The sequence below is a fragment of the Nanorana parkeri genome, unplaced genomic scaffold (assembly GCF_000935625.1).
Source record: "Nanorana parkeri isolate BGI_ZX_2015 unplaced genomic scaffold, ASM93562v1 scaffold767, whole genome shotgun sequence".
In the NCBI taxonomy this organism is placed as follows: domain Eukaryota; kingdom Metazoa; phylum Chordata; class Amphibia; order Anura; family Dicroglossidae; genus Nanorana; species Nanorana parkeri.
In genome coordinates, this window is record NW_017307035.1 from 583689 (window position 1) to 653691 (window position 70003).

A 70003-nucleotide genomic window follows, 5' to 3' on the forward strand; every position below is an offset into this window, starting at 1 on the left:
GCCTCGGCCGTGCCCAAAACACACATTTACAAGTACGTCCTCCAGGAACAATCCATTGCTGTATTTAAACGGTAGGTCCGCAGGTAGTTAAGAACCACTTGCATACTTTTAATACTGTCCTGACATTTTTATTTTCTCTAAGTTTTAATTTATTTAAATTATAAAAATGTTTGGTCTTTTTTACTTTATATAGTAAAACATTTTTTTTTTAAAGTGGTTATTAAATACCAGTAAAAGAAGGCTCTATTTGTCCCAAACATTATATAAAATATATTTCGCTACTGTGTTGAGTGACAGACGAATTCTTACCCAAACACTCACAGTGCTGACAACTGAAAAATGGCCTGGTAATGAAGGGGGTGTAACGTGCCAGTACTGAAGTAGTTAAATTAGACAATCAGGAGCTCATTGCATGAGTACAGTTGTGAAAAAAAGTTTGGAGACCTTGGGAATTTACTGTATTTTTGCATAAACAGTTGCTAATGTGTCATCTGATCTTCATTTAAATGATAACAATGAATAATGACAGTTATTTCATAAACTACACACACATCTAACATTTCCATATCATCTATCATCTATCATCTATGAATAAGTACAAGGTCATTGCTGGAAAAAGTATGTAAACATCTTGAAAAGAAAGTAATTGAAGTCAGGCATTCAATCAATGAGTCAGATGTTCCCGTTTTTTTCAGATGCGAGTTTGATGTTTCAGTTGAGATTCTTGCATTTGACAGTGGAATGCTTTTGCTGTTGAATTTATGTTTGTAACTTGCATTAGTAAATGTTACTCCTAATATATGCTCAAGAAAGTCCCCTAAGCTGAATTTAGAAACAAAAAACAGTTTGCACTTTCGATGGCTGAACCATTTTTACTACTTTTCACAATCACATTGCATACTTGAAATTTGGAGAAGTACCCCTCTAAACCATTTCCTCGAAGTACAGGGCCTGTAAAACTAAGGCCCCTTCCATACAGGTGCCTTCAGTTCTTGTCAGGAGGGGATCTGTCCCTCCTGATAGGAACAGATTGGAACGATGGAGGGAAAAAATGAAATTACCAGACCCATGTTGGTCTATGGAGAGTCGGATGTAAACAGACATACAGTATATCTGTTTACATCAGATTACCCCCAATACACCAAGATCAGGTCCACCAAAACAGAAATTAGTTCCGTTTGCTTTTCCATAGCTGACCGGAGTTGGGCGTAATCGGATGTAAATGGACACACATCCATGTAGATCAGGCTGCCCGTACACTAACATTGGACTTCCAATCAGATCCGTCTGAAAGACTGACAGGCGGACCTGATCGGACTGCCCATATAAAAGGAGCCTAAAAGATGGTACTGGTCGTTATGTAGATTCCGTGATAGTGCAAATGTTTACAAAAGCAACAATTTTGATAAAAATACACTAAAATCATTATTGATACAAACTAATAAAGTTTTATTCAAAATAAAAGATAACACTACACAGAGTTAATAAATACTCATTATGGATACATTTATAATTATGCGATTTTGTGAAACAAACAAAATCACAGGTGCTCAAAACTGCAAAACCTAACATATTTAGCATTATAGTAAGACGTTAGGGGGGACCCAAACGTGTGTAGTGTAATATGGATCTAATAAGGCTAATGAAGATTTATTGGGCCAGACGGATAGATACCTGTAGGTATCTTTGACCCCTTAGACCTTAATTGAAAATGAGTAAGCAGGACTATTATTCAGGCTCAGCCTCCTTCTCCAGACAAGAGGCCTGAAAAGCATGAACTGGACCGTCCAGCAACTATACAAGGAACTGAGAAGCTTGTTAAGAAAATAACATTGGGAACATAGCATCCAGCACTGTACTTAGGTTGAACCTGGACTTGCTGACAGAGCACTTCCATTTTTTCTGAGCTACAAGGAGATCAGGAAACATGCTTTATGTGTTCCCCAGTCTCCCCGTTTGGTATCTTGAGTTGCAGAACCAGCAAATAGATCAGCAATTGGAGAGGACAGCACTTTCATTACCAACCTGATCAGAGAATAGTGACAGTGACAGTGAAAGAGCGAAGGGTGGCCACTGTTAACATTATGTAGAAGTGACTGGGCAACTGGATAAGACTGATCTTCTGACTACAGCCTAAGCAAAAATCATAGAAGAGTTCTCATCAATTATCTGCTCAAAAATCCTAAATGGGATTTAAAATAAACCACAGAACAATGTGGGAGAAAGGATTTTAAAATGTGCAATAGACTTTTTGAAATGGTCATCACTTCATCAGCCAAGATCAGATAGTATAAATAGATACATCTTACATTTGTTGCAATAGCCCAGTAAATCTTTAACAGATTCATTGAATCCTATTGAGTCATAATGAAGAAATTCAAAAGATTGTTCGTTTAGAACTTCTGACTTAATTAAAATAGAACTGAAGCCAAAACTTTTTTTTTTCGTTTTGGATAGAGTAAGGGAGGTTTTTTTTTTTTTTTTTTTGCTATCGGTGTCCCATTGAGGAGATTTCCCATCACTTCCCATAGTCACAACAAGAAGTGAGAGGAAATCCCTCCAAATAAGATAAATCACTGGTGGTCAGCAGGGTCACCAGAACTAGTGTCCCCATTGGATGACTTCTCATCTATTCCTTTTCTGCTTTTCTGATGACAACACAATATTTGTGATTTTCTATTACTTTCAGTAATAACAATCACCAGGACAACACTGGCAGTGAATTGTCCTAACGCCCTCTTCACTCTATGCCCACAAAAAAGAGAGTTTTGGCTTCAGTTGTACTTTAAGCTTTCATATCTGCTCATAGACAGTTGTAGGTCTTTTGCATCACTTCTGAGACAAGGATCTTGGACCTCCTTTGTACAGGATCTGACAGGATCTAAAAAATCATGCACCTCATATTTTTTCAGCAGACAGCAAATAATACCTGATATAGTAGTTCCGGAATTTCTTTTACTGGCTTCAGAAAGTGAGTAATAAGTGAGTAATAAAGGCCTGTCCAATTAAACATATTAACAAAATTGGGGCTTTAAAGGTATCATACACCACACAGGTACAAGACATTTTGTAAAAAGAATAACATATACCAGTTTTATTAATAACATTAAAATTCTTAAATTACACATATACAAAATCAGATAAAAGCATCCCTCCAACCATGGTCTAGCAAACACCAACAAGATCCTCAGCAAGAATAGCCATACAAGGTATAAACCACACTTTATGAAGTCACAACCGTGATTCAAGTATGAAGCCGTGATACGTTCAATGACCAATAGTCTCTTGAGATCTCATTCTCTATACTTTTCGCAAACACATGAGGGGTGGGCTTGCTCAGGAGGGGGATGCTCTATGGCAGGGGTGTCAAACTCAGTTTAATCGAGGGCCGCATCAACATTATGGTTGCTCTCAAAGGGCCTACAAGACTATATAAATGTATCTAATCTTTATCATAATTGCCACTGCATTCGTTTATCGCTGGTTTGAGTAATAACTTAATACCTAGATCTGAAAGTAGAAGTCTAGGAAATGGCCTGGTGGGCCGGATTCGGCCCCTGGGCCTTGAGTTTGACACATGTGCTCTATGGTAATAAGTAAATATACCTGTGTAGATGATTAGATGAATACATATAGATACATATACATTTAAAATATAAATACACTACATGTAAGTATACAATTAATTAGTAATGACCTTGTCTGCTTACATAGCCGGAGGATGAAGGGAAATTAAAGCACTTTAAAAACGTGAAACAATACCACCACACTAGAAGCTGGCTTAGAAATTTGACATGACAGTATGACTAAAAAATATAAGTAGATAACAATAATGATAAGCCCCAGATAGTCAGCTATATAAAGCTGGACATAAAATTCAGGGGATCCAAGGGTATATTTTATATGTGTGTATGTATATATATACAGTATATATATATACACATACATACATATATATTGTGATGTTTGGGGATATTAGCACATAGGGTATTGCAGGCTACTCGCAATATCTTCGGTTTAACCTCCCTGGCGGTATTCCCGAGTCTGGCTCGGGGTTAATTTTCCATACCAGGAGCGGTAACCCCGAGCCAGACTCGGGACTGCAGAGAAAAGTGACACTCACCTTGTCCCTGCGAGCCCGCGGCATCCTCTGCTGTACGCGGCCCGAAAATTAAACTAAAAGTCAACCGAAGGATCGGCCGAAGCTACGGCCAGATCCTTCGGCAGCTTTGTGAATAGACCCCTTAGTGTGCCTCCAGCACACTCACCACCTGACTCCTCTCTGACTTCTGGGGGCGTTCTCCTGACACCTGAACACGGTCTGTTCCTCTTTCCCAGCAGGAGCTAATTCCCCTATCCAGCATCCTTTCCTTAAAGGTTGTGCACACCTGTGCAATTATCGAGTGCTGGCCATTGCTAAAGCCTGGACCCAGGACTGGGGATCTCATCCTCCCTCCTGAATCACCATGAAACCTCCCAGTTCCAGGATCCCAAGCATAATCCTGACAAACCCTTGCTTCCTGACACGTCTCAGCCCTTCTGGCTGAGATTTCCAGGTGATCACAACATCCAATTCTACAGTGGGATTGCCACACAATACTACAATATATAAAAACAAAAACAGAGTATTCTAGTATTCAATGATACCTTTCTTATTGGACTAACTTAGTATTCAAAAGACAAGCTTCTGAGAGGTAACCTATCTTCTTCAGGTCAGAAGCAATACTAATCAACATGTTTATTTAAAGCAAGATAAAATTGTTAGTGTGTTTTTTCTGGATCATGCCATAAGTGTGACCAATGGCTCACTCTGTTCTTCTGTGTACAGAAAACCCACAGACTGGTACAGCTACCTCCATAATTCCAGCTTCCATCCTAATCACACAAAACAGGGCGTCACCTACAGCCAAGCAATCCGATACCACCGCATTTGCTCTGACACTGAGGACTGAGACAAACGCCTGAGCACACTGGCTGATGCTTTTTGGTGAAAGGGCTACTGGGAAAAGACTATCTAAAAAAATTAAATCTGCCCAAGAAGACCACGGGAAAGACTGCTACAGTACAAAGAAAAGAAAAACACAACCAGAACCCCTCTTTTAGTTACCTACAACCCTACTCTAGAGGAAATACGCAAAATCAACAAAGAAATATTCCCTCAGCCCCCCATAACTGGCTTATAAGCAACCACCAAACCTGAGAAAAAGATTGGTAAACAGTAAGCTGACCCCAGAACAGGCGCTTACACAGAATGGCGCAGTACAATGCAATAAACCCCGCTGCAAACTTTGCCAACATATATGTGACAAAAATACAGCGAGTCTCAATAACAAAGCGTACACCATTAAGGGGTCATACTCATGCACATCTGCTAACGTGGTGTACATGATACAGTGTTCAGCTTGTGACAAAGGTCATTGGGGAAACTTGCCTTAAGCTGCATCTCAGGATGAACCTACACAGGAGCTCAATCAATAACCATGAGGAAAACAAAAATTGCACCCCAGTGGTACATTACTGCTCCCAGAAAGATCACTCCATCCAAAAACTCAAAATTAAACTACTCAAATGGAATTTTAAAGACTCTCATGAAAGGAAAGCATTTGAGATGAAAATGATTTTACATTTCAACGCCATAAAAGAGGGACTTAATGTGGATTCTGGTTTTCTGACACACTACCAGAACTTTTTATGAATCTACAGAACATCATAATGTCCTATGTATCTCTTATATCTCTGATGTGTTAAGGTGTTTATTGGTCATCCTATGTTTATTTGTTCTGGCCTTTGGTTATCAGGATGCATTCTTCACTCCCAGGTCCAACATTTATTACATCCCACTCAACCCCCTCCCCTTCTCTAACACCTTTCTCTTTCTTTAAGCAGTAAACTCTGTCATGTTGATTAGTATTGCTTCTGAAGAAGAGAGGTTAACTCTCAAAAGCTTGTTTTTTAAATATATTATTTTTTAAATATATTAATATATACACATAGCCATTATTCTCTTTGGCAGGTCTTTACAATGAGCCCAGTGCATCTGCTGGGGTTTGGAAGCAAGATTTACTGCTTGGCCAGCCCAGAGCTATCACAGCAAGTGCTCTATACCAGCAAAATTCTGCTCCCATTGCCCAGCAAATGCACATGTCTCATTGTAAGGACCTGCCAAAGAGAATAATGACAGTCCCTCAGAACAGATTGAATGCTACTCAAGCTCTATACAAGCACAACAGCGTAAAAAAAGGGCATTTGAGAACACTAAGGTACACAAGCCCTATAGTAGCTATTGTTGTAGAGGTCAGGAGCAGGACATATGTGAAGTCTTAAACTGCATCTTCAACATGCTTGTGGATATTCTTTTCCCCAGATCACCAATTCTGGTGAACCACAACAAACATCACATCAAAAGTTTCTGTGTCTGGGGACAGTGATCTATTCCTAACCTCATGGAATCTTATCAAATATAATTACATGAAGAGTGCCATCGGACTGCTGCTTTCAAATGCGGCCTCTGTCATTCGATCATTAACTTGAATGGGTCACAGTGGCTGCTTCTAAACAGCATGTTTGGGATTCCTGCCACAGGAATCTCAAAATGCACCTACTATGTAGGAGTGAATGAAGCCTAACAAGGAAATCAGAAAACTCATTAACAGCTCATAGACAGTTTTGGTCTCCATTAAAATAAATAACACTTCTCTACAGAACTGGATGGCAGCATGTGTGTGTGCTGCAGTTAGCCTCTTGATAGTCCCATCTAATTTAAACTAGCAGTGGTACTAGTTAGAAGATGACTGTGCAATATATTATGATGATGGAATTTTTATTGACTGGCTGAAAGCCAGCCTTTCCTTTCATCTTCCTTACTCTACAAGATCAATAGCTATTGATCCATAGTCCAGATTAAAGCTGAACTTTATTCTGCTTATATTCAAAATGCTTCTGAAATGTTTTAATAAAACCTTTTCGTTTTCATGACATACCTTATTTTAGACCCATGTAGCAATGTTGTGGATCACCTGCACTCCATACAACGTTGCAACCTACAGACAATAATGATGCTCGCAGTGATTACATGAAACTCCAAAGTGTCACAAGTCATCACTTTCTATACACAGTGTATAGTATGTGAGGACGCATAGGGACATACCATCACTGCAGAGGAGGAAGTGGAGACAGGCTGGAGGGAGCACTGTCACATCTGGCTCCAAAGATTGAGTATAACTTTGTTAATTTGCTCCCTAGATAAAAACAAGCAGTTAAGCCACATTGTAAGAGTCCATAAATATTTGCCTGGAGTTCCTCTTTTAAGAAGCTCTCCAGGAAAACTTGTTATTAACCCTTGTTAATAAAACATGTTTATAAGGATTGCTATGTCTGGTTTTATGCCTTGATTAAATAAAGAAGATTTTTACTGGTTCCAGAACCATGTGGAAACACTTTTTTTCTACTATTTACGATTATTCTGACTCCGATTGTTGTATTAGCAATTTATCCCTTGCTGAGATCTCTAGGCCTGGCCTGTATAAGCAGATATAATCACTGTGGTTATCCTTATCAGATAGCTGAACTCACCATATACCTTTTCATCCACAAAATGCTTTACTAGATGCAGCAGGTTTACAGCAGACAACAGGATATCAATCAGATGAATGAACAGACGGTATTTGAAGGTCAGAGATGGTAATGTTTCCAAGCATGCATGCAGATTAAAATGTGGCCATGTCACTGTCAGACATCTTAATGCCAGAAACGACAAGACTCCTGAAGAAAGGGGAAACACTGGGGAGGGGACACAAAAAAAACATGGTGCAAAAACCAGAATGCCCACAAGATGGCAGTATAATAACCAGCTATACAATACCAATGAGCAAATGGCTTAAGGAAAATGAACTATATAAATTCTCACTTCACATTAATATGAATATTAACCATGGCGATGCATTGTGTCATATTTTTTACAACTGTGTAACAGCACAATGCTGTGTAACAGCACAAACAGCATGAGGTTTAATGTTGATAAATGTAAAGCTATGCACTTGGGGACTAAAAACATGCATGCGTCCTATACTCTAGGGGGAGTATGTTTGGGGGAGTCAATGATGTAGAAAGATCTGGGTGTTCTGGTAGATCATAGACTCAATAACAGCATGCAATGTCAAGCTGCAGTTTCTAAAGCAAGCAAAATACTTTCTTGTATTAAGAGGGGTATAGACTCCAGAGATAGAGACATAATCCTGCCCCTGTACAAAGCATTAGTAAGACCTCATCTGGAATATGCAGGACAGTTTTGGGCATCAGTTCACAAAAAGGATGTTGTGGAACTGGAGAAAGGGCAGAGAAGGGCGACTAAACTCATAAGAGGCATGAAGGAGCTCAGCTATGAGGAACGATTAGCTGACCTGAATTTGTTCTCTCTGGAGAAGAGGCGATTAAGGGGGGACATGATCACCATGTATAAATACATAAATGGTCCATATAAAGAACTTGGTGCCAAATTATTCACGTTAAGGTCACTGCAAAGGACAAGGGGGCACTCTTTGCGTCTGGAGGAAAAGAGGTTTAACCTTTGCATACGGAAAGGATTCTTCACAGTTAGAGCTGTGAAAATGTGGAATAGACTCCTCCAGGAGCTTGTTCTAGCTAGCTCGGTTAATTGTTTTAAAAAACACCTGGATGTATTCCTAAATGCACAGAATATTACTGGATATTGAGTTCTTAGAGGTATATTAAGCATCAGAGATTGTTGATCCAGGGAATATCCGATTGCCTTATGCGATCAGGAAGGAATTTTTTCCCCTGTTGAAGTAAATTGAATTATGCTTTATAGGGGGTTTTTTTTGCCTTCCTCTTGATCAACAGTGGGTAATTGTGGGCATGGTGTTCTGTTTAGGCTTTTCTTCTCCTTTTTATCTCTATAGGTTGAACTCGATGGACTTGTGTCTTTTTTCAACCTGACTAACTATGTAACTATGTAACAATGATGAAGGGCTGGTGGAAGGCTTGTGCATCGGTGTTCTGTGGAGCATCATTGGAGGAAGGAGGTAGAGCACTCTCTATGTTTGTCTAGTAAGTTTATCTTACACAATTGTCCACACCATACAAGTGAGGTGGGGTGCAGAAAAACGCAGCTCAACAGACGTGGTGTGAACAAGCCCGTACTCCTTTTTTTTTTTTTTGAGTGAACATCCTCAACTCAACTGTATTTCAAGTTGTGGAAGTTATCAAATATCTTTTTTGATGTTACAGTTAATATAAATTGTATTGTAAATGACTATGCTTTAATCAAAGCTTAGAAGAAAATAAAAACATTGATATTTTGTGTCATTGGAAGGACATCTAAGGATAGAGTGGGGATCACATAATACTGGCAGCACACTATGTGGGCTGACATAACTCAGACATATTGGACTTTCAACCAGTTGGCGTCTGCCCGTTGCAAAAAAACGGATGGATGGCACAGTCGCATCTGCGGGTTGCCGTCTGCAGACGGTAGCTTTTTTCTGCTCGCGCGCGCCCCCTAGCGCGCGCACGGGCAGAAAAAACCCGTCCAATGTAAAGAGCCGTTACCGGCTGTTTCACATACAAACGATCGGCGGCTCTATAGCCTGCCGATCGAGTGTATGTGCTGGTTACATGCCCCCCTCTCGAGTGCCGCCGCCGCCCCCCTCTCCTGACCCCTCACCTTCAATCCCGGGATCCGCTGCCCCATCTGCGGCCCGGGACTGGCAGGGGAGGGTGTCAGGAGGTAAGATGGGAGGGAGTTCAGCATCTTCCTCCTTGCTGATCTCCCTCCGTGCTGCGAATGCGGAAGTAATGTGTAAACACATCACTTCCGCATTCACCTGTCAGTCATCTGGCTGCTATTGCCAGAGAGAAGAAGCTGATGAGTCCCCCACCCCCACGTTTACGCACATATAAACGTAAATACGCGTCCGGTGCACCCGAGCGCGAAAACGTCAATTGCGCTACATGCGTTACATATCGCCGCGAACGCCGCAGTGAGAGCAATAATTTTAGGGCCATCAATCGCTGATGACACTAAACTGATGAGCGGTAAAAGCTTTTAAAGCGTCGCCTATGGCCAATTTTGGGTATTATAGTTTTTTTGAGGTTTCGCTCGCACACGCAATTGTTTTTTTGTTTTTTTTTATTGAAGAAATGTTTGCAATAATATATGCATAAAAAAGCAGGCTTAATCGCAGAAATTATAACATTTTCAGCGACTAAAAGTCCTGTATGATAAAGGTAAGTAAGAATACATTACAATATTCAACAGAAAATACAAGGAATCCAACAGACAATAAACAATAAATTATAGAACACAGACATAGCGCATGTATTACACTGATTCATTTGTGGAACCGTTGCACATCCACCTGGCTTGTCGGCACCCTAGGGGTATTTGGGGGCTGATTTTATGCCAAGTAAGTGTACCTGTTAGCGAGTGGAGTGGTGTTAAAGGACATTCAGGGGTCCCAGGGTTGAAGCAATTTTCGCTTCAAGGTACCATTTAGTGTCCTTAAAGAGGGACATCAACTCTTGGAGCTTTCCTAGGGCAGCTCCCAGCTTAAAAACGGGGTCCGGGTGGAGAAAAACCCGTCAGTGTGGGTATAGTTATCTCGGGCGTCAAGTTTCTCTAGGGACATCAACTTATGTAGTAATTCTTTCAGGGCGGCTAAGGAAGGAGGGGTAGGTGAAAGCCAGCTTGTTAAGATTTCCTTCTTAGCAGCGATAAGGCAGATGTGTTCCCAGCGGGAGGGTCGTTTGGTCACTGGTGACCTAGAGGGATTAACTACATGAAATAGGCAGAGGGACGGGTCAGTAGATCTATGGGTGTCAGAGCCTGCATTCATGTAAGTTATAGTTTGTGTTCAAAATAATTGGATGAAGGGACAATACCAAAGTAGATGTTCTCACCTTATTTAATTATGAATACCCAGTCTGTGGAGACCAATTAGCACCTGTGTAGAAGCTTTAGGATTATTAGATTGTTTGAATAGTCTGCGGGTAACATTTCCATGATAGCACTGTATGTTGTGTTTTTTTAAATCTGTTTTATATCATATACCATATATGTATTTGGTGGCTGACTATAGCACTATAATAAATTAAATACATTTTGTGTGCATTTCTTTCTGTTGGCTTAGTTGTTGGCACGTATACCTTATGGCAATTGTTCAAATCCTACCCAGGACACTATCCGCATGGAGTTTGCATGTTCTCCCTGTGCTTGTGTGGGTTTCCTTCCACACTCCAAAGACATGCTGCTGGGTAACTGACTCTTCTCTAAATTGGCCCTAGTATGCCTGCAAAGGGACCTTAAATGAGTCGTTGTCAACTTACAATGTATTGGGGGGCCTCAAATGCGACCCCTAATATCTCTAAAGGGCCGCATATAATATGTATTATACAGGTGAAACTCGAATAATTAGAATATCGTGCAAAGTTCATTTATTTCAATAATGCAACTTAAAAGGTGAAACTAATATACGAGATAGACTCATTACATACAAAGCAAGATAATTCAAGCCGTGATTTGTCATAATTGTGATGATTATGGCTTACAGCTCATGAAAACGCCAAGAACCCCAAATCCACAACCTCAAAAAAGTAGATTATTACATGCAATCAATAAAACAAGGATTGTACATAGAACAATATCGGACCTCTGAAAAGTACAAGCATGCATATGTACTCAGTACTTGGTTTGGGCCCCTTTTGCAGCACTTACTGCAATTACTTTTGCACGATATTCTAATTATTAGAGTTTCACCTGTATGTAATGCTACAGAAGATCGTTATAGACTGAAGACATATTAGAGGAAATGCTATGGGAGTGGATGAATCTGACTAGGGACATGTTGCATTAGACTGCTAGAGACTGCTTACTGTTATTAAAGGTCCCTACTACTGACACCAAATGATCAGCACAGTGGCTTGGTGGTTAGCACTTCCACCTTGCAGGACTGGGGGGCCCCAGTTCAAATCCTGGTCAGGACACTATCTGAAAGGCATTTGCCTGTGCTTGTGTGGGTTTCTTCTAGGTAATCCAGTTTCCTCCTGTAACACTCCAAAGACATGCTGGCAGATTAATTGGCTCCTTTCTAAATTGGTCCTGCATGGGTGTGCGATAGGGACCTTAAGCTCCTTGAGGGCAGTGACTGATGGGAATGTACAGTATGTAAAGCGCTGAGTAAATTGCCTGTGCTATATAAATAAATAAATGGTCACGTGTGGTCCCTTGACTGCAGGGTTGGGTATCAGTGCCTTAATTTGTAAGCTCCTTAAGGGCAGGGAGTGATATTAATGTGCAGTATGTAAAGAACTGTGTATGTAATCAGCACTATATAAATACCTGTAATAAATAAATAAATGGTCACGTATGGTTCCTTCACTGCAGGGGTGGGTATCAGTGCCTTAAATTGTAAGCTCCTTGAGGGCAGGGACTGATATTAACCACCTCCGGGCCGGCCGTAGTAAAAAAACGGCCGGCCCGAGCTCTCTAGAAGGGAAAAAAAGGGAAAAAAATTGTAAGTCCCCCCCCAAATTTAAAGTTACACCATAAAAAAGAATAAAAAAACAAAAAACATTTTGTAAGTCCCCACCCATACATACACACGTGCAAACATGCGTCAGGGGCGCATACGTGCAAAAAAGACGAAGTATGTAAAGCACTGTGTACATAATCAGCACTATATAAATATCTGCAATAAGGGGTTGCATATGGCCCTTGGGCTGTATCGTTGGGTATCAGTGCCTTAGACTGCAAGCTCCTTGACGGCAGGAATGTTATGTACAATTTGTAATGCATTGCAATAATTGTCGGCTCTTTATAAATATATCTGCAATAAAAACATTGCACTTTTTTTTTTTGGAAAATCTTTTTATTGATTTTGCATAGTAAATAATTACATTATGCTGTAATGTATACACTGTTGTGTATGGTTGGGGTGCTATGTTGGTGCCCAAAAAAATTGCACCTTGATGTATACTGTTGTATCTTTTCCAAGTCTCTGATATAAAGTGGGTAAAAATGTTCCCTGGGTTTAATACCCATTTCTGGCCACTAGATGTCCTGCGTGTGCTGAGTAATATTGTATACTATCCATTATACAGCCTTCTTTTAGTATTTGTAACCAATGTTTATCTTGTATTATTGTTGCCCCTTTATCATCTATGATGTAGCAATCAGATGATCTAGAACAATGTTTACCCATACATTTCCATGTTTCCAATGACTTGTATGTGAGTTCTGCTGCACCATTGAGTAGTGAGTCAGTGATGTCGGTCATAGGTTGAGAGTTTCTATAAATCATGGTGACAGTTGGGGTGGTATTAGCCTTCTATGGTGTGAATCACATTCGGGCACTCCAGTACCACTGCCGATGTCTGATCAATCCTCCGCTATTGTGCGGACTTTGTTCCGCTTTGAGCTGTGCTCTATGATCTGCCAGCAGGTGGCGCTGTAGATGGAGGATCCCACTCTACAACTGCCAGCTCACGCCACATTGTTAGAAAAAAAAAATCCTTCGCTAAGACTCACGGTCGTTGTAGTTCTGCCGTCTTCTGCCTCAGCTGCTATCACCCTCCTGCCCGCCTCCATCTCCAGCACCCTCCATCCGTAAACACCTCTACCAGCGCTAAGCGTGCGGAATATGAAGGAGCTTGCCTGAAGTTCGAAGGAAAGATGCAGCCGCCGCCCGAGCTCGGAGCCGGAACTACAAGTCCCATGCTGCTTTGCGAGGCCGAGCCACGGCAGGATTTAAAGGCTCGGTGCGAGCCGGAGATAATGCAGCAGGTTGGTTAGGGGATTTTTACTGCAATATACGTACGTATTTAAATGAGTGTGTTGAAAAAAACGAATGACAGGGTGAGACATGACAAGAGTGAGAAGATCAACCCATCATCCCAAAGCAGTGTGATAGAAGGTACGGTAGATTGCAAGCCTTCTGAATCCAATCCTAATAAAATGCATGATGTTTGAATGCTGTCATCATGAAATCTTCATTTACTGCTCGTGGGGATCTGACATGCCCAGCTCCTATTGGCTCTTTGAAGATTGCATGGTGGGCCTGGGTTAATGCAAAGGTGACTTCTGATCCTTGTATTGGAATGGTTTGATTTCATCCTTTAGCATTGTTCTTGTTTTTATGATGATATCTATATGGGGTTGGATGATAATTGCCATGACTGGTGCATAGTGGCTCAGGGAGATGGTTGGAGAATAATGTGTCCTGCTAGAACTGCATATGCTTTGTATAAGCACTGCAGATTATATCACAGACATGCTAGCCCAGCACACCTTTAAATGAATGCTACATTTTTTTCCTTCCTCTGCTATGTCCCATAGCTTTATATGAGAGGTGCATTCAGACATGTCATTTCCTACAGTCTGGTCATTTCTGTGGGTGGCTGATTAAGTGTAATATGTATGCTAAACAGGTAGAGAGATCTGCAGCAGTCCTTTTAGCCGTAAGCTGTTTGCAGAGGGTTCGGCCAAGCTGTCCTGCCGAACAGTCCTCGCCTATTAGTGATCAGATCTATTTGGGGGGGCCCCCAGGGGTGCCACATACGCCTCTCTGGCCGCTACTATGATCTATTCCTATGAAGCTTTCATAGATGGCTGCACAAACACAATTTCTATCATCTCCCCAAGTACACCGCTTTTGGTGGGTCTCATCGGATCGGCTGATTTTTCACCGGGAACTTCCATGACATATATTTAATAGCATTGCACCACAGGGCCTTTATTCAACGAATGATAGTCTGTAGACCATCTGAGCCGACTTGGTGTTTACATACAAAGTTTAGCTGCTGTGGAAATATTGGCTGTATTGCCCGCTGCTTTTTTTTTTTTTTTATGGCGATTGTTTGCATAATGGAACTTTGATGCTTTTAAACTGTAAACTGAACCATTTGCTGCGAACAAAACTCAAGAAAACTGATTCGTTTGTGCTGTTGCCATGGAAGCCGTGAACCAATCGTTTAATAGCTTTACATTTTGTGTTCAGTTAAAAAAGGGAGATGCCCCCAGCAGCAAATCAGGTGCTTGCTTTGTTTCTTCAAAATGTTAAATTGGGGTAGGCGAATTCCGGCCCTCCAACTGTTGCGGAACTACAAATCCCATGAGGCATTGCAAGACTGACAACCACAGGTATGACCCCCCTAGAGGCAGATGCATGATAGGGTTTGTAGTTTCACCACAGCTGGAAGGCTGGGGGTTGCCTGCCCCTGTGTTTAAATGGTAGCCGTGTTTTTGATTCCTTGCTATGGGCAACTATTTTACTTTTAATTTTATGTTCTTTTTCTTTTGTAACTGAATTTAGGTGGAACTTTTGTGATGATTCTAGATATGATATAACTAGTCAAGTTCTGGACATAGGCAGCTTTTCTTTAGTTTAGTCATTTTTATTTTCTTTATTTTACATAATGGAGTAACCTTTTTGAGGGGGCTAAGAGGTGTATGCGGGCCGTTAACCAGGGAGCAGGACTGATATGCAAGAATTGGCACCATTGGCTTTACAACGAAGCAAGGCTGGACAAATCCTGAGGTGCCATGTCACCAATATCTGTAAAAAATAAGTCAAAGCAACTGGACTTGCTGTATTTTTCTGAAGACGTTTCACTGGTCATCCCACCAGCTTTCTCAATTCTCAACGTCTTCAAGAAAGTTGGTTGGATGACCAGTGAAACGTCTTCATGAAAAAATACAGCAAGCCCAGCTGCCCAGACTTATTTTTTACAGATATACCATGACCTGGATGAATGAGAACTTTCACAGACTCCTTCACCAATGCTCCTTAAACTTTACAGCTGGCACCTAACTTTTTAGGTTTTCTCTAGTTGTTGTCAATGGATCCAGCTACTAAAAAAAAAGTCAGACTGGTCCCTGTGTTGGGCAGACTGGTCCCTGTGTTGGGCAGACTGGTCCCTGTGTTGGGCAGACTGGACCCTGAATTCTATATTAATTTGTCCACCCTGCCAATAAAACCTCCAGCTCCACCCTCTAGGGTGGACATCGATGTCGGGATCCGCTCCGGTGCGGCGTCTCAGTATACCGCGAGCTGTAGCTCGGGGTATTCTGAGCTTAGGGTGACGGGAGGACGCTAGTTTGTGTCCTCCCGTTACCCTAAGGAGAAGCATGGGGAAAAGCCCTGACCCCATAGTTCTCTTTTAATTCATTTACCCCTGATATTTTAAGGCAGTGGTGGTCAAATTACCACTTAGGTTGGCCATCAGGGTCTTAAGGGCTTGTTCACATTGGATGTATTGCCATCTATTTGCAAACACATTAACATGCACAGACATGAAAAAATACATTGAGGGCAATAGACCAAGCCCGGAGCTAGCAAAATCTGGAGCAGCTGTGTATGGCAACCAATCCGCTTCTCTCTTTCATTTTCATGTAACTGAAGGGAGAAGATTAATGGTTGCTATGGGCAATTGCTAAGTGGGGTAAAGCATACAGTACACTAATGCAGGCAAATTAGGATAACACTTCTTTTACAGTTGTTACATGTTCCCATACATACAGCAAAATTTACATTCATTTGAGGAAGCAAAGTCAAAGACTGCACCTCCTGCTACTTCTAAATCAGGTCTAAAGTGCAACTGATAGCAACACTTTCTATTTAGTTTTGGATAGAGTGGAGAGAGAATAGCACACCTGTTTTTATTGCTGTATGGGTCCCTGTAAAGGTGCCCATACACTGTACGATTATCGTACGAGAATCGTGGGAAATCCCGCGATTATACGATAATCGCAAAGTGTATGGAAGGCGTGCGACCGTTTCTAGTGTACGGTCGCACCTCTCTGTCGAACTAGCAGGCTTGAAAACCCACCGAGAATCGTACGATTTTTAGTTAGTGGCCTTCTTGTTCGACAACTGCCGAACGGGCCGGTGTACGCACGCACACACTGCCCGTTTGCAGTCATCGAAAGCCCGCCCCTCATTGCAGTTATGGCGATGATCGCAAGTACGATCTGCCTGTCCAAGATGGGCAGATCGTACGAGCTTTTAATTTAGCTTACAACCATCGAAGACAAAAGTCTTGCGATGGTTGTAAGGTGTATGGGCACCTTGAAGGTGCCCATACACCTTACAATTATCTGGAGATATTTGTCTGCAATTGCGTTTTCGTCTGAAAATCTGCCAGTTGATGGGGAGTGCACAACCTCAATTACTGTACAACTGGCAGACTTTTGTCTTTCAAGGAGGCTAGAAAACATTTGTATAATTGGAGGAAAATTGACAGGTTTGTGGCGTTGTACAACAAAAATCTCAAGATGAAAGCTGCACATGCTCAAAACGGAAATCTGTCCTTTGATGAAACTCTGCCAGGTGTTGGTGCTGATGAGTGTTAATTGCGAACTACATTGGTCTGTGTGTGATGGGCTAGTTGTAAGAAAACTGAACGAGGGTGTGATGTGTAGAGTTCTCTTTGTTCTGGTGACCACCACTGAAAGTGAAAAAATAAAATTCCAAATTTTGGGCTGTCATCAGACAGAAATAGAGGGGAAATCTTCTAATGGGGGAAGTTTTGGTGACCCTACTGACCACCAGGGATTTCCCTCACTTTGGAGGGATTTCCTCTCACTTCCTGTTGTTGCTATTGGTCAGAAAGTGCTGGAAAATCTCCCCAGTGGTGGCTGACAGGGGTTATAACCCTCCCTTACTCTATCCAAAACTAAAACAAAAAGTTTTGGCTTCAGTTCTAATTCCAGGTCCAATAGTCAGACAGATAAGCCCTTGAATTCCTCAAGTCAGTTTTTCTAATCTCCAAAGTTGTGTGCTCCAAAGGACAAGTATCTTTAGGAAACTAATGGGGTTTGTTTTTTAAACCTGGTGCCACTTACAATGTTTTAATATAGAATGATTCATTTTAAAGGAGGGAAAATCCCAGGAGCCCAGTAGACCATGCCTGTTGAAACTTAAAGCTGGTGTCCAGTTTTTGAGGTTTTCTCTAGTTTGTTACTAAACCAAAAATGAAGGGATATGGATAACTCAAACGGCCTACTATTATGAAAGGTGCCGTGCTAACTATATAACAAAATATTCAAAATATATGCACCGCACTAAAAACCAAACATTAATAAATAAATCATCACCACTTGGCAGTAGCTAGCACATGCAAGTTGTGTACTTATTACCACTGGGGAAGTTTTATTGGGAGGTATGCGTGATTATCGTTAGCCTAATGGTATTTATTGTTATCTAGCATGTTTTAAATGTTATTTTTTCACTATTCATGGACTAATGGTACACATTCATTTGTCCACCTTTTTGTTTTAAAGGTAGGGTCATGTCTAATAGAGCAGAGGAGAGGACTGCAGAGGGTTGAGCCTTCCTACAAGTATTCTTGTAGCTGCTGATGGGATAGGGGTATGAATGAAGAGCACATTCGAAGTATATAGGAGGCATGTAAGCATCTGTTTGGTATCTGTGAGGTTGTAAAGCATTCAAGGCACAGAATAATACTTTCAGTTTTGTTCCCTGGATGATAAAAAGCCTGTAAAAGGATTAAAAGAACACATGAGAAATGGTGGTAAGGCTAATTAAATCTCAGTGGCATTTATGATAGATTGTAGAGGTGAAGACTAAGTGGAAGACTAAGACAGGGGTATTGGAACAGTTCATAATTTCATAACTTCATCTATTCAATTTATGAAAATGTATGGGTGTTTTCCTTCTATGAGACCATTGTTGCTTTGTTGTTTTCCATGTGCATTTCTTTGGTAACATCACAGCTTAGGACCTTGTCTGCAATGCTGACAAATTAAAGATGTTAGTTATCAAAGCAGCGGCCACAAAATACCTAGCAAGAACCTTTGTGAAGCTGACCATTTAGTTTATATTAAGTTTATATTAAGCTGTTAAGTAAAGCAGACCATTTAGTTTATATTTGTCCTTTGAAGGAGAACTATGGGTTCAGGGCTTTCCCCCATAGTTCTCCTAAGGGTTACGGGAGAACACAAACTAGTGTTCTCCCGTGACCCAAAGCTCCGTATACCGCGAGCTACAGCTCGTGGTATACTGAGACGCCAGGACGGATCCCAACAATACTGTCTGGATCCACCCAGCTGTGGGATTGACAGAGTGAGTGAGTGCCTATCTAGAGGCAGAGCCGGATGTGCCTGCCCCCTCCCCCGTCCATTTCGCCAGTCAGCGCTGGAGGATCGGACAGGGGAGGGGGGAATCCCTGCAGGGAGCTGTGAGTGACAGTCACGGCTCTCTGCAGGGATAGATCGAGAAGTGAGCGAGCGACGGTATGTGTTCGCTCACTTACCGATCTACTGAACCGACCTGTGACAGTTTCATTGTCACAGGTCGGCTCAGATTATGAGGCTGAGTGAAAATCATAATGCTCCTTTAAGTGTAGTAGAAAAAAATAAATAATAAAGGTTAAAGGGGAGATATTCATTCAACCATTAGTCGCGGATATAGTGTGGTCAAATCAGTAAGTAGAGAATGGCTGAGTAGGCTCAAAGTTTGCAAATAGCCTGTTTATATTTGGTTTCAAACGAGCATCCAGACCTTTAAATACTCTTTGGAGATATTTTCTCTCACTTCCTGTTGTGTTTACAAGACAGGTAGTGGAAGGAATTCTCCCCAATAGCACTAAAATGGCAAAATAAACTTGGTAGGGTTTTTAACCATTCCCCACACATATACAACATGAAAAAAAATGTTTTGCCTTTAGACTTACTTGCAACATTTCTTTATTTCATGTGGACAAAAAAATGTGGCTGCCATAGTTCATTAAATCATGTTGATGGTATGGTAGCCATATCTTCTAACCTCACTGTGATTCCTTCACCTATGGAAGAGAAAAACCTAAACCAATATAAGGCACCCACCCTTCCTCCTTCATCATTAGTAAGAGGACCTGATGAATAAGCATATCATGGATGTGATGAGAAGGCTATTATTTTCTTTATCACTAGTACTACAGGGAACAATTAATATAACCTATAGAAACACTTGCGTAATAGTTTCACTTCAAGGTTACAGTCTTTTATGGAAATTATTATAATGATATATTTTATGGCTAAACACTAAAAGATGCTTCACGGCATTGCTGACTCTCAGATGGTGATCTCTGTGAAGCTGTAGAGGGAGAGAGAGAGGAGAGGGGGAGAGAGAGAACAAACATCTACACACATTGGTCTTGTAGCATTCATTTCTTGTTTGGTTGGTTGTTTTGCCATTACCACTGACGAGCCCAAGACTCATTTGCATGGAGAAACACTTGCTAAGTCATATGTCTCCAGATATCTGAGCCTTATGTTGTAAATGTCTGATATGCATTCCAACACACATTTAGGACGTTTACCTAGTGTTAAAGCGGACCTTTACCCAAATCTTTTTAAAATAACAACAAACACACCTTTAGAAATGTTTAGTAATGACAATCTACAAACGGATACTTCTAGGTAATTGAAGGCTTTGTATTCTTTGCATACATTATTACTCTTCTCTTCCCCAGTCTTCTGACAGTGGCCATGTTTACTAAGGGCAGATTACTAGGTCTTCATTTACTTCCTGAAAATTGTCACATGTGACCATGCACATCATCTCAGGGGAGGAAAATGCCTTTCACTGAGATGAAATTCCCAGCAATGCTCTGCTGATGACAAGGCAATCCCAGTGTGCATTGCTTTGGCAAATTGAAGTCATTTTGCCCTTTCAAAGCAGGAAGTGAATGCTTTGCAAGTGTAAATATTTCACACTGGACATGTCTGTTATTATTAATAGTCATACATAGAGGGATGCATTGGCAGAATTAGATTTTTGAGTGTAAAGGTCCGCTTCAAATTAAAGTAAACATGGCCACTTGCCAGAAGACTAGGGAAGAAAAGAGAAATAAGGTATACAAAGCCGGCAATTATCTAGAACAGGGGTGCCCACAATTTTTCGTCTGGAGATCTACTTTTCAAATGATGAGCTCAATGAGATCTACCAACGAAAAAACACCTGCGGGAGGGGGCGTGGCAGTGCATTGAAGTCAATGGCACCACAGCCAGGCCCCTCGCCCACAGTGGGATCTCCTGCACCCGGCTTTCCGGTCCAGTGCGATCCGCAAAAAATGCTGCAAGCACTATTTTTGCAGATCATACTGGACCGGAATGCAGGCACTAAGGTGCGGGTGTTCGAACTGTGGGCGTGGGACATGGCTGCGGTGCAACCCCACGCCCCTGAACGCCGGGTATACGGCCGGCATGCATTCCAGTGCGTTCTAGAGGTCCTATCCTCCCGCGGTGCTTGTGTGGCCGATGTTGCACACGGGGAGAGGTGTCCTGCCCCTTTCCATCTGCGACGTCTGACACATTCAGCCGGCAGCCGCACGAGCAGCACTGGAGCATAGTCGTAGCCAGCTCCTTTTGCGCACGTGGCAAGAAGCCGCTGTAACAGCAGCATGTGCGGTGAGGAGAGAGAGAGCCGCCGGCTGTCAGATCCAGGCCGAGCGGCTCTCTCTGTCCTCACCGCTCAGAATGCTGCTGTGAAAGAGGCTCCGTCCTCCGCCCCCCGCCGCCGACTGCAGCTTCACTTTTACTTTTCCACGGATCCAGATTAGAGAGGACACCGCGATCACTGGTAGATCGCGATCGACCTAATGGGCAGCCCTGATCCAGAAGTATGTGTTTGTATTGTCACTACTAAACATTTCTAAAGTTGTGTTTTGTTGTTGTTTTTAAGATATGGGTAAGGCTGGGTTCACACCTAGGCGTACGGAATATGTGCGTTTCGTGCCACGCGTTTTTACCGCGATTTGCAGTAAAAGAAACGTGCGTTTCCAAGGGCTGTCCGGCTGTATCCTAATGGATACGCGCGACAAATACGCCCCACAGAAGCTCCTGTACTTCTTTGGGCGAAGGTGGGAACAGGTGGGAACCATGCCCATAGGCCATTATTGGTTTTCACATGTTGAGTGTTTTTTACAGCGCGTAGGAACGCGCTGCAAAACGCCCAGGTGTGACCCAGGCCTAAAAGTCCACTTTAAAATGAGGGACAGTTGGGAGGTATGATATCAGGCTGGGAATGGAGCCAGCCATGAAGAGAAATGGTAGCTGCTGGTTTCTTACAATGTATAGTATGGATTGGCTCTGTTTTTTTTCCTTCTTTCTCTTTTTTCTGAGTACTGTTGCTTTACTGTGAACCTCCTATTGTATACACACACACCATAGAGGAAATGTATCATAAGAAAAATGGAGGCTGCTACTGTGTTTTTTGTTTTTTTTTTTCTTGTGTTCTGCCCTTTTAGAAGGTACAGTAATTATTAGCTGCTGGTGTGGCTATCTTTTAAGTGAACCTGTTGCTTTGCCTTATAAATTTTAAAGCATGCTAATTAAAGAGATAAGGATTGCTACAGATGGGGAAAAATTGCTTTGTCTTCTTGTGAAATTGGCAACTGTTTTTCCTATACAAATATATCAAAATTGGAAACCTTTATCTATCAATAGATTGAAAAAAATGGTGTCCACGTCAAACTAAAGTGTCCACCGCACCTCCTAGCTGATTCAACCCCCCACCCCCTTGATAAATGATTGTTCACTCAGGAAAATAAAGTGAGCTGATTAAGGCCCCATTCACATGGGGACTTATGCTGCGTTATTTGATCCCAGGTGTCCCTGTTCAGATGTGGCCGCTGCACCCATTGAAGTTGGTGGCATGGTTTCAGCAGCAGGCTGAATGAAATTGTACATGGTACGATTACATGTGGTTTGGGATCCTGCATCCAGCGACCAGACAATCATCTATTCCAAACTGCATGTAATTGCACCATGTATGATTGCATGCTGACTGCCGCTGTCACCCCGTCATTAAAGTAGTAATAAAGGCTGGGCATTTTTTACCTTAATGCCACCACCACCGTTACCTGTGTCAACGCCACCGGTCCTGACACGCCACAGTACGCGATACCCCAAATTTCCTGGTTTGCAGAGGAGGATGCTGAGGGCAGCGGAGCCATAGGCTCCTTCTGCCATTAATCTGCTGGGTGGAGAGGAGGGTCGAGGCCTGCCGCATTGCTGTGTGTGTCTATGGACGCACACCGCTACTTGGGGGCATGAACGGGAGTGAGCATGCACGGGTGCCTCCACAGCAGATGCTTAGCTGATGAAGACACCCGTGCAGGGGGTGGGAGGAAGAGCTATGCGGGGAACAATTAGAGAACGAGGAACTGAACATTTAAAATATTTTTTTAATAAGCATTAGCCTCCTTTTTTTTAATATAAATTAAAAAAATATTAAAGGGTTCTAAACCCTCCGGATTGTTTTGCCTATAGCTACTGCTAGCAACCAGTAGGTATAGGCAAAAAGTGTCATAAAAAAAAAAACGATTTAACAGCGGTTTAAACTTACCCTGTTTTCGCCGCATGCTCCCGCCTAAGAATCCGAAACTGCTCAGGCAGCCACAAAGCATCTTGGGCGGGTGCATGCGCAGTTCGCATTTTCGGCCGGGAGACGAGCAGAGACGCAAGGTAAGTCTATGGCTGCGTGCACCCGCATGCAGACACCGTGGGATCGGAAGTGCCAGCAAGCAGACAGGAGTCAGCGCTGGATTGGAGGGACAGATGAAAACATCAGGAAAGAAGAGGAAGATCGGATTAAGAGACATCATTTAAGGTAAGTGCTGACATTAACATTGGGGGGAGGGAAACATTTTTTTGACTTTAATGTCACTTTAATTTCAATGGATCCAGCAGCCACATCTGAACGGGTCATCTGGGATTCCTGCTGATTAGACTCTGTAGGGATCCCAGAATGCAGCAAAATCCCCATGTGAATAGGGGTTGGAATTACATGTGTAATATGAAGCAGGCATTTTTTTAATCTACCCTTAATGCCTAGTGATGAACCCCAGTCTCTCAGGCTGCCCCCTCTAAGTTCCCGCCTAGTACAACATACATGTGGCTGACTTGGGGAGTGTTTAAAAGCTGTGAGGAAGAATGCATTCAGTTCCTCAGCAGCCAACTTTCATCAACGTCACTTTCCATTATATAACATGGTACAGAATTGTATTATTTTCTTCCTGAGCAGGGTGGGGGATCATACTGCACCAGATTATACATTGCAGTAGGTACGATGTATTGCACAGAAATAGAACAGGTTCTCTTTAAATGAAAGCAAAAACGTGTTTGCTTTAGACGGCACTATCGCTTTTCCTTTTCCAAAGATCTATCCTTGGCCCTGTATGTTACCAATAAATGCTTGTTTAATATAATTTCCCATCTATCTGTCCCTTAATAAAGATATATGGCCTATTATACAGCATACATCTTGTAGAGTTTCTAGCTGTATGTTTTCTATGTGTCCTTCCCATGGAAGAAACAAGCCATGAATGTGATGCCAGGAACAGGAGGTCTGCTGCATGCTGAAGCATTAAATATTTGTAGTCCCAGCAGCTGCTCCTGAGTGGGTGTATCACAGAAACAGCCTTTCCTCTCACTAGCGTATTTTGTCAATACACGACTATAGAGAGGAAGCTAACCTTCACAACAAAAACATCTTCTCAGCCATTTGAATGACATCTTCCCTGTTTGTTTTCACCAAATATGCTATTCACTTAACACTTGTATTTAACAAAACCCAAAGAGAATTCATCGTGTAATTGGATTTTACAACCCTCTTCATTTAGATTTATGGCAGGTAGGTCGTCATGCGTCAGCATGCATTTTCTTTAAGGATTAAAGGGAAATTCCAACTTTTTAAATATATGTGCACTTCTTCAAAAATAAAACATTTATTTTTTTTGCATTGCAGTCATGATCAGTGGATTGCACATGCAATGCTTGGCTCCTGCAGACAGTTCCTCCAGTCCATGTCCATACTGAGGTGCGGACATTCAGTAACATGGACGGTAGGAAGTGTCAAAGGACTACATGTGCGGTGACATAAGTCCTTCTGCTGTGGTGGCTGATGACACTTGTTCTTTCTCCATTTACACATCCCACAGGCCCGACAATGCACTAAAATGCAATTAAAAAAAACAGACCTGTCATACTTTTAATAATGGGAGATGGGATGGGAACATACATCTCTTTATTATGGGTGATAATGGCACATGGTTTACTGCATCGGAAACTGTGCATTAAAACATAACATGCAAATAGTCCCTTAAAGGAAACCTATGGGGTTAAGGCTTTTCCCCATAGTTCTCCTCCTTAGGGTAACGGGAGGACACAAACTAGGGTCACCCTAGGCTCAGTATACCGCGAGCTGTAGCTCGCGGTATACTGAGACGCCGCAGTATACCGCGAGCTGCTGCTCACGGTATACTAAGACGCCGCCGCTGAAGCAGATCCCGACAATTATGTCTGGATCCGCCCAGCTGCGTGACTGACAGCGGGCTCTGCCTATCTAGAGGCAGAGCCAGCTGTACCCGCCCCTCCCCCGTCCCTTCTGCCAGTCAGCGCTGGCGGATCGGGGAGGGGGGAATCCAGCCCCTCCCTTGTCTTGGCATAGAGCTGTGACAGGATCCAGAGGTGAGCGAACACCGGTATGTGTTCGCTCACCTCCCGATCTACTGAGCCGACCTGTGACAGTCTCATTGTCACAGGTCGGCTAGAACTATGAGGTGAGTGAAAAGCACTCGCCTCATAGTTCTCCTTTAAGGTATTCTCCAGTCTAAATTTAAAGTGATATTATGAGATGCATACAAGCAGCCTACCTTCTCTTGGCGTTGGCTTTTCGCCCAGGCATTGCGCCAGTCCACCTCACTCCATTTTGTTGGTAATCTCTGGACCGCTGTTTGTAATTCAGAAGGATTCTTACACACCCCACTGCATTCTCCTTGCTATTTCATACTTGCAGAAATCATGATGTAAAAAAAAATACAGTATAGTACAGTACTAAGTAGGTTCAACAACCACCCAATCTTGACCGCTGCAATGAATAAGGTACATACGCCGGTGCCATTTGCGTTCTTTCCCATCCCTGTCTGCCTCTTCAATTTGTGCCACATTATCAACAAGGCAACTTAGGCAGGAGCCTAAGGGCCCGGTGGATGTGCAGGGGCCCAGATACAACCTTCATGTTCATGCAGTAAACCATAGGAATAGTGCAATTGGTCAAAGTTGTGCACCTGCTTGTCGCTTCACAAGGCAGGATGAACTTGTAAGTGGTTTGTGTTTGATGGTGGTCATGCCAGTACAGACTATGCAAATGAGGCAGCATTTTTGTGCCTATTGCAGTCCATTTTACTGTCAGTCCAAGGGATTGGGGGCCAAAGCCGCCACTTTGCTGAGGGCCCCATTCTGCACTAATCCTTCTGAGCCATGGCCCACTGATAATCTTTCTACTTGTTGGTGTGTAGCACTCGCCTGCCCCACCGCAATGAGGTCTGTGCCCATAGATGCCAGTTTCAAATACTGAGTGCTGCCACATGAGTACTAGGGTTGACCATATGGTATGAAGAATAGTCGCATAGGGTCGTTCCAAGTTTCCCAGCAGGGTTTAGGTGATGGATAGGGAAACTTATTCTGTTTATGTGGCTTAAAGAAGAACTACAGGAAAAACATTTATTAACCCTTGCAGTGGAGCTACCCCCACACTGCAAGGGTTAGCGTCTCCTTTTTGTCTAGGTTAAAAAAAAGTTATGCTCACCTGAATCATGGAGCCAGCTTGCTCTTAGACCAGTCCTTCCAGCCTCTCTCCCCCACCTCTGCAGTGGTCTAAGGTCCCGCAAAACATAACGTTCTATACACAGTGTAAAGACATGAGGACACATGAGGAAAATTTCAGTGCTGTAGCATAAGAGAAGAGAGGCTGGAGGGAGCGCTATGCCAGCCAGCTCGAAACTTCAGGTGAGTATAACTTTGTTATTTTTGAACCTAAAATAAAATGAGCACTTAGCCGTTACAGTGCGGGGGTAGCCCCACTGCAAGGGTTAAGGAAAGATTTTCCCAGCGTTCTTCTTTGAAGTAATCTTGTCATGCTAACCTAGTTCTGAGAAAGCTAATTGCCTACCTTTTCCTTCCTTCTTCCTATATAGTATAAGAAGTCCAAGGGTTTATTCAAAGACCGGGACAGACCAAATATTAAATTATTCTTACAAAAAGGATTTATTCATATAAATTTAAACAGACAAGGCCAACATCTACCTATCGACCAATTTAAAAACAGTACAAAAAGGGCTGACTGTGATCAAAGTAATCGTTGGGTGGAACAGCGTAAACCTAAGAGTTAAGTGCATCCGTCAGGGCTCATAGCAGCTTCTAAACTCAAGTATCGCATAAACTTCAGGTGAAAGGATTTAGCCCTGTGTAGTCTTGGTATCACATGAATTGCAGATTAGCAGCTCAGAATTTGCCACTTAGTTTTATTTGTATCTGCCTGTTTGGCAACATGTAATAGTATATCATTAATTTCTTAGGCAAATATATTTTATGTTGCTGTAGAGCTGGACACTTAGTAGTTTGGATTTTTGTTGTATATTTTTCGTGCAGTTGTTAAATATGAACGGCGTCCTGAGTTGTAACTGAAAAGACACTTTTCCTCACGGGATATTAGTGGTTATCATAAGTTTGTCGGTGATGAAACTGAAATGATGTAGGTACCAGACAGTATGTGAGTCTTCCCTTTTGTACTGTGATAGTACAGGGGTATTTATTTGATCATAGCAATCTGATCTATTTCAATGATTGAATTAAATTGAAAAGGCAGTCTTTAATCACATGTCTAGCCGGGTATTGTTCCGTGTAAAGTTTGTCCTTTTCAAGTCCAAGCAGGGAGGAGATCAGGGGAGGCAGGGCGTGTACTAAACTGGCCCCTGGAATCGAACCACCAGAATCTTTTTCAATGTAAAGCCAACAGTCAGCTTTACACATGGAAACATAGCCACTGGGAGTCTGCTTAAAGGGGGCCCACTACCAGCGAGGTATGACATGCATTGCTGGCAGCGAAAGGGTTTATATGGTCAAAAACTAGAAAAAATATTGAATTTCCATAAGTTCTATCCCATTCCTTATAACTAGAGATGCACCAAAATGGAAATTTTAAAACCGAAACGAACCCGAAATTAAAAAAACATGTCTGGCCGAAACCGATACCGAAAATGTTTTTTTTTATTCAATTTTTTTAATATTTTATTTTTTATAAACTTTTTTATATTTTCATTTTTTATTAAATATTTTTATTTTACTTTTAGGGGCTACGGGGAAATATTAGGGGTCTAAACAGACCCCTGATATTTCCCTTTTAAAATAGAAAAAGAGATTGAGAACACAAAGTCCTCAATCTTTTTCTGTGTCCCCTGTTATCAATGAACAGGAATCCTCTATGAGTGTTCCTGTTCATTGATAACATGAGAACATTGTTTGTTTACTATAACTACAACTATGAATGAATGGGGGTGATGTAGATCACTCCCATTCATTCATAATTGAGGATATAGTTAACATACCATATTCTCAATTATGTACAAACACTCAGCGATCACTGATCACTGAGTGTGTGTACCTTGCTCTTCTCTCTGACGCGCTGTCGAGCGGTGTAGGGAGGAAAGCCCAGCCTCCTGTGACAGCATGGCCTGTCTCCGCCCCCACACCGCTCTGCCGGACTGTGATAGGCGGCCGAGCGGTGTGGGAGGAGAGACGCTGGCTGCTCAGTCACTTGTCACTTTCTCTTCCCCCCACTGGGACATAGAACAGCACCCAGCGGGGAGAAAAGAAAGCAGGGATGCGCCGATGTATCGGCCGAAACACGGCTCTTTCGGCATTATGCCGAAAGTGCCATTTTCGGCCGATATGTTTCGGCGGCCGATATATCGGTGCATCCCTACTAATAACCATATTGATCTAAAAGTTTGTAAACCTTTTTTTTTTTTTAATTGAAGATACTAGGGTTGCACAGATTCCAAGTACAGTACTCGGTACAAGTACATGTACCGGTACTTTTGAGCTCCAAGACTAGACTAGAGAAATTAAAAAATTAGGAGGCCGCTGTCATTTGTAAGAAGCACACGGAGCTCCTGGGATGTGTACATCTTTGTTTTAATGTACGATTTTGTTTTTATAAATATAAAGGGATGCACAGATACCAGGTTTGCGAGTACTGGTACTTGCAATCAATGCTTGCGGGGAAGTAATGCATGATGGGATATGTAGTCTCGAAAAAGCAAGATTGCATCATATCAAGCAGCAGGTAAAAAGAAGCAAAGCACACTGGGAATCCAGGAATTTGCTGAAAGTGATTGGCAGACAGAAGGCAGCACTCACTATATAAAAGGGATTTTTTTTCTCAAGTAAGCTTTGATTGCATTATGAAACACAAGTATGTATTCCTATTACCATGCTGATGTTATAACAGGACAGTATAAGCTACCATAAACTGCTTCCCCTGGGAAACACTAGAAACAACCCTCCTACATCTCCCTATATCACCAAGGCTCACCAGCAGCAGACCGGTTATTTAAACATTACATCTCTCCTTCTCTGGATGAATGTAATCTTCCCTATGGAATTTGCCCAGAGTTAAGTCATTTAATTTCTCTGCAGCATTGGTAACTTACACTGCACGCAGCATGGTGTATCTGCTGACCCTGATTCTGCTTCCTCACTTTTTTCTGCTTGAGCTATTGCTAGATCAATGACTATTAAAAAAAAACCTTCATGTATTGTAGAGGGCGATATGAATATGTAAACCATTTACAATCTAAATGTATGCAGGGATTTGTCGGATGATGGGGACTGCCTAAACTAGACACACAAACCTTTCCTTTGCTGCAGTCCTATTTAAGGTTCATGTACAGTGGAGCTGTAAGCAAGTCAGAACTGTCTGGTACCTCTTGGAAATTGCAACAGCACAGCATGAGCGTTCAATAGGCCCTGTGACAGCTTTTCTTACTTTTGCAGCCCTGAGTGTGTATTACATTCCATCATGCAGTGTTTTAGTTGTCCTATCTAGTTTCTAGGAACTAGTAAAATTAACTCTGTGTCTATAGATACCCTTTTTTCTTTTTTTTGTTCTTTGTTTCCATTGTCACCTAGCGGAGAATGATGTCTCCTGCACCCACCCTCCTGGGATATGCACTTCATATGTCCCAGGAGGCATCAACTTCAATACAGTGGCCTGGGAGCGTGAACCAGTCATCAGAGGGCCAGATGCCTGAACCAAAAAGACAGTCGGCTCCTGATAAAGTCAGAAACGAAGATGGTGGGTTGGAACCCAGTGTGCAGCATGGATGTCAGATCACAGCAGATCAACGCTGGATTTGCCTGGTGTGCGAGTACACTTTTTGAGGATAACCCAGTTTAAAAAGTAAGAGGACATTACAAAAACACAACTAGGTTTTTCACAGGTAGGTTCCCAGCAGTTTCAAAAAGAGCCTCTCAAGCATTATTATCACATGAAGATCTCTGGGGAAAATTATTATTAACCCTTGCAATGGGGCTACCCCTGCACTTCAAGGGTTGAGTGCCCGTTTTGGTCCAGGGAGGAAAACTTGTACTCGCCTGATCCTCAGGGCTGGCTCTTGTGGTCTAAGGTCCTTTCAGTCATCAAATTCAATACTCTATGTATAAGATGTGAGGACACAGAGGGACATGCCATCACTGGAGTGGAGTAGGAGACAGGCAGGAGGGAGCGTTGTCACAGGCGGCCAGCTGCAAAGATTGGGTTAGTGTAACTTTATTTTCCTCTCTAGACCAAAACAACCACTTACCCCATGCATTGTGGGGGGTAGCCCCACTGCAAGGGTTAATAATTTCCCCAACAGTTCTGCTTTAAAATGAATCTGTATTCGATATGACATTGTTACTCTTCCTAAAAACAGAGGGGGTATAGGCCTCCCGGACATGGCCAAATACTATAAAGCGACCGCACTCGCACGGGTCTCGGATTGGTGCTGTCACCGGCAGACCAAGCAATGGGTCAACATGGAGGGAGAGGATGCCAACTTTGTCCTGGAGGGACTGCCATGGCTCTCCTCACCTCTAGCTCCTGCGGTACGTCTCCACCCCACCATTGCTCCGACGTTGGTGCAGGCTAGGTCGCTTTTTCGCTCCTCAGACCTTTGCCCTTTTCTGTCGCCCATGACTCCGGTACTGGGAGACCCTGACTTCCCTCCTGGAGTGGACGAGCCCCGATTCCGCCGCCTCCGTGATGCCAATAAGTTCCGGGTCTGCGATATGCGCTCATCCGCCAGTGAACTTGGACAACTCCTAGACCCAGGTAATGCACAGGGACATGCCCGTCAGGGCTGTTCTCGCTCTGTGACGATTGCCCTTCACCATTGGCACACCACTGATGTTATCCCGCTTGTATTCCGACTGTTTTATACTTGTATGTAATTACCATGTATCGTATATTTACTCAATAAAGTTTACTTCTGAATTTAAAAAAAAAAATGAATCTGTACTTTGCCATTGTGGGCTTGTAGTTTTGCCCAGATTTGCTCACCCCAAAAATTTAGTTCTGGGTCACAACTTACACAAATCTGAGCAACCTCCCACAACCCAGTCAACCATCAGCGCATTATAGGAAGTGGTGGAGTGAGTCATGCTGCCCCTTAGCCAGAGGTCTTGGGCTTCTTTTCCCAGGCAGCAGGGGAGTTAGTAAAAGGAAAGTACACAACAGTTGAAGATCCTAAAGTCCCTGTGAGATGCCATATAGCTATTCCATTCTCGGCTGCTACACTATGATCTTTTGCTCCTTATTGGCATCATGGCAAATTGGGTCTGTCATATACCCACCCCAAATTTCTCATCAGTTCCTATATATTGTTCCTCCCATTGAGCTACAGTGATTTATATATCTGGACACTGCATAGTGTACACAGACTTTTCATTGGAATGAATGGAGACCATGGATGGATGGACACATGCACGACCAGGACTAATTTAAATAATAGGTTTTGTGGCACTGGACAGGCTATACAGATAGGATCTTGCTAAGTATACGCCTTGCTAAAGCAGCTAGTGTAGGGAATCGAAGCACCAGCTGAAGGCTACAAGAGGCCCAAAGATGCTATGCCTGAGCTAAATATAAGACTGAGTACAAATATGTAAAGTATTTCATATTTTAGTTGCTATTATTCAAGCTTTGTTGACACAGCACAGCCAGGTTCCTTATCTTCACTGCAATGACAGCACAGCTTTATCAGGAACACACCCCCAGCATTAAGGAGCAGCAGTTCTTTGATGTCCATTGCCTTGGAGCCCCTAGTGCTGACCCTTCCTCTCGGTCTAGGTACTGACGTGCAAACGATAAAAGGGGGCTGATATTGAGATGGATTCAGGTGCTTACAGTAATGCATCTATAAGTGCAGTTATTCATTGTATCTATAAATTACTGCTGGATAGCTACAATTATTGATCTCATTTTGGCCTCTAGGGATCAGCCTCTTTCACTGGAGGCTTGCTAGGTAGTTTAAAGGACAGTAGTGTGCCATGTGCTGTCCTCTCACATTTGACAACCCATCTAAACCTTTAAGTGCAACAGATGAAAATAAATGGAGGCAAAGCAAAGTCACCTGAATTTCTAAAGCTGACCTTCAGACCAAAATGTTGATTATAGTTCTAAATATATTGGGTACGTGTTAAAACCTGTCTGTTTTCTAATTGGGGAAATTTCCTGTCATTTGGAAACGGAAAGCCCCCAGAACAGGAGAATAGGCAACCTATCCGCTTCTTTCTCTAGTTTGTTCAGTTAAACTTTGAAAATCCAAGAGAGAAGCTGATTGCTTGCCTTAGGTAACTGATCCGGATTATGTCTGCTCCAATTTTTATAAATTCCCCGCAATGTGTTTATCTGGAGTTTAAGTTTTATGCAAGTCTGTGACATTGGCACAGGGGACATAAAAGTTGAGGCCACAACTCGGTCCCTGCTGAAGAAGAGCGTCTGAATTGGTTTCTAAGCTAACATATCTGCCCCACTTTAAAATCCCTATAAAAGGGTGTCAGGTGTAGGTGCTAGATGGCAAAAGTGCTTAGAGAAGCGACCGATTAGTTGCAGGGACAATGTTCCCATCATCCCCTGATTTTGGTAATATGAAATGAGAACCCCCAGAGAAGCAGCCTGAAGCTTTCCTGGTTATTGACTGCCATTCAGCACATTTGTTAATCAAACTCTACTTTAAGTTCACAGTAGGACTGTGAGCTGAAGGAAGGTGGATAATGCCCAGCAGGGAAGGTAGCTATGCCACTGATAAATGTATAAAGCAAATCCTTTCTCTCTCCTACAATCTGCTGACGCTAGGTTTGTTCAGTGCATTTCATGCATTCAAATGCAGTATTGCCTTCCCTCTGCAACAACAGCAAAAATTGGTTGACATTTTCCAGCCCACCTAATTTGAGGATTGTATACTCTAAGGTCATTTGTTGGACTATTTTAATTGCATAATCCACTCATAAGGATATTTGTCACTTAAAGGAGAACTATGAGGTGAATGCTTTTCACTCACCTCATAGTTCTAGCTGACCTGTGACAATAAGACTGTCACAGGTCGGCTCAGTAGATCGGGAGGTGAGCGAACACATACCGGCGTTCGCACACCTCTCCATCCTGTCACGGCTCTCTGCCGTGACAGGGGAGGGACAGCTATTAGTGCAGCTTACAATTAAGCACAACATTTTTTAAGTGGCTGTCTCAACTGGCTAACATTTTGACTGGTTTTTTTTCTGTAAATCGGGTAAATGTCCTGTTTGCTTTTCTTCTAGCTAAAAACTCTCCCCCAGGGTATCAATATCCTTTGTTTTGTTCCTTGGCTATCAAAAAATTTCACATTACAGATGTGAGTGTATTCGGATCTATATTCTCATACATCTCAGAAATAAAGTATATTGCTCTTGCTTTGCTTAATATGAGCTGGGCATTCCAGGAGCCTAGTGTATAATCCAACCTCTGTACTATATGTAATGGACTTCTGGGACATAATGTATGTAAGTTCTACAGGATAAAACCTCTCCTGGGGGGGGTGACCAGGTCAGTGATGAAAGTATATCTGGGAAATTGGTGAGCTGTTAATGTTAGTGGTCTCAGGGTCTAGCCTTTACAATTCAGATTTCTTTGTGGAACCCATGGGCAGCGGTGCGTGAAATATCACTATCATATCACAACACCTTTTCAGCCTTCCTTTCAGAACTGAATCTGATCAATCAAGGTGAAGCAGAGAAGGAACTCTGCTATATTCTTATTTGCTGCAAGAGTAATAGCAGAGACCTAGACCGGTCATGATGTTTTTGTTTGTTCTTACAGCCTCCTGAATAATTTACAGGCAAATTATTTGCTGCCTTAGGAACATATTGATCGTAGACTTCAATGCATGCCTGAGTGAATTTGTATCAACAGTGTGGATTTTGGTTTGTGCACATAATCTATGTGTTAGGTGATTGATCCGATTTCCGACTTATGACTGGATTCTGAATATATTGTGCTCAACTCAGGACAAGGCATATTGGGTGTGAATGGTTAGAGTAGTCAGAAACACAAGCGCACAGAGGAACTGAAAAAAACCTTGTGAAAATAGAGAAACTGTAACCATACAATGAGTTTCTATAGAATGGTTAGTGCAACGCTGATGTTAAGAGACTACATCGAGACGCAAAAGGTGTAAAGAGCAGCCACGTAGACATACCTCGATACCTGCAGCGGCTTCACAAAGCCCAATGAGGTTCAATACCAGGCCGCTCTGACAGGCAAAGCTGATGACCACTTCATGGGGGTCAGAGCTTGTCACTATGTCCCATCACATTTTTTTTTTGACCCACCACTATGAAGCGCTTCCTCACTGGCCAACAGGAATATGCAGATTGGAAGAAGGGATGGGCAAGCTTCAGGACTCTAAAGGTGCCCATACACCTGCCGATTATCGTATGATAATCGCGGGTGATCCTGCGATCGTACGATAATCGGCAATTGTATGGAAGGCGTGCGACCGTTTCTACTGTACGGTCGCACGGCTTTTGTCTTCCGAGCACGCTTGAAAATGATGATCGCAAGTACGATCTGCCTGTCCAAGATGGGCAGATCTACGAGATTTTAATTACCTTACAACCATCGCACAACCAAAGTCGTGCGATGGTTGTAAGGTGTATGGCCAGCTTAAAGTGTCAGATCTTTATCTGTCAGAACAGTCATCTACTGCTACAAGTAGTAGAGACAGTCCCTCTTTAATATGACCCTGTAGAGAAGGGGGGACTTTAGTGCTTACCTGTCTTGTGTCTAGTTCTCAGATATGTTTTCTTACTGAGATCTGTACGCTGATAATATAGCACACATCCAGGTGTTTGGAATAGTCCCCACTGTGGTTCTCCAAATTACCCCTATGTCACTACTGTGTCCTATATCTACTAGAGATTGACAGGAGGAACCACAGAGACCAGCAGGTAGACACTCTGTTGGACATACCGGTCAAAGAGTATCGGCATTGGGAGAACTTCAAGAAAGCAAAGTTTCTGCAAACCAGCTGCTGGACAGGTAAAACGTTAGATATTTATCCTTGCCTTGCCCCTGTCTTCCACCTGCAGTGCCTAGGCAAGTGTGACAACATGGTTTTTCTGGCAAGATTCCAAGGATAAGAGCAGATGCTCTCGCAATGGACTGGAGTGTCCTCTCATGAGCTATGGGTTCTGTGCATTCCCCAGGAATCTTCCCGGAAGGACAGTGACCTCACACCCAGCGATGCAGAAGACAAGGGTAAAGACACATTCACGCCAAATCCATCCCTTTTTACAGTGGAAGGTAACCCAAAAAATGTATGGGTGTGAATGGGGCCAATTTACACCACTGTGATCCGTTGCTTTCCGATGCAGTGCAAATAGAACGCGCAGAGCACCGCAACACATCAAAAACGGATGTCAACGGAACAGAAGTTTTAAAAAAAACTACATAAGTTTGTCCACTCTGTTAATTAAAATAAAGATTGGCAAAAAAAAAACGGAAGAGAACGCAATGGAAGTTAATAGAGGTTGAAATTGCAAGCCAACAGACCTCCATTGACTTACATTTGTCTGATTTTGGTGAGAATGGGCCGTGAAACATGTTTAAAATCTAACTTCTTTTCTTTACAGGTGCATTGAGCACATACTATCAGATTTTAACAGGGGTAAGGGACCCTGGACCATCTAAGTGGACCTTGCATTTTACTGCAAGGCAAGTCAGGAGCGAAACTACATAGGTGAGTTTAATCTCTTACTGTAGAGAGATTAAACTAGCTGTTTGCAGTCACCTCATTAGGCTAGAGCTGCAAAAGAGATTTTTAGTACCTACTGAAATAGTCAGCAATTGAATCACTAGGAGTAGCAACTGATTGCTTAGCAGATGGAACAAATGGCTCCCTATGGAGTAAGCTACACAAGTAGCATATAATAGCATCTTGTAGTGATCAGTCACACCTTATTGCAGCATTGTGTGATCATAAGAGATGGATTGCTGCTACATGCCGCTTCTCATTTTTAGTTTTACTTCCCTCCTCTGGACACCTGTAGCTAAATTCAGAAAATTAAGTATAGTGCAGAAGTGTGTGTTTGGGATAAAGAGAAGTCGAAAGACTCGCTCTAGTTTAAGAAACATGACTCCATCCCTCCTTTTCTCTTGCTTGTTGGCTATATTGTACAAAAAAATAGCTGTGCTGTAACAAGCAGACTCGTACCCCTTCCAATTGCAAAGTCTATCATTTTGTTTTTACTGAATTAAATACATGACAGAAAGGACGGAGCTTCATCATTCAAGTGTGCCTAGGGCAGCATGATGGCTAAACGCAGCCCTGCGTGGAATACTTCCTAATTCGTTTTTACCCACATCTTTTCAGCAACCATGTATCAGTAATTCAGTAATTTCCCCAAAGATCCACAGTAGGCAACTCATTTCAATTTAACATAGACTCTCCCCGCAAGGTGTGAGGGTTTTTTTTTTTGGAGAAAGCCCCATGTATTTTTGAATGATGACCTTATGAGAACGGATTGTTGAATGACTTTAGGCATTTACTATATACACATAAACTTTTGCTATCTTCATGCACAGTCATGTCAAAGTGGAATAATCTTCCTCTCTGTAGAATGATAGACTTTAAATTGTTTGGGAACGGCCTTATAACCCTTCCCAGATTGATGGGCAGCAACGGTTTCCTCCTTGGCGTTGTGTTAACACACCTGAATGCTCCAGACCAGCAAACAGCTTTAAGTCTGTGAAGGTTCTAATTCATCCAGGTCATGGTATATCTGTAAAAAAATAAGTCTTCAGCTTTAAGATTGCATTCACACCTACGTGACATCGTTTTTGCTCTTTTCTGCGCACATTTTTGCTTCACGTTTTTGCGCGTGTTTTTATGGGCATACATTAAGCATTTTTGTGAGCAGATTGTTACACATTGATGCTAATGGACAAACATGTAAAACGTGCAAAAAAATGCAGGTAACGTGTGTTGTTGAGCGTTTGCATTGAAGTCTATGGGGCCAAGAAGCTCTTGTCTGCCATGGGGGGTAGAAAAAAAATGCTTCAAAGCGCTAGGTGTGAACAAAACAGGAGTGGGCACACTTGCTGATGATCAATTAATCAAACTTGGCCTCTTGCTTCCTAATGGAAGCAGTAAGGCTGCACTTAGTTTTTCCACACTTGGCTTCTCCATTTTCGCTTTATGTCTGTAAAATTAGCCCTCATTCACACGAGTAACAGCCGGTCCCTACAGATCAGTGCTGCGTGCACAGCCGTATAGGCCGCTCCCGGGAAGGACAGGTGCTTTGCGTGATTTGTACGCAGCAGCCTGTCCTTCTCTATGGGAGTACGCCGCCCTACGCTCACCCGAACTGCAGTTTGGGTGAGCGCAGGGCGGCGTACTCGCATAGAGGACAGGCTGCTACGTACAAATCGCACACAGCACCCGTCCTTCCCGGGAGCGGCCCGATTTGGTCTTGCACGCGGCACGGATCTGTACAGGCTGGCCGTTACTCGTGTGAATGAGGGCTAATGAGACAATGTAATATGTCACGTGTTGCTGTTCATTTTAAGGTTGTCTTTACCTAATTTTAAGGCCTGCTAAGGACCAGATGATTCTTATGTCCTGATACTTCAAACCATAGCATTCAAAAAGGGTGTACTTTCTTATTCACACAACTGTATGCTCATCTTAAATGCACGTCTTGTGAATTTCAATGTAGACATGTGTGATCTGTATGAGAGGATTAAACCTGATCCATTACCTAAGTGAAGGTCATGAAAGCTTTGCTCCAGTCTATAAATAGATTTCTTTTTTTCTTAAAGAGAAACTGGGGGTTTTCCTCGGTTTTTCCTCTTGTATGCCATACTGGTGCCGTTGTAACAACGCCGTTGTAATAACTGGCCACCAAACTTTTATTATGTTGCCGTTTCCATTTTTTCATTACATTCCGCTAATCCTTGTTGTTTTTTTGGCTGGTTGTAATCATTTAATTGCTTGTACATGTTAGAGGAAGTTAAAAAAAAAGTGCTGGATGAGATATAGATGTCTGTATTTCTACTAAGGAACTGGTTGTTAATAATGCAATTTGCAGTAATTATCATGCATAGAAATGCCTGGGAGGCTTGTCTGGCATAGTAATGTGATCATTTTTTTTTTCCCCCTGTAATGTGTATCTGAGATGCAAAAATCTTGCTTTGCGTCCAGCATTTCCATTGATTAGCAGCTACTCCTCAGTCCAGCTACAGAGTAGGGGATCAGCTTTCAAACAAAATATGCCACAGCAGTATAATTGATTTTTTTTTTCCCATTGACGTTGCCTGTGATGAAGATGCTGACATACCAGTTACATTTATTATGTTTCCTAAATACTTTATTGGCAAATATATCCTGCCTAGTTGGTCTGCCCCTGCTGTGGAGTATCAATATAAAATAAATGAAAAATGTCACAATGCTGGTGGCAGATGGGGGGACCAGAGAATTCTGGTGCAAGGATCTTGTTGCTGGAGTCTTTTAAATGTACAGTATAAGAGATGTTAGTGGGTAATTGCAACTACCATCAACTGCCTAAAAACTAAAATATGACTTTTTTGTGTACTGAAGATTTAAAGCTGAACTCCAGGCTGTTGTAAAAAAAAATGTAAGTTGTTCTGTGTTCATGAATGCATCATTAAATGTATATCTGTAGTAATAAGTAATAATTCTGAATTGAGAAAGCTAGTTGAATGACCAGCGGACCATCTTCAAAAAAAATACAGCAAGTCCAGTTGCCTTGATTTATATTTTTTACAGATATACCATGACCTGGATGAATGAGAACCTTCACAGACTTCATTCAATGTATTTTTTTTTTATTATTGCAAATAGTGTAAATTTGTCCTGGTATAAGGCTCCTACACAGCTGAGCTTAGACTGGGAATGGGAGAGGCAGCACAAAGAGCTGCAATTCTCATATGCTAACAAGTTAGGCGAGCGCAGAGTGACAGATAAGCTTATCACTTAATCCTCCTGTCCCATTGCACTCCTGACCGGACAAAAACCCAAATCCAACTGGCTGGGTGCGGTAGTGACAACGGATGCCTCTGTGAAATGTAGATAGATGAAAGTAGTCACTCGCACTCCATGATATTAAAGTCAATGCTGTTTATTGACTGAGATAACACACATCTCCTTAGCGACGTTTCGAGACCATGCGGTCCCGTCCTCAGGCAAACAGAGAGATAAGCTTATCAATCTGCTACTGTTCCTTTCACTACTTAGTTGCAGACTAGAGGGAGGGACAAGACCTGTAAGTGTTATTTAACTGCAGCAGAGATGGATCATGTCTCCTGTTCTGCAAGATGGGGGTGTGCTGAGTGGCAGTGCTCTGTAACTCATTAAACTGGATGGACACGCATACAAATCCTTTGGCAGGTAAAACTGCTTGAATGCATGTGTTTAATTTGACTGGAGTTCAGTTTTAAAGCATTTAAGGGCATTCCATGTGCGAGTATAGTCTGTCTTCCATACCTAGTGGCCATGGTAGTTTTAGTTTCTCTCCAGGGGCTTCTGCGGTCCTTGCTAGATGTCATCTTTTGGCTTCCAGAATTTGCTAATAGGGCTGCTGTATTGATTCGGTTCTCCTGTAGAGAAGCCAAAACATTTTGAAGTACCCAGCTGGCAGCAACCTCAAGAACTGAAAATGCTGGTGGGCACAATGGATAAATACTGTATATGCAAGTAAAGGGAAAGAGATTTGCTTTTTTGCCATGTAATCATATTAAATTTACTGTTTTAATACATTTACATCTTTTAGAGCATTTACAAATAAAGGTCTCATTTTGTGTTTTATTTCAGATCTAGACCGCCTGCTGTCTTCAGAATGACCTCTCCCCAGTGGATGGCAGTAAAGCCAGTGATGACACATTGCTACGTACTGTACAAAACCAGACCACGGAAATCAGTATGGTCCCATGTGTTTCTATGTGCTTCTAGATTTCAGCACCAAACAACCCCTAGCTACTAATACATTGCTTAGATGTCTAAAGAGAACAGGCAGAGTCATGTTGTCTTGTTCACCAATTCACCCATATTAACCCGCATGGTGTGGGCTCCTTCTAGAACTTCCAGTCCTTGTTGCATTGCATCGTCTTATAAACCAGACAGCGGCTGGACAAAAATGTCTGCAGAGTGGTTGACTGACTGGACCTGTTTACTGAGAGGACTTCGTGACCTGATTGCTGGGTGCATCCAAGCTGTGCGTGACTGCAATACCTTCGCCCTAACTACCGTTGTCTGCCTCTTATTGTTGTTTGCATGGTATTGTTACCGAGTTGGTAAGGACCAACCCCGTTCTCCGTTTGCCACTGTGAATTTACTCATACAGAGCTCGGACGCCAAAGGCTTGCAGAATGGGTTTGCTTATTGCCACTCACGTGAGTGTGTACGTTGTACCCATAATGAAGGACTGAACCAAAAACTCTATCATAATCTGCAGGAATATGCCAAAAGGTACTCCTGGTCTGGCATGGGTAGAATTCACAAAGGCATCCGCGAACAAGGTCGTTATTTAAACGACAGGCCATCTATACAAAAGCCAGAGGTTTTCTTCCTTCCTGATTTACCAACCTTGCCGTATTTTTCACGGGATGCTCAAAAGCATGACGTGGAGCTGCTAGAACAGAACTTTGCCACCATCCTCAGTGAATTTGAAGTAATCTACAAAGCCTTTTCAAACTGCAGCACGCCTCAAGGTTGGAAATTAAACAGTACTCCAACTGGGGAATGGTTCACATTTTATTTGGTCAACCAAGGTGTGTGCATTCCTGCCAATTGCAAGAAATGCCCACGGACGTATCGCTTGCTTGGAAGTCTCCGTACCTTCATTGGCAACAATGTGTTTGGGAATGCTTGTATATCTGTGCTTACTCCGGGAACAGTCATCACAGAGCATTATGGGCCCACTAACATCAGAATAAGATGCCATCTAGGTATGCATTTTCACTCAACATTGTGTTTTTGTTTTTTTTTTCATTAATATTTAACGTAACAAAAATCTTCATGCTACAGCTGGTGGGGAGGGTTTTACTTTCTATTAAACTATTATGGTGGTTGACTGTTTATGGTTGGCAACTCTGCCTGATTGACAGCTGGCTCTGCCTCTCTAGAGCCAGGGCCAGCTGTGCCAGCCCCCTCCCCTGTATGTCCCTCCAATAAGTGCTGGGGGAACAGAGAAGGGAGGGAGGAATCGCTGCAAGGAGCGATGACTGATCTTTGCAGGAAGAAGCTGAGTGATTAGTGGTTTGTGATCACTCAGTTCTCAATCTATAAAGCCAGCATGTGACAGCTGCAGTGCAGTACATGTTACTCTCGCAATACTTCTCCTTTAACATGATAATGACACGAGAGAGAGAAGAAAATTGTTTTTTTTGTTGGCTAGCAGAGTGACAAATCCAATAGACTTCACGCCATGAGTAGATGTATATAAAAGTGAGGAGGTTCCTAGGAGGTTCCCTCTAAGGGCGAGTTATTTTATATTCTAATTACATTGTCCAATGTTCTTTTAAAAAGATGTTTTGATATATATAAAAGTGAAATTTTTTTATTTATCTACTCATGGCGTCAAGTCTATTGGATTTGTCACTGCTAGCCAACAAAAAAAAAAAAATTCTCCTCTCTCGTGTCATTATCAATTAACCAGGGTTTGGCTCTCAGAGATTTGGGATCTGTGCACCATAAACCAATTTTGTTTCTCCTTTTAACATGGATCAGCACTTTTTTTTTTTTTTTCTTTTTTGACTCGCTGAACAGACTACAGGAAAAAAAAGGAATAAGTTTGTTGTAATGGTTTACATGCACTTTAATGTACTGCTACTCCAGTGCTGCATTGTGAGAGGTACAGATTTGTAATCTTTTATTTTAAAATGTGCAAGCAGACCCTCAAACCATACAGTATTCATTAAGCCCTATTGAATTTATTGGAATCAACAATTTCCACAGTTGCCTAACCACTTGCTGACTGGGGTGTTAAACCCCCTTCCTGTCCAGGCCATTTTTCAGTATTCAGCGCAAGGGTACTTTGACATTTGTTTAGTCATACAACGCTGTACTGAAAGGAATTTTATACAATTTTGTGCGGGACAGATAGAGCTTTTTTTGGAAGGTATTTCGTTACCACTGGGGTTTTTATTATAAAATGAAAAAAGTAGCAAAAAATTTTAAGAAAAAAAAAACTTCTCCCTTTTTATTATGTTATGAAACATTTATTGCCCAATGCTTTGGTAAAGTATAAAATATGGGGTCATGCTGGGGTAAATAGACACCAAACATGTAAAACGGCCATACCCAAAATTGCTCATAGGTGACGCTTTAAAAGCTTTTACCGCTCATCAGTTTAGTTTTATCAGTGATCAGTGGCCCTAAAATTATTGCTCTCACTCTGTTTGCAGTGATATGTGTGGTGTGATAGGCGCAATCATCGTTTTCGCACGTAGGGGCACCTGATGCATGTTTGAGTGTGTGTACATGAGGGCGGAGTAGTTTAAAAAAAAAAAAAAAATTTCATCGGTTTCTTTAATTTTATTTTTACACTTAACTTTATCACACAGGGAGCTAAGAAGCCCCTTATGTGATATCAAATTTACAGTGACAGGTGCTCTTTATGTAGACATCAGGGGGCTCTATGTCACCTAGGGACCTCCAAAGAAGCTGATGAAGCAGGCATCTGCTTCACCGGATTCTCTCCAGCTACAGAATCTGGAGAATGACAGCTAAATGTGGAAGTGATGTAATACACATCTCTTCGGCATTCAGAGACCAGAGAAGAGATCAGCAGGAGATTGTGTGCTGAGCTCCCTCCGATCTCTGTTCACAAAGCCGCCGTGCTGGTCTCGGGCCCGCAAATGGGATAGGCGAGGGGGAAGGAACGACGTGGAGCGGCATTACATACAAGCAGTCAGGCAGCTCTACAGCTGCCGGAACCCCTGCATGTGAACAGCCATTGCCGGCTGTTTAAAAGGATGACAGTTTCCCTCGTGTGTGAGGCGGCAAGCAGGAGCGGGAATGGATGTGTTAAACCGTCCACCTGCATTCAAAAAGACATCGTCCGGCCATTGTGATTTTAAAGCGGTTAAGCAAAAAGTGGGCCATTAATATTTCCTTATGTCATAACGCCCAATAGGGACACCTTCCAACACAATGTATTTAGGTCACACCCCAAGCCATGCTCCCAGTAATGACAATCATTGAGAATTTATATGCTAAAAATTATTGGTTAAACCCCGCATTGCATTCTTTTCACCATTTTCTTTCTTTATACTAGATTTTTTTTAAATGACAAACAAGAACATTTTTAGCAAGGAAGGTTTTAGCTCAGAATACCTCTTTTGGTAATTAATGGTGCATTTTCATAGATAGCAAGGAAGGTTTTAGCTCAGAATACCTCTTTTGGTAATTAATGGTGCATTTTCATAGATAGCAAGGAAGGTTTTAGCTCAGAATACCTCTTTTGGTAATTAATGGTGCATTTTCATAGATATCTATAAATCAGACCAAAAAGAGGGACAACTTAGGAAGAAGAGGGATGGGGATTTGGTTCCAAATGAGGGACAGTCCCACTAAATGGACGATACTTGGGAGCTATGCTATCTGATAGTTTTCTAAAAGGTTTAACGCTGCAGTCGGAAAATAACTCCAAGTAGATCAATGAATGTAATGTTACTGGAGACTTGGAAGTCTTCACTGCTCAACAATATTCAGAAAACCTAGCAACTCCCCAGTCAGCTTTATGATGCTGTAATAGAGAAATTCCTCTGCTCTGTGTAGATTGTAAAGCATGAAGGTTTCCAGCGTGGTAGTTCTTACCATGGGCCTTTGGTACAAAAACAAGTTAAAAATAAACCATTGTATATAATTTATTGGAAAGAGGGGCTTGTAATAAAGTTGAAGACCAAGACAAAAGCTTTAGTATAAATGTCTTCACTGAAGAAACACTATATAAATGATTTTACAGAAGGTGATTAAGTAGAGTAAAGACCATTAAAACAAGTGTTACGGTATCTGTCAAAGTCTAATACGGGGTGAAGGGATGAAGAAGTTGTAGACATATAAGGCGAGACAGTCCCATCATTAAACGACCTTGGTGCCATGCCTGGTGAATAATATATGCTAGCTTTTGTTCCAGGCTCCTCAAACTTCCTCTGGAGAATGTACAATGATTACATATGGAACCCCTGGATAGGATAATGGCATGTTAATCTAGAAACTGACCTCCTCTAAATGGGCTGACATTTCACTTTACCCGTTTTTATACCCATTCCTTCATCCTTTTGTTTAATTCTGTTGCTGTTCTGGGTTGTCCATTCCCTGTTTTTTGTCTTGTCTTTGTCTTAAAGGAAAAGTATATTGTCTATTGTTATTTTAAATCTGAACTCCAGGAAGATGTAAAATACACAAATGAATGCAGCTCTGCAATCCATTATTACATCGGTAAATGCATTTTTAAATGCAAGTAGTGTAAGTACCTGAATTTAACCTGGTATCAGCCTCTTGCAGTCCCTTTATAGCAGAGTTGAAGTGTGAGAGGAAGAAGTAGTACAAAGAGGTGATCAGTTCATGTACTGAGAAGAAGCATGCTAGTAGGAGGAGAAAGCAGGGTGACAAAGAAGAGTTCATCACTGTGCTGCTGCTTCTCCCTTCACTCCACCATAACAGGCTTGGGTGGACGCAGGATGGTCCAGGTGAAGTGGGTTGCATGATGCTAGCCATCAGACTGAGGACATCTATTTGCAGAAAAGGTGAATATTGAAGTAAAATCTGGTTTAGTTTTTTTTTTAATGGGCTTCTTGTACAGTTGTACAGACCTCTCTACATTTCAATCTCTGCTACTTACGGTGTACATTAGAAGCTGCCACAAAAATGAATGTTGGTGTGCAGGCTGCACACACCTGCACTCTACCATTCCATAAACTTGAATAGGATGTGTTTGTACAATGGGAGAAACATCCCATGTAAACCCCCCAGATGATAGGCCCATTAGCCCAGAACTGTTAGGAGGGAAGTAAGGAACTGGGAGGAAAGGGGAGTGGAGACGATTTTTAGCGTACTGATGGGCCTTAGATGGATGACCAGGCGGTTTTTGTAATACTCATGAGTCTGTCCTTTAACAGCTGTTAAGATATTAGCTGCGCATGAGGTGCATTTTTTTTCACTGAGCTGGACAACCCATAGACTTGTATTATTAAAGGAGCAATAAAGAACATTATGTAGTACTGCATAGCGACAATTAAATCCTACATATATAATTATAACTCTGCAGAACGGCTGCCATATTTATGAACTACAAACTATACCTAGATTTAAGATCTCTTATATATGTACAGCTAAAAATAAATATTTAAAATGTATTTATTGTGTAAGCTACCTATAGACCAGTTATGTCAATCTCTTAGAAAACCTGTCCCAATTGTTGAAGTAACATTAAAGTCTCTCTCTAGCAAGCAGTAGATATATGCAAAAACATTTTTTTATTTTTTTTAAGTTACTAAATGGGTAAAAATTCACCTCTGTCTCCGCCGCTCACTCCCGGCTGTAGAATACAAATTGCCCGAATGGCTGTGTAGGAGGATAAGTGCGGGTGCATGCCCAGTGGACATCACAGGTGGGGAGAGGAGAAGAGACTCGCTGTATGACAATGCACGTACCGTGAGCGTGCATGTTGGATAGACTCTGGGAAAGGAAGAAACAGCAGTCTGGGCTGGATCAGAGACTGGCACCAGCGCTGGAGGGACTGCTGAAAACTATTACCCTAACTAAGAAGATGATCGGCTCAAGCGGCATTACTTAAGGCAAGTCCTTACAGAGGTTTTAATGTCACTTTACCATACCAGATCCAGTAGCACCTAATGGTGCTGCTTGGCTATTCCTCTTTTCTTCTTCATTACCACAAATAGGTTTGTTAGGCTGAGATCAGGGCAACAGTTCATGGGGCGTTTGGGCCAGAGGACAGTAAACATGCTTTTTAAAGTGACGCTAAGCAGTTAAATCTTAAAAATGCATTCAAGTACCTTAACTATTAACATAAATGTATCTTATTTGTGTATCACTTAGCTGTAGATCCTCAAATCATCTCTGAATTGGTGCTGACACTGTCCTTCCTTCTGGAGGGTGGCTATATTTGTTCCCCATGGTCCCTGTGTGTGTTGTAAAGTAGCCACCACTCCAAGCCCGCTCCCGTGATGGACTACAATCTCAATACAAATTGGTAAACTAAATGTCATATTATAGTCCATCACAGGAGTGAGCTTGGAGTGGTGGCTACTTTACAACACACACGGGAACCATGGGGAACAAAAGTGCCCACCCTCCAAAAGGAAGGACCGTGTCCGCACCAATTCAGAGACGATTTGAGGATATACAGTTGAGTGATACACAAATAGGGTACATTTTTGTTAATAGTTAAGGTACTTAAATGCATTTTTAGGATTTAACTCCCGAGTTATTGTAATTTTAAAATCAGATGGGTGGAGAGGGGGTTGGTTTATACTGCCCAAAGATGGGCTTTAATAAAAGCTGATTTCTGCCTGGAAAGCTAGTATTGATTTCTTTCAAAGCTAGATGGAAGTGTGGTCATTGTAACACACACCTCATTATTTCCCTACCCTCTCTGCTTATTGCAAGTAATACAAATGTAAAGCTTGTTTTTCCTTTTGAGTTAACATAAAAAATTAAATGGTTTTAACTAAAGCATGTAAAATCCATCCATACTGGGCCAGTTCCACAACAGGAACAACCCCTTCATCACGTCTATAAAAAGATTGTCTACAAAGCTTACAGTTAGACAAAGCCACCAAAGGGTCCTTGTGTAAGGAAAAATGTCTGCCCTACAACACTTACTTACTGTGAACGTTGGGTAGATAGGTGATAGAAAAGCCTTTACAATACATTGCATTATTTTGTGGTCAAACCAAGCACCTACACTTCCAGTTCATATGGTGCCAAGGAAGAAAATCGAGGGAAGCACTTTCTGTATCTCGGTTCTGACCAGGCAGGAAGCTGAAAGAAGATGCTCACTGACCAACACAATTTGGATATTTAAAACCCAGAGCTTGGTTACAGCGTCATGAAGAATATCTCCCTCTTTTCACCTGACCTAGGAATGTGCAGTATCAAGATCTTTGTGAAAGAGGATGGGGGTCCCAGCATCCTCCCAACCCACATCTTGTACAACTTGGTCCCCAAGTCCCAGAGGATCCCTGTGCTGCTGCATAGCCTGCACCAATGATATAATTGCCCCTGACTGTTGCTCTTATTTTTAAAGCAATGCTGCGAAATTTAAATATCATTATGGGTTTTTTTTGTTCTCACTTAACACTTATTGGTTTTGTTTTGGGTTTTTCAGAGGTAACGTGGAAGTCAAAATGTTTCTATGCACATGCTCATGAAATTAAATTGATACATAAATAGATTTACCACTTTAGAAAGCCCTGTTGGTCTTAAAAAAACATCCTCAAATTCAAATGGTTATCTTACAGACTAGAAAAGTTTTTGATGGTTAAAACGACCCTTCTCAATCAGGGTGCCGCAGCACCCAGGGGTGCCTTCTGGCTTCCTCAGGGGTGCCTTGAAATTTTCACACAGGATTATGCCTATGATGCTAATCCAAGGAGGGTAGGATCCATTCCGAAAAGGAAGGATGTTCGCCTCTGGCCAGGCCTGCTCTGTCTTTCACCCTCTGCCATGCTGCTGCGGCTCCTGATGTGATGATAGAACACTGATGTGATGGGGAAGCTTCTGATACAATAGGGGGGGCTCTGATGTGAAGGGGGCTTCTGACGGGAAAGGGGGGGGAAACACATTTTTGTTTGTGTTTTTGCATGGGGTTCCCCCCCCCCCTTGAAAATCCAGTTTCAGTTTATTGACTAGTGATTGGACATTACGCTTTTGGCTTCTTTGTTCCCTTGCGTTGTTTTGAAAACTTGTGTATTGAAGGACTTTTATAATCCATACTGCTGATTTTGCAATCACCATTATATGGCCTACCTTTGTAATTGTGATGCCTATCTATTTTTTTAGAGTTAGTTCCCCTTTCTTTGTGAAATTTCAGTTATTCTGACCACCTTCCTGTATTTACTTACACACTACAGTGCTGGTTAAGTAACAGTGCATAAGTCATGATCTTAGTGTTAAAGATGCAGATTAACAGGATGGAATTGCATTACTGACGGCGCTTGAATTACAGTGCATGCTCCAGTTTGATCATTGACTTCTCATCAAAAGCTGTCCGCGTTGCCTTGCCATTGGCTGGATCAATACAGTATGTTAATTGGGCATCAGTTTTCTTCTGTCACGTCTGTTAGATCTCTGCCAGACACAAAGATCATTTCATGCTATGGCTGGTTTCCCTTCAAACCTCTGGAGCGTTTTCTACATTAATACCCATTATTTACAGTGCAGCCATAACTGAAAATGATACTTACTGTGACATGAAGCGCTCATGTGTTTTTTTGTTTTTTTTTAAGGGATCTAGACGCAGGTCTGTTTTTCTTTAGACTCATGCACACAGTTTTGTAAAGATTAGTAAATCTGAGCTGCATTTAGATCCTTAAAATTAAAAAATCTGCATTTGAGGTCAGTAAATTTGCATGTGTGCACATAGAAATGCGTTAAACGTTGTACAGACGTGTCTAAATGCAGCCACTTTACTGATCATTTTATGTGGGGGGTTTTTACGCAGGATCTTTGCCAGCAAGATCCTGCATCAGTAATTTCATTGCAACCATGTGCATGAGGCTTAAATGTACAGAACGGCAAACTAGAGCCACTGTAACACTTGGTAGAATGGCTTCTGCAGACCAGGAATGGCATTCTTCTCAGAATCTTGTTGAGAAAAGCCGCATACTTCAATCGACACAGTATGCAGAGTTGTAGCTCTGGGTTCACTGAAGTACACTGTAGCGCTGACCCACAGTTGACATTACAAGCTGCATTTGCAGCTGTTATATAGGCAACGGCAGGAAAGATGCATCTTTAAGCCAACAGCCCTTGTTCATATTACCTGACAATATTCTCAGCATTGACATGAGACACCCTTGTAGCTACTGAAGTGTACTGAATGAGAGATGAATAGAGCCAGAGTACATGGGATAATGCTAATCCGGGTTGTTAACAGGATGCTTAGTCAATATACTGAGTGAAAACGGCTGTGATACATTTACAGGATAAGCCACGTTTAGAAAGTATTTTTCCCCGGAAATATATAGCAAACCCAAAATGTGTGCCTATCGCTATACCCAATTCAACTAATGCTCTACAGAAACCACTGTCCATAGGCTTGCAGATTATCAAATAAAAACTAAATTCTAAAGAAGGACCATGGACATCTTTTTGTTTGAATGCAGCCCCCAAGTATATAACATCTGGACTCCATTCTGATGCTTTCATTACTTGGCAGATTCAAGTCAATAAATAAGATGGGTTTTAACGAGTCACTATGTTTCCCAAACTGCAGCCCTTTGTTTCTTAACGTGTTGCCCTCGGGTTCCAGAAGCGGGACCATTCATTTGTAAAGGGGCTGTAATCTCTAGCAGTCCCATGTAATGGTCACCTGCTGCATCCCGGTCGGGACACTATCTGCAAGGAGTCTGCATGTTCTCCCTGTGTTTGTGCGGGTTTCCTCCCACTCTCCAAAGACATGCTGCAAGGTTAATTGGCTCCTGTTTAAATTAGCCTTAAATTGTAAGCTCCTTGAGGGCAGGGACTGATGTTAATGTGCAGTATGTAAAGTGCTGCGTAAATTGTTGGCGCTGTATAATAATGTCTCAAGCCTGTAGCATGTCCCCAGTCTCTGACCATTTCCAACAATATGTTAGCAGTCTCTGACAGTCATTTGCAGCGCTACATATACTGATCCTTTTTTCTGCAGCCCCCTGTCAGGTGCCGAGGTAGAGGCCACTATTTCTAGTGACCTGATGGCCACTGCTCTAGCAGAACCATTTTATTGTACTGTTGCAGTGCAATACCAGATATCAGCAGCAGGTGGTGCTACAAGTGAAATCTAAAATTGTAACATGAACACTTTGTAGCTGCAGACGTTTTCTTAAATCTCCTCGGGGCTAAATGATAGTTCAAAGGTACAGAAACCAAATGCCTGGCGTTTTTATTCATATGTGTACCTAGAACAAAAAAAAGCACATAGGGATTTAATTTTCTGAAACAACTATTTATTGCCTTTTATCATACCCAAGTTGTGTTTCCCCTTCTAAATTATGTCTGTGACGAGCTGCATTCAATGTTGGTTTTGTTCATACTCTTAATTAATGATGAGTGTTTATACTTTACTCAGATCTGTTTTTGCTAGGCTGTGAGTACAGTATGCAGTGGCTGTGTGATGGCTTTATATAGCACATGTACAGTAAGCATAGAGCCCTTGCTTTGTTCATGCGGTCAGTTTTCTTGTAGCAGCACATTTCAGTTTGTAAAAAAAACATGCTGTGAAAAGTGCCATGAATGCTGACCTCTGAGAAAATGTAGTACTGGCAATCAATATGATTTGTATTGACATTGTACAGTTCACTTATGAAGCACTCGCGGTCATACGTACCAGTTAATCAAATACAACCTTTAACCTTTCCTAGACAATGAAAGGACATGCACAATTAGGCTGCCCTAATATAGTGCGACTGGTTCATTGTTTTCAGTTTTTCAACATTCAGTTGGTTAATTTTCAATGTGGTATTTTAAATTGGTACTTTTGATCCTTTATAAACTAAATGTATTACGGTAATAAAAAAGCCAGGCATGTAGAGGTTTATATTATAAGATCCATATAAAGTTGTAGAAAAGCAGAGCACCAGAAGAAAAGCTGACTGTTTAAGGCTGACCATACAGTATACAATCTTATTCTATATTCTCCTAAGACTGATCATACACTATACAGTTAAATTGTACAATCTTTAGATTTGCAACCCCAATTCCAAAAAAGTTGGGACACTTTGTAAAATGTACATAGAAACAGAATGCAATAATCTGCAAATCTCATAACCCAATATTTTATTCGCAATAGAAATTGGAAAACAAATCAAATGTTTAAACTGAGAAAATGTACCATTTTATGAAAAGAAAATAAGGCCATGATGAAATTGATGGCAGCAACATGTCTCAAAAAAGTTGGGACAGGGCAACAAAAAGCTGGCAAAGGAAGTGGTACTAACAAGGAAATGTCCATTGGTATTCCCCAGTGTGGAACAGGGTTAACAAAGCGGTAACCCCGAGCCACACTCGGGAATACAGCGTACAGGTCTTACCTTGTGCGCGATCCCCGCTGTGTCCTCCGACGGCTGCCGACTTCCGGGTTCCGTCCCTTGCGAGTGGCCGTGTCGGGAAGTCTGAAAGTGGAATTGTTTTGTTTTTTTAAATAGAGAAAATAAGGAAAAAAAAAATCATACCGCCAGTGAAACGCGCGTTTCACTGAATGGAAAAACGCGGGGAAAAAACTAGCTGAAAAAATACGCTCAGGTGTGAACCCAGCCTAAAGATGTGGCAGAGGTTAACCAGAGTGTCTCAGAAGTAAAGATGGGCAGAGGTTCACCAATCTATGAAAAGCTGCGTGTAAAAATTGCCGAACAATTTCAGAATAATAAGGTCCTCATTGTAAAATTGCAAAGACTTTAACTATAGAGTTACATAGTATCATCATCATCCACAGTACATAATATGAAATGATTCCAAAAATCTGGAGAAATCTCTGAGCAAGGGACAAGGCCGAAATGCAATATTGGATGCCCGAGATCTTTGGGCCCTCAGGCAGCAATGCATTAAAAGCAGGCATGATTCTGTGACAGTGATTTTTGGAAGTACTCCTAAGCCCATGTAGTGAGGTCTGTTTGTAAACAAAGTTTGCCTCGCCATTCAAAAATGCAAGTTAAAGGAGAACTATGAGGAATGCTTTTCACTCACTTCATAGTTCTAGCCGACCTGTGACAATGAGACTGTCACAGGTCGGCTCAGTAGATCGGGAGGTGAGCGAACACATACCGGGTTCGCTCGCCTCTCGATCCTGTCACGGCTCTCTGCCGTGACAGGGGAGGGGCTGGATTCCCCCCTCCCCGCTCCGATCCTCCAGCGCTGACTGGCGGAACGGACGGGGGAGGGGGCGGGTACAGCTGGCTCTGCCTCTAGATAGGCAGAGCCAGCTGTCACTCACGCAGCTGGGCGGATCCCGTCATCTACGTCGGGATCCGCTCTGGCTGCGGCGTCTCAGTATACCGCGAGCTGTAGCTCGCGGTATACTGAGCTTAGGGTAACGGGAGGACGCTAGTTTGTGTCCTCCCGTTACCCTAAGGAGAACTTTGGGGAAAAACACTGACCCCATAGTTCTCCTTTAAATCTCTATCATGCAAAGAAGAAGCCATATCTGAATATGATCAAGAAAACGCAGCCGTGTGCGCCACATCCTCCGGATAAAGAGAGGAGGGATCTGCTGGCTTGTCGTTGGCACTCATTTCAAAACCTGCATCTTTGATGGTATGGAGGTGCATTAGTGTGTATGGAATGGGCAGCTTGCACATCTGGAAAGGCATCATGAATGCTGAAAGATATATATCCAGGTTTTAGAGTAGTATATGCTCCTAGCCAGGTGACATCTTTTTCAGGGAAGGCCTGCTCTGCACTGCTCTTAAAAACTCCAGATGTGACTATGCCCTTATATCTCCATTATTGAATTGGGATAAAGAGGAAGAAGTATAGGCAGATTTTGATGGGTTTTAAAGCATTATTTAAATATTTTAAACAGAACTCAACTGTTATAGGACAGAGTATTTAGGCTGCCCAAGAGTTGAGTGGCATACTTCTAGATGTAGTCAGAAATGTAAGCATAAGTTAAATTTTATATTATGGTTGAATGAAAGCCAGAAATTTTGCATCATTCTTAGTTTTAAAGATGGCAAAGTGAGGGTAGAGTTGGAGACTGGAGTAGAGTATAGATACTGACAACATAGCTGAAGTCTTTGGAAGTCTTTTAACCAGGAAGTGATGTACACTGTCTGGCCCAAAAATCACACTCTAGTTAGACTGCCTTTAACTTTGATTATGGCACACATTCACTGTGCCCTGGTTTCGATAAGCTTAATGCAATGTCACAACATTCATGGGAGAGTAGGACCACTACTTAAAGTTTTCTCCAGCACATTACAAAGATTCTCAATGGTGTTAAAGTTTGGACTCAAGCTCCATGTCTTATGTCTCAAGCTCCCTGAACCACTCTTTCACAATTTGAGCCAGATGAATACTGGCATTGCCATCTTGGAATATGCCTGTGCCATCATGGAAGACAAAATACAGTGACAGAAAAACCTGGTCATTCAGATAGGCAGCTGTCTTTTTTGGAAACGTAATGTTGCTGGCCAAGCTGTGTATTTTTGGAGCAGTAAGCAAAAGGAATCTAGTCTAGCACATCTCCAGCCCCCTTGCCCCCCAGTCCTCAACTAACCTCTTCAAACCACCCTCTGCACCTGTTTTTAGGAAGTTCCCTAAATCCATACCTTAATTCCAGCTGTTTTCTGTCCACTACAGTGCAGTTACTGGTCCTTCCTCCTTTTTTGTCCAGCATAGGCAATGGGCATTCCTTAGTGTAGCACTGAATGGCATGATCACCGCTCAGTACAGCAGTGCTCTAAGCCCAGGCTTTCATGATAATGCACCCCCCAGGGGGTGTGTCCATGCCAGCCTGGGCTACCAAGAAGTGGTTGAATGATGCTTTCTGCGAGACACTATTTCTGACTGCTAGCCCTGCCTTTCCAAGATGGCTGCCCCCACACAGACCGTATGGAACAAGGCATGGTAAGTCAGTAAATGGGAAAAAAATTAGCTGCAGGTTGAAATAAAGATCTCCTTTAGGGCTGGAATTGTAATTGTCAGAGGCAGAAGTGAAAGAAGAGTAAGAAGAATTAGTACGAGAGAGGAGACTGTACAAGAGTAAAAATAAGACTGGAGTTTAGCGCTAACCCTTTCACCTCCAATGACCAGGCTTACATCAGCTGCAGCACCAACATGGAAACACCCTTGGCTTCTGTGGCAGCCAAGAGTTTGCTTACCTTTTCTATGCAGGCTGTCTGCTTTCTAGTAGAAATGATTCAGTTGGGGGCCAGAATGGAGAGTGGCGAGAGATGAGCTCCCCTGTGAAAAATGATCCTGGAAGCAATCGGCTCTGATCACTTCCTGGTTTAGAGCTCTGTGACTGGGAAAGAAGCTGAGCACAACCTATACTAGGTCAGCTTTAAAAGAGTGCAAAGGATGACTTTAGGGTGTAATGGCAATAATAAGTTAAAAAAAAGGAGTTTAGAAAATAAAGTTTAATAAAAACAATAGGGCCCCCTGCCCCCATGTGCATGCATAAACTAACACAAACATGCAATAGGTGGCCACCTGTACAAAAAAAAAATCAATTCTTCCACACATATTAGGTATCACCGTGCACGCCAAAATGAGGGCAGTAATTCTAGGGCATTCACAGTTAACTCTAAATGAATGACCTATAAAGGCTTTGAAAGCCTATGGACCATTTTTGATGCTGTAGTTTTTCGCCAAGTCATGGTTATGCACAATTTTTAAAGCTTGACATATTTGTATCTACTACTAAAAACAACCTCATCTTTTATATTTTACCAAAACATTGTGTATGAAATTGTGTTTGTGTGCACTAAAATTTGAGTGTACTTTTTTTTAAACTGAAACGTTAGTCCTGATAAACCGTTGTCGTGTGACAAAAAAATTGCAACTGGCAACATTTTATTCTACAGGGTCTCTGCTTTTAGTATATCATATTTATTTATTTTTTTGGGGGGGGGGTTTCAATTATCCTCAGGCCTAAAATGTGCATTTTAACCTGTGCAAAAATGAAACCAAAAAACACGACTTTGGCAGCAAAAGAGTTATTAGACTACCTATCCGGTTGTCAATCCTGGTGGAATTTGCATTGGGAGTATTCACTACATCACATCTAAGCAACAATGCAAGACCTCAAATTTGTGATTCAAATTCTTAGTGTATGTCACACTGTGTAGACTGAATTTGACCAAGAATATAGAGAGGGGTGTTGTAAAATATACAAAGCATAACAAAAGATACGTTTTGTATGTGTGGTGTGTTTTTTCTTTTTCCCCCATTTTTTTCTTTAGTTTTTTTAATCATGTGTTGATCTGTGTTCCATTTCAAGGTTTACGAATCCCAGCTAACTGTGAACTGGTGGTTGGAGGAGAGCCACAGTGCTGGGCAGAAGGACATTGCCTTCTGTTTGATGACTCCTTCCTGCACACAGCATTTCATGAAGGTAGGGTGGATTACTGTAAATGACTAGTAGAAAGCAACTGTTTGAAGAAAAAAAAAAACTCAAATTTTATGCATTGGTTCATCTGGAGCAGATGCCAAACAAACAATTTCTAATTCCATTCATTCCAGGGTTAAAGTGACACTAAACTCAGGAGTTCAATCTTAAAAATACATTCAAGTATCTTAACTACTAACATAAATGTATTTGAAGATCCACAGTTGAATGATGCACAAATAAAAAATGTTGTTAATAGAGAAGATACTAGAAAGCATTTTTATGATTGATTGAACTTCTGAGTTCAGGGTCACTTAAAGGGCTACAGAACAGCTACTGTAGACTTTACTCTATCTGTGTTCCATTTGCACTAGCCTCCAGTCACCCCAATCTGAATAGAGTTCAGTCAGTGCTGCAATTAAGGTTTATTACAACCCACAGGAAATACAGAAGGTTGTGCTATGTGGGTAGCTATTGGACATGTCCAGTGGAAATGGAACAATGGTGGTTCCCAAATTCAGCATCTTTCGACTGGTTTGTGTGAAGTAGAGCAAAGAAAAATTTGGCCACTTCTTAAAATTACCACTTTGTTCTTTTTTTGTTTGCATTTTCACAAAGAGAGAAAAAAAAAATCATGGTGCCTTAAAGTGACATTAAACCCTCAGATGTTTTAACATAAACCAATACTGTAATGTGTGCCTTACTGTAATCCATGGTTGTTTCCCTTCTCTTTGCTGCTCTTCCTTTCAAATCCTCATGTCTTCTCATGCTGGGGGAGAACTTCCCTTTGCAGCGGAGTGCCTCTTCCTGTAGTGCTGGCTCTGGTTGCAAACCAACACACAGACACCATGTATCCATTTCAGAGACAGGCAGTCTGCTGCAAAACAGAAGTTCTGCCCAGCATGAGAAGAGATAAGGATTGAAAAGGAAGAGCAGCAAAGAGAAGGGAAACAACCATGGATTACAGTAAGGCACACATTGCAGTATTGTTTTATGTTAAAAAATCTGAGGGTTTAATGTCACTTAAGTGTAGGCTGATGCTATTGGCCACCTATGTTGTGTGTCATCTGAATAATATGATCACAACATATGGTCTGCCAAAGTGTGTATGTGCGCATGCATATATTTATATGTGTATATGTACATAATATTGTATTTCAGCTCAACATAATTGCTTACAAGAGAAAGGCGCTAGTGCACATGGTCTGTGTTCCCTTAGTGTAAATCGTATTCTGGAGCTGCCATATTTCAGTAGCCTCATATTGTATGTCCATCGTTTCTATCCTTGTTGTCTTGACATCTTATGTCTTGTGTGACTTCAAACAAACACAGCTCTGTTCAGCCAGGGCTTCGGAAGAGGGAATTTGTTACTACTGTATTACGCCCGCAATTTGCAGGTAACCTAACAAGAACATTACATATTATAAATGCTCGCAGCTTTTTTTTTTTTTTTTCCCCTTTCCATAAACAATTTTTTAATTTCTTGCAAATGTGACCACTCCAGAAAGAGCCAATTCAGTATCGCAACCACAGTTCACCCTCCCTTCTGCCAGGTCATAGACCTCTCCTCTTCTGGTAGTATCTAATTACTCTCTGTGCTGGCCCATCTACTCCACTCCTCGCCTCGATTTCCTATATAACTTTTGTTTTGTAGATTCTGGGGGAGGAGCTAAAAGGAATACTATAGAGGAGGTGTAGGCAACTTCGGCACTCCAGCTGTGGTGAAACTACAATTTCCATCATGCCTGTGGCTGTCATTCTTGCTATAGAGTGTCACTTCTCTGACAGCTTTGAGTCTGCTGGGGCTACTGACCTCACAACCAAGATGGTGGTGCCCAGCAGCAGTCACATGGCTTTTGGATGTCTACACAAGGGAGGATTCTACAGGTAAATAACATGCCTAAATATGTTAAATACACATAGAATCTTATGGGAAGCTTGTTGAAATGAATAGTCTGGTGCCAGGGTCTCTTTAAAATATATTTGTTGTAATAGCATAGATTTTACATGCATGCAACCATTTGCATCCCTTTTTCTTATGTGCCTTGTATTCTGGATTCTAGGTTCAGTGGAAGACGGACCTCGAGTGATTTTCATGGTTGATCTGTGGCATCCCAATGTAGCAGCAGCTGAACGTCAAGCCCTCGATTCGATATTTGCTCCCGGACGCTGACTCAGTTACATCACTCTTCACAACCGAACATCTATGCTCATGAGATATTGCCTCAAAGAAAAGCTTGTCTCTAACCAAACCCATTCTGTGTATAAGAACTATGTCTTCTGTTCTCTATATAACCATTGGCTTCTCCATAGGTTTTCATTGTAGAAATGATGTGACAAAGAAGTATATGCATCAATCAACGTACAACTCTCTGGCACGAGAGAGCACTGAACTCTACTCAGCAGAGGAGAGCACTTATATGGTGGTTATGACTCCTGGCCCCATATTAACTAAACAGCACAAACCAACATTTAGCTTCAAGGCTTATTGTAAACGAGGCAAAAAGCTGGGAGACACCTTTAGACGCATCTAGTAATATCAAAGCATTCAGGGAATGGCTGGGAATCCTTCACAATGCTCAGTTTTGTTCTCCCCTTATGAAATTTTAGCAAGAATTGTATTTCATATTGCCGCTAATACCATATTTTCCATTCTCTAATAGAATGCAACACTACTATAGTATGTTCCATGTTACTACTGTATATTATACAACTCTGAAATACAAGTTTAGGAAGTGACATAAGGCAGTGTATTTGTTGACATGAACAAGACTACGGTGTCTGCTTCATGTCAAAATTGATCAGCCATGTAGGATTACCTTCTTGCTCACACAGACATGCCGAGGTATTACACCCTCATTAATCATGTAGGGGAGGTCTCCCTCTGCTCAGCCATGGCTAGGCAAAAAAAAATCAATCTTTTTTTAAAAGAATATGCTGCATTCTATGATCTCGTATACAACACAAATCCTTTGAATGCAAGCTATAACGCTGAAATCATTACATTTAAATAAATACTGGACTTTCTTCACTGGTCCAAATTTCTAGAGACTTTTTTGGAATTGACATATAGACGTAATTATTAAGATGTCTTTAGATTTCTCTTAAAACCTATAAGAGCTCACTCGTGTAGCTGTGGGCATTGGAAGGGCTTGGTCAAAGTTATTTTTAAGGAATTTCAGATATCTTTTATCCGACCAAAGCGGTTTTGTTTTTTGTTTTCAGTTTGATAAAAGGAACATTTCCAGTACGTCTGTCTAGTTTTCCAGCTCCGGAATTGAGGATCTGTTTATGGTGGTTGTAAAGCAGCCATATTGTCTTTAATGTGGAAACAAACAAAAATAATTTGTTGTCTTGTACTTCACAGTGCAACAGACTTCATTTTGTTCCGTAATAAAAAACAAAATGTGTCTAAAAGATAAAAGCTATTCTTTTGTTTTTTTTTTTTCTTTTTAAAGATGCTTATTCATGATATAATGAACATGATTGTATTATAAAACTTGGGACTTTACACTGAATATTTAAACCTTTTTGAAATAATGTATGTAAGGATGGGCTCGGGCGTGTTCGCAGCTCCATGGGCCGAGCCCGCCAGGAAGCTGACAGCGCGCAGCGCCAATCACAGGTACTGAGACATTTTCCCGGTCCGCAGCTGCAGAGATCGGGAAATGTCTCAGTGCCTGTGATTGGCGTTGTCAGCTTCCTGGCACGTGGAGCTACGAACATGCCCGAGCCCATCCTTGGTAATAAGCACCTTACATCTGGATGTTTGCCTGGGATCAACTGAGGTACTTTTTTTTTTTTTCTTCTAAAACCTGTAATGCCTATTCAAATATTTTAAAGGCCGACCAGCCAAAAGTTCAGCATAGGAATACATTCAGGAAAAATGACCTGCCTTCCCAGGCTTTTTGATGTTTAAAGGAAATATGCATGAGTATATCAAGCCTTCTTACCACTGTCAGTAACCTGGGCTTCTAGAAACGCCTATTTCTGAGTCTATGGTTCAATAAAGCGGAGATTTTCTTTGCATATTCCTTATTGTTTAGAAATTGGTAAACCCACGCCTTCCTCTTTGCACGCCATAGAATTCATGCAAAGAAGTAAGTGCTGAGAGAGGAGGAATGTATGGAGTAGAATAAATCGCAAGGGTCTGCAAATGCATAAAGGATTTGTTCATTCTGGCATTGTGAAAGTAATAGCAAACTCATATTAACCACCCGAGTACCAGCTTGTATATACCTCTTCATTACCAGGCCATTTTTCAGTGCTGTGATAGTTAGACTGACAATTACTAAGTCGTGCAAAACACTGAACCCCAAAGTTATATTATTTTTTGAGACCCATAGAACTTTCTTTGGGTGGTATTAATGACTACTGGGTTTTTTATGTTTATTGTATAAAGAAAACAAAACTTTCTATTATAAAAATGCCCAGAGCGTATGAAACCCCCTGAATGATCCCTTATTGGAAAGTGTTTATAACGTAATCCTGCTGCACTCCTTACCGGATATCCCAAATACCATGGGTGCTTGAAATGACTGTGGATGGTGCCTCCTGTAGAAAGACTTATTGGAGATGTCACCAACACACCGTAGTAGAATAAAGCAAATGTCTGCTTATTGACACGTTGTCATAACATAGATGTGACATTTTGGGGCCACGCACGGTCCCCTTCATCAGGCTTGGAATAGCCATTTGTCCTTCCAAGCCTGATGAAGGGGACCCTGTGTGGCCCTGAAATGTTGCATCTATGTTATGACAACATGTGTCAATAAACAGACGTTTACTTTATTGTACTACGGTGTGTTGGTGCCATCTCCAATATTTCTTCTGGGAATGAAGAATCATGCCGGTATTAATGTGCTTTAAAACAGAGCTTTGTAATGGTGCACTGTATACAGCCCATCATTAACTGTACAGGTTATACAGAGGGAGGGGGAGGTGAAGGGGGTTAATGTACAAGTCACATACAGTGGGAGGATAGAGATCAAAGGGGTTAATGTCCTGGATAAGGGAGGTGAAGGCACTTATGTACAGGCACTACAAAGACTGGATGAAGATGACATGTACACAATGGGGGCCTTAGGTGTTAAACAATCTCACAATAATCTTTATAAACCCCTCCCCTCTGACACCACCTTAAGTCTGCTGCTACCTACCTCCCTAAGATCCCTTAATTCATTAAAGTCTGCTTTCTTCATTGTGAGATGAAGGGGAGGGCTCTCAAATGTAAACAATTACAGTATTTACCGTCAAGAGCACTCCAAGTGTCCGTCACAGCGATCATAAGATAGAGAGCCACTCTGATTGTGCAGATCATGTGCACAGTGCCAGTCTAATGTGCCTGCACCAGGGCGGACACACAAGATGTGAATAGTGGCATTCTTAAAATGTACGGCAGTAGTGAAGTGGTTAAAGTACATATGTACCAGGTCTTCATTATTGTGCCTAGATTGTCCTGATATAAAATTTTAAAATGCTTGAAATATAGAATAATTTGGGCATAATTAATGGAGGGTGGCTACTTTTGCTCCCCATGGTCCCTGTGTGTGTTGTAGCCACCGCTCCAAGCTCACTCCAGTGATAGACTATAGCTTCAATACAAATTAGTAAACCAAATGTGAGATTGTAGTCCATGACACGAGCGAGCTTTGACCGATGGCTACTTTACAACACAAACGGGGACAAAGAGTAGCCACCCACTAGAAGGAAGGACGGTGTCAGTACAAATCCAGAGAGGATTTAGGGATCTACAGCCGAGTGATACGATAATAAGATACATATTTGTTAATAGTTAAAGTACTTAAATGCCTTTTTAAGGTTTAACTCCTGAGTTTTTACCCACTAGGTGACGTATTATATTCCAAATATCACATATTGACTTGTATAACAGCCATTGACAATACTATGCTAAAGATCTGAAAGCATTTCATCTCTCTGGTGTGGGCAGACTTGCTGTGGAGTCCCTGAACCATGGCTTTTAATTCAAAATCTGGATTAATAACCCCATTATCATCTGTATATAATGTTGATAGATTCATTTTTTTTAAAATGAGTCCTTTTATATCTAATGATATGTTGTAGTAGTATAGTATGCATTAGCTGTCATGGGCCCGGTGAATTTTTAATTTTTTTGGTTTGTCTCTTTCATATGCACCTTGCTGCATGACAGATTTTACCTTCCATTGCCTACTTTTCTTCGTATATTAGGTGAGAAGAAACAATTTTTATTTAAAGTGCAACCTCCAGCCCAATTTTTTTTTCTTTCATTCCCAATAGAGACATGGTAGAGGTTCTGCCTCCTCTGCTTATTCCACCTGATATGTTACCCATAATTAGACAAAATTCATAATTCATGTGTTTATTTAATGAAAAGCACATAGGATATAAATGCAGCATTGCGTTTCAGTAAAGAAAATGGAGAATCTGCTGAAAGTTTGCAACCCTACATTGCTAAGCCTATTGGGAATTTAGATTTACATGCGCGATTTACAAAAACATGTTATTATGAGATGAACAGAATGTCACTTATCTTTACAATTTACAAAATATGAGTTAAAAAAAAAACATAAATAGTATTTACAAGTTAAAAACAAAGTGCTAAACTTAAACATACATGGGTAGCATTGAGGCTGACTTATGGAAACTAAAGCAAATGTTGCAAAATGTTATAGCTGTAACCAGAAAAGGAATTGAAGGGAAATACTCCAATGGGGGGGACACCTGTTCTAGTGACAACTTTCTAAGGGAATTTTCCCTCATGCTGGAGCGATTGCCTCTCACTTCCTGTTGCTGTAGTTTCTGGGACAGGAAGGAAAATGTCCTCAACAAGGAACCAAACAAACAGCCAGGAATTTTAATTATTGCCTACTTCTTTCCAATACCAGTTATGGCTTAAGGATGGGATACTTTGGCTCTTGAATGTTGAGCATAAGCAGTGTTCTTTCTTACACATGAATTTGCAAGCTTTCTGTATAGACTTTGCGTGTTTAACCAAATTGGGCAAAATAGTTTCAGAGGTCCCCAGCTGTGCATCAGTCTAGATCATAGGTAGGCAACCTGAGAACGCCAGCTGTTGTGGAACTACAAATCCCATGAGGCAGAGGAAGACTAACCGCCACAGACATAACTTGCAGAGGCATGATGGGATTTGGAGCTTTACCACAGATGGAGTGCTGAGGTTGCCTACCCCTGGTCTACAGTAGATGAGCACAAATAGGGAATGCCAGTTTGTGTGGCTATCCTAACAAGGCATGTACTATCCTAATGAAGCAAGTATCTGGCTGTTATAGGCAACACCTACACTTTCCTGCTTGCTCTAGTCACCGCCATTGAGAAGCATCCAGTTGTTCGAAGCACACACGCCATCCTGTGAAGTCAATAAACTTAAAAGTGTAACACTTGTTACAACCCCATTTCACTAATCACCGAGGATGAAAAGGTCCTTTAATGGTCCTGGAGAGGTGGTGACACAGACCAATAAAATGCAGATGTCAGTGATGGATTATTAACAGTATTTTAACTGTATTACGCTGCCTTAGAGAGTGAATGAGATGTTTGCATTAGTCATGCTTCAAGGATTAAATTGGGACATGTCAAAATGATAAATGGCTCTCAGCATCTGAAGGAATCCAAGCAATGCAGCACGATGACATACACGGTGGCAATTTCTGTGCTGTTGCGGTCTTCTAGCGATATAACGCACAGAGCAATAGTGTTTAGTAAAAACAGCAGCCAATCGGAACAGATCCTTCATTAAACTGTTCACACGAGGCAATTAGTCCAGTTTGTTCGCCTTACACTTCTAATTAACCTCTAGCCCAGGGCCACTCTGTTATTCCATGTCATTTCAATGTTCTGCAGTCTTTAGTGGTATCTGAGTCCTATTAATTCAGGAAATAATAAAAAAGTGCCAAAAGAAAATAAAAGATGTGTAAATTTTAAAAATGGCCAATATAATATGGAAGCATACCAGACACCTTTTGTATTCCATAACTGTTATAACTTGGCTGGCTAAGCAGGAGTTACAAATGTCAACAGTCTATGGCGGCATTAGCCCACATGGCAGCCATTTTGTGGGATCATCTCAAAGTGTCATCATCCTCTAATTTCAGGACTTAGTCCAATGTGGGGTTAATCAAGTCTTGCAGCTAGTACTTAAGAGCTATGAATGGAGCATGAAGCAGAGACACACTGTGGGAATTGCAGGGTACATGAACTTCATTCTTCACACAGTGTAGGCTCAGGCTTAGCTCTGTCACTTCTTCATTCACCATGCTGGCTGATTCCTTTTCCTTCAAGGCTTGTAACAGGAACATTACATCCAGCGCTAAGTCAATAATATGGCCACTCCTCAAATGTGTGAACCTGCAAAATGAAATAGAATGTAAAGGTAAGAAGACAGTGTACAATAAATCACTTACAAATAATACCTATTTATATCCAGCTAACACCTAAGTCTGGCACATGCCCTATCTGATACAGGCATTAAACTGAACCAGCGCTTTGCTCCTCCTGGGTAAATAATTTGGTCCACTTTAATGCTAACCTGCGCAGCAGCTTATACTTCTCTTCAAATGTCTCCCTCATTGCTCTGTTCACCTCAGGAAACCTACTGACATGTCCAGTACTTCCAGGTACGGGGGAGCAAGTGTCCCATTCCCTTTCTTCCCATGTGGCAGTGCTGGTGTTTGTTGATTGGACACTCAGGAATCCAACATTGTTGCATGGGAGGCAGGGAAAGGGTGACCTGCACTTGGCAAGCTCTAAATGGGACCTAACACTAAATTGGACCTAACCCATGGCTTCCTCTCTTTACTCCCGCCAACAAACAAAGCCTCAAGGAAGGTAAGTATAAGCTGCCGCAGTTGGCAACAGTCGGAGTGCACATTTCTCTTTAACCTTTTGGAACACTAAGTGAACAAACATTCAAATTAGTGTGCTCCTGTACAATGCTACAGTATCTTCTCTAAGGATTTGGGAGTCTCAGCTTTTAAGACCCAGTGACGTCACCAGTGTCTACAGGAAGCAACCAAAAGCTTGGATGTGAGGGGAGTATTTTTCAGTTTTTTTCTATATGCCTTTCACTGAATGTTTTTTTATTCATGGGGTGGTGGAGCTCCCAGATAAGCAGACATTAAGTGGAATTTATCAAACGTGGAGCAGAGAGAATCTGGAGCAGTTGTCCATTGCAACCAATCAGCTTCTATCTTTCATTTTCAAAGCTTAACTGAACAAACAAACAAGCTGATTGGTTGCCATGGGCAGCTGCTCCAGATTCTGTCTGCTCCAGCTTTGATCCCCCCCCCACCCCCCCTTTGTATTTTAATGCCACATCATCAGATGCCTCTCTATGCTTTCAATTGTCCGCTGTAAAATATTAAAGTTGGAAGCCGATTGGTTTATTAAACCAGCTGGTGCTTCAGACACTTAAGAAATAAGCTTTGCTAATTGTGTTTGCTTGCATTTCATTGTATTCTTTACAGGTGATTTATCGTCCAAATGCGGCAGTCAATGGCTTACACAATAATGAACAGTTAAATAACAAAGTATCTGTCTAAAGTACAACCCTCTAACAAGGTTTCATCTTTTTCCTTTCAATGGTAGAGCTACAAATATGCAGTTTAGTATCTGGTCCTCGTACATATGTTGTGCCTGGCCCTGCACCCACCCATTCGCTTACATCATGCATTTCCCATGTTTTCAGACAAATGCTTGAGAACATCAGAATGTATATTTACTTCAAATAGACTGCTCTAGATAGTCTAAAATTATAAACTGGTTCTATTATAAGTCTGTTTTAGATAAAAATAGACCCAAGCTGTGTTCTCCAATAGGTGAAAGTACATGCAGTAGCCATTCATTAATCTGCCCACTTATGTTGCTAAATTCAGATTGATGCCATGAGTTACTACACATCACAGCAGCTTGTATTAAGAAACAACCCCACATATTAAATTAAATGGTATCTACTAAGTCTCTTGCCACAGTATTTGTCAGAAATTGCATTGCTGGGATATTTACTAATGAATAATGTATTATGGAAGTCTGCACTGCTATTTAAGTATAACTAATGGAGGGCTAATGATAGGGAATAGATCACAATTAATTAATTGTTGTTTAGTGTTGTCTTATTACACCTTAAAGAGACCATGTCACCAACTTAAAAATTACAGGCACATTTACACAAAGCCATCATGGTGGAAAGTAGATACCTTGAGTGGGTGTGTCCATTGATGGTTAACACTGGAATTACCGTCAGCTCTTCATCGGCCAAAACCTCCAAATGTAATTCAGCCCGATGAATGGAAAGGCCAAAAATGTCTGAATCAATGTAGAAGCTGATATCCCTTTTTCCTGTACCAAAACAAAAACAGCCGTTTTAGTTTACATCAGTCAAGCTTATATTGGTAAAGTTTATCTAAAGGCAAGCCTTCTTTTTACTTTTTGGTAGAGTAGGGAATGGTTAAAACCCCTGTAAAGTTTTCTTTTAGCTGTCTGGGCCCAATTTGGAAGACTTTCCTTAAAGCACAACTGCACCATTGCGTTGCACTCTTACGCAATCTCAGGATGAATTCACCTGAGGAAACTCACTCCTGACCACTTTGCCTCTGTTCACCCCACCCTCCTCTTAGCTGATTGGTAAACATGCTGTGGAGACTAAGCAGGATTCACATGCTCACCATTCTACCTCATCAACACTGTGCAGAAGAGCTGTACAATCGTCTCTGGCATTACACACTCAGGTGAAGCTGAGCACCGTGTATGCAAAGATATCCCTAGCTTTTTTGCCCCCTAAGGCAATGTCACTGGTTGCCAGGATCTCGGCAGGACACTGGCAAGAGCATCCCAGGTTGCTAACAGCTGGGCGGAGAGATGTGTATGGCCCTTAAACATCTTCCACTCCCGACTTTGCAACTTAGGATGCTCTGGTTGGAAAGGGGAGGCAGGCACACTGCAAACATTGTGCAGCAAAGCAGGCAACAGCCTCGCACTGCTCTGCCAGAAAGGTTTTGCCAATGGGACCCCTGTTCCAGTGACAACCATCTCACTTTGATGAGATATATATCAACTTCCTCTTGTATCTTTGGGCCAGGAAATTAATGGAAATCTCCTCAACAGGACCCAGAAAAAAAGAAAAATAATGCTGCCACCACACCTAAGGACTGGATAGCTGCACAATATGACATTTTTGTTTTTGGGTTTAGGTATCCTGCAATATTTAGATGGCAAGTAAACATACTTCACATCATTTTTATTTACCAGCTCATGTGAAAAAGTCTTTGATAACATTCATGGGTAAATTTTTGGTAAAATATATTTTCCCAAAAAGTAGAAGGAGCGAGGATCACTTGCATCAGAGCAAAGTATGAAAGAACGGAAAAAAAAATATATATTTTGGAGAGCAAATGCCTGTCAGATGCTAAAATAACTACCGGAACTTCACATCTTACTTTAGTTAGGGCAATAAAAGGACTAATTGCTTGCAATGTTTTGTCTCTGATTAATTCCTTGGAATATAAGGTTTCATCTAAAACCATCAATCCAACAGAACCGCAGAGGGCATCTGACAAAGATATTGTCCATCAATGCTTAAAGTGACACTAAACTTGGGTTGAATCTTAAAAATGCATTCAAGTACCTTCAACTATTAACAAAAATGTAGCTTATTTGTCTGTCAGTTAGCTGTATGTCCTCAAATCATCACAGGAACCATGAGGATCAAAAGTAGCCACCCTCCAGAAGGGGGGACAGTGTCCCTGTGTGTGTTGTAAAGTAGCCACCACTTCAAGCTTGCCCCTGTGATGGACTACAATCTCATGTTCCGTTTACCAATTAGTGCTGAGATTGTAGTCTATCACAGGAGTGAGTTTGGAGTGTTGGCTACTTTAGAACACACACATGGACCACGGGGAACAAAAGTAGCACCCCTCAGAAGGAAGGACAGTGTCAGCACCAATTCAGAGATGATTTGAGGATCTACAGCCGAGTGATACACAAATAAGATACATTTTTGTTAATAGTTAAGGTACTTGAATGCATTTTTAAGACTTAGCCTCTGAGTTTAGTGTCACTTTAAGGCTTTTCTGAAACTGAGTCATTTTAATGACAAATTAATCTACATCATGAAAGAAACAACAGAAGATAGCCAAAAACTATCATCCACTTGCCTTCCATTCTAGCCAACATAGACCAACAGGCTTCACAAAAAGTATGTTGTATTTTTCTCTTCCTAAAAAATTCTGACTACTTAGGCAATTCTCAAAGTACATCTAAGGCAAAAACTTTTATTTTGGGATAGAGTGCTGAAAGGGTTAGAATCCTTGTTTTTATTGCTGTCTGTGTCTCTGTGGGGAAGGTTTAACCTCTATTTTTCAATCACCAGGAATAAAAGTGAGAAAAAAGCCACAATTTTAACGGAAATCTCCCTAAGGAGACACAGATGGCAAAAAAACAGGGTCTTTAGCCCTTCCCTACTCTAACCAAAGTAACTCTTTCACATAATGCAGGGTGTTTTTTTTTAGGTACTGTATAGAAGACCTAAATAGAAGATAGAAGACATACAGCTACAGTAAAACTACAAATCCGATCATGCATCTGCTTTACTATGATTATAACATTAACACTAAAACAAAGTGTATATAATATGATTATTCAAAATGACATACCATCATCCAGTGTTCCCTGGAGTCCCTTTATCTTAGGACAGTTCAGCCGAAGCTTGCAGCACCTGTAGACCCTGCTCACATATTGGAAGAGGTTCCGTTGAGGGAATGTTGCCTTCAATTGTCCGGGAAATACTCTGAACATGTAAACTGACTTGGGTTCTTGATTATCAGGAGAATCTTGCCAATGTGTCCAAGACTGATTCATGTGATTACACTGTGTCCTGTGATATTTAAGGGTATCCTGTCCTTTTAACCATCTGTCGGCAGTGAGTTTTGCCATTGTCTTCTCCATTCTTTCTCTGTTTTGAATCTCTGCTCTCTGTTTCTTAATAATGTTACTCATTTGTGTTGTCCTGTCCATATTGGCATGCAATGGTGCATGTCTTGAGGGTTTCCTTACGAACATGGGGAAAGTCCAGGAGACCTGAAGAAGGACACATAGCCAGAGCCACAATGTAGACATCTCTCCTTCTTTTGGAAATAGCTCCCAATTTGTCTGCAAGCTTTGCTTATATACACCAGGCCTTATTTCCCCTTCAAAAGCCTCTTTTTCAGGATGTGTCATGGGGCATTGAATGGAAAAGGGCCTTTCATATAGGATGATGGTGTCAAATCTCTGAACAATGTGTTTCTCAAGCTGAGATAATGACTTGTTTGCACAGCTACCATTATGGTAATGAGAATCCTAAGCTCTTTACTAAAGTCAGAAAACACTATAAGGAAAGACAAGAGTGTGAGTGATCTGAAGCTTTCAACATGTCCTGACAAATTAGACAGCAAACAGTCCTGCTGTAAATGTGCTCATAGACATGAGGTGACAGTTGCCCAATCTTCTGCACCCAGAAACTGATGTGTCCCAGTCTGATGTGTGCAGATACCACCAGCCACTTCTGATGATCGAACCCACTCAGAAAAGTTTGAAAGCCTTGTCTGACTGATATTTTTTCACCAGATAAGCTGAACCAGGCTGTTTTGCCCTCTGCTATGAAGCACACCAATAAATAAATACTTGTTTGCGTAACTAAGCCAAGCATACATCTCTGTGGGATAGACTTTGGGAAGGTTCCCCCGATCTAAGGAGGAAAATAGCTTTCAGCCATGTTGGATTTTTTTCTGGCCGATTCAGTTATCTAGGCGTGCTTTATCTCCTGAATCTATAGGTATAAATATGCACACTCGGATCACCGAAGAATCAATGTTTATGCGACTGTCAGTAAAATAGTCAAAATTCTTCCCACAGAAGAGGAAATCCCTAGGGAGTCTGCAGAGGGTAGAGAGTCACATTAGCCAATGATAATCTCATGCCTGTGAGAACCTTAAAGCCAGAAAGAGGCATGTATTTTTATTTAAGTGTCATAATTTAATGCACATACATCGGCCATGTGTACATGTTTTGGGCTCAGTGGGCCAGAATGTGAAACATTGATTTGTCTGCAGAAATTCTATGACCACATTAAACACCTCCTGGCAGACCGATTGAATTGGAGGAATCAATAAGGCAGGTTACATTTTCCCAGCTGATTTTTACTGTTTCCCCGGAACAATATACATACATGTTTATGTAAAAATCTAACTGTTTGGCCTTTCTGTCTTTCTTTTATGGGCACATAGAAGCAATAGTCAATGCCCATGACAAATGAACCTACATATACAGTATATATATATA

General features: G+C 41.6%; 1 protein-coding gene across 2 annotated transcripts; it reads left to right on the plus strand.

Annotated features, from left to right (window-relative positions):
* The first annotated feature begins 13533 nt into the window (after positions 1-13533).
* Positions 13534-57917, plus strand: ASPHD2 (aspartate beta-hydroxylase domain containing 2). 2 transcript variants are annotated; one of them, XM_018564636.1, is made up of 4 exons: positions 13534-13928; positions 40210-41342; positions 55562-55675; positions 57733-57917. In XM_018564636.1, exons 2-4 carry the CDS (start codon positions 40391-40393, stop codon positions 57840-57842), a joined length of 1176 nt encoding a protein of 391 aa, XP_018420138.1. In that variant the 5' UTR covers positions 13534-13928; positions 40210-40390; the 3' UTR covers positions 57843-57917. The 2 variants fall into 2 exon arrangements, with proteins under 2 accessions (XP_018420138.1, XP_018420139.1); XM_018564637.1 differs by having other exon boundaries at positions 13534-13798.
* Positions 57918-70003: the final 12086 nt, after the last annotated feature.

Excerpts from the sequence above, each read along its gene's own strand:
- ASPHD2 (XM_018564636.1), top strand. The coding sequence starts at position 40,391 with ATGTCTAAAGAGAACAGGCAGAGTCATGTTGTCTTGTTCACCAATTCA. Across the intron at positions 41,343-55,561 it reads CAGAATAAGATGCCATCTAG|GTTTACGAATCCCAGCTAAC; the intron begins GTATGCATTTTC and ends TTCCATTTCAAG. Across the intron at positions 55,676-57,732 it reads GCACACAGCATTTCATGAAG|GTTCAGTGGAAGACGGACCT; the intron begins GTAGGGTGGATT and ends TCTGGATTCTAG.